Below are 72,089 nucleotides of genomic sequence, written 5' to 3'. Positions count from 1 at the left end.
CTGATGAATCTACTTCTTCTAACATATCTTCAACGCCATAGATCCCCACTTCCATCTCTTGCATTCTGTTGGTTATACTTGCATCTGAAGTTCCTGTTTGTCTACTCAGATTTTCTATTTCCAGCATTCCTTCTGCTTGTGTCTTCTTCATTTTTTTCCATCTCCCTCTTCAGGTCCTGCATTGTTTCCCTTGCTTTTTCATGATTTTCTTTCAGGGACTTACTGTTTTTTTCTGCTTTAATTGTCCTTTCCTCTAGTTTTTTATAGCATTCTTCCCATTTTTTTGTTTATCTGTTCCTCCACTTTACTTTTGATTTCTTCTATATAAGGCTCTAGCCTCTTCATGATGTTACTTATAAGGTTGTTTTCTCTTTCTTCTTCCATTCTGTGATGTTCAGGTCTAGCTGTTGGAGAAAGGCTAGGTTCTGGTGATGCTGTATTGCTCTTTATTTTGTTGTATGTACTTCTGCCTTGGTGTGTGCCCATCTCCTCTTGGGTTCGATCTTGGTCTTATCAGTGTAATTGGTCCAGAGAGAGCCGACAGATTTAGGGAGCCTCTCTCTGGTCCAGATGGAAGGTCTGGTCCAGATGAGAGTGCTGGCCAGATAGGAGCTGGGGGGCTGGACTCTGAGTCTCTGAAAGTCCCTGGGATCTCCTTATCTTGTCCAGATGGGAGTTCTGGGACAGGATGTAAGGTCTCGTCCAGATGGGAGTTCTGGGGCAGATGGGAGCTGGGGGCTTTCTGGCCCAGATGGCAGATCCGGGACAGGATGGAATACTGGACACTGGTCTCTAAGTCCCTGGAAATGGCTGGGGTCTCCAGCAGATGGGTGTGGGGGCAAGGCGTTGAGGTTGTAGTGTCCACCATTGGGTCTCTTATCTCTAGTCCAGATGGGAGTTCCAGGGCAGATGGGAGCTGGGGGCTGGTCTCTGAGTCTCAGGAAGTGGCTGTGGTCTTGGACAAATGGGTGTGAGGGCAGGGTATGGAAACTGCAGGGTCTGCCTGACACCCTGCTTTTTAAAATTGATTATTGCCTGTGCTAAACTAATTTGCAAATGGCATGGAGGAGTCTAAAAGGACTTTTTCTACTAATCTTACATGTCTGCATAGCAGTATTTCTTCCATGTCTCCCCATACTCCAACATGTTTTCTGTCTCAGTTGTGGCAAACTGTTAGGCTGATTCATGAATTCCAAATCAATGGCTGAATCAGTGATGACATTAGGTATTCTGTTTATGTTTTGAACTCTCACCTACTCTTCTATTGTGTGTCTTTGCAATGTTGAATCATTCATTTAATACAATCCAGATCCCTACCTACATCCAAAGTAAAGATTCAGCATCATTTTTTCTTTTCTTTGAATATGAAGTATTGAAAGAACCCCTTCCATTTCCATAAGTATGGAAATAAGAGCTCATATATTCCACACATCATGTAAAAAATGTTAATTCAGATTACTTTAAATGCTATTTATCTGAAAAGCAGAAAGTGTCTAGATTGTAAAAGTAAAGTCTGAACAATTTCACAAGAACACATATAACTAACACCACAGCCATAGCTTCACATTTTTTATATTGTTCTAGTTTACCAAAGCTGGCAAAAGTTGAACATAGCAGCTAGCTTCTGACCTGAGCACTGCCATGCACCTCTAATAGTTATCTGCTGTGTATTAAGAGCAATGTCTGAAAGAAATAGTGACATTTACTGACTGTCACAGGGACCTGCATTTTTTAAAAATACATTTATTTTATTTTTTATAGAGATATTTGTGTTTAATTTTACATATCACCCATGGGTTCCCCTGTCCTCCTGCATCCTGCACCTGCCACAAACTTCTCACCAGCCCCTCCTTCCCTTCCCTGATTCTAGTCTCCTCCTGGACAAAGACTCCACTGGGGATTCAGCTCCACCTGGTAGATTCAGTCCAGACAGGTCCAGTCCCCACCTTCCAGGCTGAGTAAAGTGTCCCCAAATAAGCCCCAGATTCCAAATAGCCAGCTCATTCACTAAGGACAGGTCCAGGCACCACTGCCTGGGTTCCTCCCAAACAGTTCAAGCTAATCAACCATCTCACTTATCCAAAAGGCCTGATCCAGTTGGAGGCTCCTCAGCTATTGGTTCATAGTTTATGTGTTTCCATTAGTTTGGCTTTTTGTCCCTGTGTTTTTTTCCAATCTTGGTCTCAACAATTCTCGCTCATACCATCCCTCCTCTTTCTCACCAATTGGACTCCTGGAGCTCCATCTGGGGCCTGACAGAGGATCTCTGCACCTACTGCCATCAGTTATTGGACGAGATTTCTAGCACGACATTTAGGGTATTTGGCCATCTGATCACCAGACTAGGTCAGTTAGAGCTTTCTCTTGACAATTACCAGTGGTCTACAGTGGAGGTATCTTTGTGGATTTCTGGGGACCTCTCTAGCACTTTGCTTCTTTCTATTCTCATGTGGTCTTATTTATCATGGTCTCTTTTTTCATGTTCTCCCTATCAGTTCTTGATACAGCTGGGATCTCCCTCTCACCTAAGCTCTCTTCCCTTTAACCTTGAACTTCACTACCCCCACTCATGTCCAGGTTGTTCATGTAGATCTCATCCATTTCTCTGTCACTGGGTGATCCCTGTGTCTTTCTTAGGGTCCTGTTTTCTAGGTAGCCTCCCTGGAGTTGTGAGTAGCAGTCTAGTCATTTTTGTTTTATAACTAATATCCTCCTGTGAGTGAGTACATACCATGTTTGTCTTTCTGAGTCTGGGTTACCTCATGCAGGATGATTTTTGTCTAGATCCATCCATTTGCCGGCAAACCTCATGATGTCATTGTTTTTCTCTGCTGAAAAAACTCCATTGTATATATGTACCACATTTTATTAACCCATTCTTCAGTTGAAGGGCATCTAGGTTGTTTCCAGGTTCTGGCTATTACAAAAAATGCTGATATGAACATCGCTGAGCAAATGCCCTTGTAGTATGATTGAGCATTCTTTGGGTATATGCCCAAGAGGGGTATAGCTGGGTCTTGGGGGAGATTGATGCCCAATTTTCTAAGGAAGCGCCATATTGATTTCACAGTGGCTGTACAAGCTTGCATTCTCACCAGCAATGGAAGAGTTCCCCTTGCTCCACATCCTCTCCAGCATAAGCTGTCTTCTGTATTTTTTATCTTAGCCATTCTGACAGGTGTAAGGTCATATCTCTTGTTTTGATTTGCATTTCCCAGATAATTAGGGATGTTGAGCAATTCCTTAAATGTCTTTCAGCCATTTGAGCTTCCTCTGTGGAGAATTCTCTATTTAGTTCTATTGCACGTTTCTTAAATGGACTGTTGGGCATTTTGATATCTAATTTCTGAAGTTCTATATATATTCAGGATATCTGTCCTGTGTCAGATGTTGGTTGGTGAAGATCTTTTCCCATTCTGTAGGCTGTTGCTTTGTCTTACAAGACCATGTCCTTTGCTCTATAAACAATTTTCCATTTGAGGAAGTCCCATTGATTGATTGGTTCTCTCAGTGTCTGTGCTACTGGTGTTATATTTAGGAAGTGATCTCCTATGCCAATGCATTTAAGACTACTTCCTACTTTCTTTTCTATCAGGTGCAGAGTAACTGGGTTTATGTTGAGGTCTTTGATACACTTTGACTTAGTTTTGTGCATGGTGACAGATATGGATCTATTTAGAACCTTCTACACATTGACATCCAGTTATGCCAGCACCATTTGCTGAAGATGCTTTCTTTTTTCCATTGTACATTTTTGGCTTCTTTGTCAAAAATTATATGTTCATAGGTGTGTGGGTTAATGTCAGGGTCTTAAATTTGATTCCATTGGTCCACATGTTGGTTTTATGCAAATACAAAGCTGTTATTATTACTGTAGCTCTATAGTAGAGCTTGAGGTCAGGGATCATGATGCCTCTAGAGGTTGTTTTACTGTACAGGATTCTTTTGGTTATCCTGGGTTTTTTGTTTTTCCATATGAAGTTGAGTATTGTTTTCTCCAGGTCTGTGAAGAATTGTGTTGGTATTTTGATGGGTATTGCACTGAATCTGTAGATTGCTTTTGGTAAGATCGCCATTTTCACTATGTTAATTCTGCCTATCCATGAACATGGGAGATGTTTCCATTTTCTAACAACTATTTCAATTTCTTTTTTCAGGGACTTAAAGTTCTTATCATATAGGTCCTTCACATGATTAGTTAGAGTAATCCCAAGGTATTTTATATCATTTGTGGCTATTGTACAGGGTGATGAATCTCTGATTTCCTTCTCAGCCCATTTGTCTATTGTATGGAGGGGGGCTACTAACTTTTTCAGTTGATCTTGTATCCTGCTATGTGGCTGGAGGTGTTTATAAGCTGTATCAGTTCCTTGGTTGAATTTTTGGGGTCACTCATGTATACTACCATCTGCAAATAGGGAAAGCTTGACTTCTTCCTTTGATGTCTTATAGATCTGGCTAGAACTTCAAGTACTATATTGAATAATATATTGGATAGGGGACATCCTTGACTCATTCCTGATTTTAGTGGTATTTCTTTTAGTTTCTCTCCATTTAATTTGATGTTGGCTGTTGGCTTGCTGTAGATTGCCTTTATTATGTTTAGGTATGTTCCCTGTATTCCTGTTTGCTCCAAGACCTTCATCATGAAGGGTTGTTGGATTTTGTCAAATGCCTTTTCTGCATCTAGTGAGATGATCGTGTGGTTTTTTTCTTTGAGTTTGTTTATATGGTGTATTACATTGACAGACTTAATATGTTGAACCACCCTTGCATCCCTGGTATGAAGCCTACTTGATCGTGGTGCATTATTGTTTTGATGTATTCTTGGAGTCTGTTTGCCAGTATTTTATTGAGTATTTTTGCATCAATGTTCATGAGGAAGATCGTTCTGTACTTCTCTTTCTTTGTTACATCTTTGTTTAGTTTAGGAATCAGGGTAATTGTAGCCTCATAGAAGGAGTTTGGTAATGTTCCCTCTGCTTCTATTGTGTGGAACAATTTAAAGAGTATTGGTATTAAATCTTCTTTGAACATCTGGTAGAATCCTTGCTGAAACCATCTGGTCCTTGGCTTTTTTGTTTGGGAGACTTTTAATGACTGATTCTATTTCCGTAGGGGTTATTGGACTATTTAAATGGTTTATCTGGTCTTGATTTAACTTAGGTAAGTGTTATCTATTCATTTCATAAAAGAAAATTAACCATTTCTTTTAGATTTTCCAGTTTTATAGAGTAGAGGTTTATGATGTATCACCTTATGATTCTCTGAATTTCCCCATTGTCTATTGTTATGTCCCCCTTTTCATTTCTGATTTTGTGAATTTGTATGCTCTCCCTGAGTCTTTTAGTTAGTTTGGATAAGGGCTTGTCTATCTTGTTGGTTTTCTCAAATAACCAACTCTTTGTCTCATTATTTTTTGTATTGTTCACTTTATTTCTATTTTTTTGATTTCAGCTCTCAATTTGATAATTTCATAGCATCTATTTTTCCTGGGAGACTTTGCTTCTTCTTGTTCTACAGCTTTCAGGTGCCCTGTAAGTCAGTAGTGTGAGATTCCTCCAACTTCTGTATGTGGGCATACAGTTCTATGAATTTCCCTTTTAGCACTGCTTTCATAGTGTCCCATAAATGGTATATTCATTTTCATGGATCTCTAGGAAGTCTTTAATTTCTTTCTTTTTTTCTTCCTTAACCCATTGGTGATTCAGTTGAGCATTATCCATTTTCCATGAGAATATAGATTTTCTGTAGTTTTTGTTGCTGTTGAAATCTAACTTTAAACCATGTTGGTCTGGTAGAACACAGGAGGTTATTCCAATTGTTTTGTGTCTGTTGAGATTTGGTTTGTGGTCAAGTATGTGTTCAATTGTAGAGAAGGTTCCATGGGGTGCTGAGAAGGTATATTCTTTTTTGTTTGGATGGAATGTTCTGTAGATATTGATTAAGTCCATTTGAGTCATAACATCAGTTAAGTCCATTATTTCTCTATTAAGTTTCAATTTAGCAGATCTTTCCAGTGGTAAAAGTGCGGTGTTGAAGTCTCCCATTATTAATGTGTGGTGTTTTATATGTGATTTCAGCTTTAATAATGTTTCTGTTACATACGGTACCATATTTTCTTAATCCATGCTTCCGTTGATGGGCATCTAGGTTATTTCTAGGTTCTGGCTACTGTGTATAGTGCTGTTATGAACATAGTTGAACATGTATCTTTGAGGTATGATTGAGCATTCCTTGGATATATACCCAAGAATGCTACGGCTGAGTCTTGAGGTAGATCGATACCCAATTTTCTGAGAAACAGCCACAATGATTTCCACAGTGCAAACCCCGCTTCTAAATGGCTATAAAGTAACTGTAAAACAATGATGTGACCAAAATCAGTAATATGATACAGCCTGATGGGATGAAAAAGTGTGTTTATGACTGCCTCTAGAATATGATATTCTAGATATTGTCAGAAAATTGGGATCTAAAAAATATATATCAGCTAATTTTATGTAAAAATTTTTACCATAAAAGATTAATAATGCCAGGTCATTGTATTTTTGGTGATGCCACTAAATAGATTCTATTTTTATTGCTTGGCTAAGGAGCACAGTTCCAGTTCTGATGACCTTGTGAAAGAGACTGTAAATGAATTTCTAAATGGTTTTATTAAATAAAAAAAAACCCACAGAGCCAAATATAGGGGTGAAAACCTTAGAGATCAGGGAAATAGGAATAGCTATCAGCCAACCTTATCTCACCGGCTCTGCAGATCCCAAATGCCACAACTTCCTGTCTACCCAGGCTTTCATTGCCTTGCAGTTCTGCCTTCTCATTGGCTAAATTAGCCCAGTTATCTCATTTCCTCTTCCTATGAAGCTCTGTCATTTTCTGTCTGTCTGCACAAACCTCCATGTCTCTATAGTTGGTACTGGGATTAAAGGCATGTGTCACCACACTTGGCTCTGTTCCCTAGTATGGCCTTGAACACACAGAGACCCTGTCTGCTATGTGATCAGATTAAGAGCATGTGCTACAACTGCAGGACTTCTATGGTTAGTTAAAATGGCTTACAATTTCCGCTGAGCTACAGGAAAAATTTATAAAAGCACAAATAACATATCACCACATTTCCCCTTTTTTGTCTATTAAAAATAAAAATAATGGAAGTTATAACTAATATAACAAAACCTATGTACAATAAGTACAATAACTAAATACAATATATACAATCAATAAATACATTAACAATGTTTAGTCCATTTGCATTGACAAATTTAGAGAAAATATTTTATTATCTATCCTATTTTGGGTAGACCAAAATGTACTTAATCGTTTATCAAATTATTATTCAAAACGTCTTTTATATTAAACACATAATTGTGAACTGGTACTGTGATTACTAACTAAAACAGCAGTAGTATTACTAGACTGAAAAAGATCACAACATGTCTGGACACTGAAGAGGGGAATTCTGATTTCCAGGCTATGCTGTGCAAAATATAGAAACATATTGAAATTGATTCAGAAAACATAAAATAGGCAAAAGTTATAATTATCATCAGAGTGGCTTCATCAGCAAATGATGGATACAAATTTGGATTTATACAGACAAATATTAGGCATAACTCAGGGAATCTTGGAAGCCTGGGAGGAAGGAGCCAGAGAGGTCAAAGACATTGAAGAGATCCAGAGAGGTTTCCTCTTGAGAACTTATTGAGGGTCCAAAAATCTGAGCGTGATTTTTCCAATATGGCTGCATAAGGGGATGATTTGATCATGGATATGGCTACCAGATATTTGGAAATGTCTACAATTGGCTGTGCAGTATGTTTTGATCTATCAAGGGGGAGCTCTTTTTACCCACCCCTTGGCATTGTTATTAAAAGCCCCTTTGAAGAGACAGAAGGGACCATTAGTTATTGATCCAGGTTTTTCCAAACCTATTCTCTGTTTCTGTTTTTCTCTTCTTCAATATCTTTCTATCTAATATTTTCTTATCCCTCACTCTTCCTCATAGGAACCCTTTAAAAGGTGGGGGCTGTCTTACCACAGGACTCTACCAAAACCCCACAGAATCAAATATCCTGGGATCACAGGGTCTCACACAGACAGACCTGACAGTCAAGAAGCCTGCATGGGTCTAGCCAAGGCCCTTTGCATATATGTCGTGATTGAGTAGCTTTTCCTTCAAATAGTGGGAGCAGGGTCTGTCCCTGACTATTTTGCCTGTTTCTGGGACACTCTTCCTCATACTTGTTTGCCTAGTCAATTGTTAATAAAATGGGTGGTGCCATAGCTTACTGAAACTTGATATAACATGTCTGTTTGATACCCCAGAGAGACCTGCCATTCTCCGAAGGGAAAGGAGGAGGAGGAGTGGATGGGGAAGAGGTAGGGGAGGAAGTTAGAGTGGAAGATGGAGGGGGAACAGTGTTTGGGATGTAATATATAAGAGAAGAATAAAAGGAAAAAATCTAATTTGGGCTGAGTTCCAAAGTGATTTACTGAGATGTTTTGACTATTTATTATAGAGCAGTCTAAATTATGGGCAACTAAAAACAAAGTAATTGATAATATTGTGAATTAAATTTTCATTCACTGTTAATATTTATTGAAACCCCATCTTGGCAAACATATCTGTGCATATAATTTCCATATCTGACTGGAAATTTCAATATCAGCTTAAAATTTATGAAACAACACAATGTTAAAATGTAGTTTACTAATAAATATAAATACAGTAATTTTGGTAATACAATAGTGGATAATGGTAATGGATCACTTACCCCAGTCTTGGTTCAGCTACAAACCATTCATCTGGCTTTCCCCAGCAAAAGACATCTGAGACACAATTTTATTTCAGCACCTTCTTTCAGGACTCTGGAAATGCCTCACACCACTGGTCAGTGAATTATGAAACCCTGATGGAAGGTACCTGGAACCCCTCATAATGACAACTATTTTTTTACCTCTTGTAACAAAGAACCATGGTTAAAATTTTGACATATCCTGCCATCACCATCATCTTAAACTGTACACTGGTGCATGGGTCAAAAAAAAATAGTAATCTCTTTGTAATAAACCATGGGAATATGTCTATATTAGATCACTCTCTAGAATGGCTCTATATGATCAGCATTCTCCGTCAAATATATTTCAAAGGACTTGTAATTTTCTCATTTTGAGTCTTCTATGGGTGCTGTTTCACTCCATGGTGACCCTAAATATTTCCACTGTGCAGAACACAAGTTTTCTGCTTAATGATATTAAACTCTTTAGCAGTTACAGGAGCTTTGTCAGAAACTGTGCCTACAGCTTTAACTCACCAGGTTTCATTCAAGATCAAGGAATTCCTCATTATTTTCATTAGTCTTTGTGAATTTTGTTCAGTTTGGATATATCTTCAGATATTCACCCAGCGTTTTGTACATCATGGTTTGATAAACTGAAAAATAATTATTTGCAAAAACAGATGATAAAATGTTAACTTCATATTTCCCTGTTGCTGTGACATCTTTATCTGCCCTGTTGATCATGAGCTACATGCAATGGTATTGTTAGTATATTATGATATTTAATTGAGGGGTTGGTATATCTGATTTCAATCATATTATTCTATTTTATAGTTTTTGTTGTTAATGTTTGTTTTTACATCCTATGGTAATGTGAGGACATGTTTCTGACCTGTTGAAATTAATTTTGAAATAGACTTTGGGTCTTTTTTTTTCTCCCCTTTCTTTTATTATATTTGTGTTTTAAATTTACATGTCAGCCGTGGGTACCTCTGTCCTCCCGCCCCCTCCCGCCCCCACCCTCACCTTCCCCACACGCACGCCCCTCCATTCCCATCTCCTCCAGAGGCAAGACTCCCCTGGGGATTCATTTAAACTTGGTGGATTCAGTACAGGCAGGTCCAGTCCCTGAGCAAAGTGCTCCTGTGTAAGCCCCAGGTTCCAAACAGCCAGCTCATGCACTAAGGACAGGTCCAGATCCCACAGCCTGCATGCCTCCCAAACAGTCCAAGCCACTCAATTGTCTCACTTATCCAGAGGGCCTGATCCTGCTGGGGGCTCCACAGCCTTTGGTTCACAATTCATGTGCTTCCATTTGTCTGGCCTTTTGTCCCTGTGCTTTTTCCAATCCTGGGCTCAACAATTAACGCTCCCACAGTCCCTCCTCCTTCTCAACAAATGGACACATGGAGCTTCACCTGGGGCCTGGCTGAGGATCTCTGTATCCACTACCATCAGTCACTGGATGAGAGTCAGAGTGTTTGGCCAGAGATCACCAGACTAGGTCAGATCAGGCTTTCGCTCGATCACTGCCAGCAGTCTACAAAGGATGCATCACTGTGGACCTCAGAGGACCTCTCTAGCACTCTGCCCACTCCTGTTCTCATGTGGTCCTCATCCATCATAGTCTACCATTCCTTGTTCTCCCTTTCTGTTCCTGATACAGCTGGGATCTTCTGCTCCCCCAAGCCTCCCTTCCCTCAAACCTTGCCCTACATTTCTCCCACTATTGTCCAGGTTGTTCATGTAGATCTCTTCCATTTCTCTGTCTTTGGGTGAGCCCTGGGTCTTTCCTAGGCTCCCTGGAGTTGTGTAGCAGTCTAGTCATCTTTGTTTTATATCTAGTATCCTTCTATGAGTGAGTATATACCATGTTTGTCCTTCTGAGTCTGGGTTGCCTCACTCAGGATGATTTTTTCAAGATCCATCCATTTGCCTGCAAACCTCATGATGTCATTGTTTTTCTCTGCTGAGTAGTAATCCATTGTGTGTATGTACCATATTTTCTTTATCCATTCTTCAGTTGAAGGGCATCTAGGTTGCTTCCAGGTGCTGGCTATTACAAACAATGCTGATATGAACATAGCTGAAAATGCCCTTGTGGTATGATTGAGCATTCCTTGGGTACATGCCCAAGAGTGCTACAGCTGGGTAGAGATGGATTCCCAATTTTCTAAGGAAGTGCCATATTGATTTTCAAAGTGGCTGTACAAGCTTGCATTCACACAGGCAGAAGAGGGGAGTTCCCCTTGCTCCACATCCTCTCCAGCATAAGCTGTCTTCTGTGTTTTTGATCTTAGCCATTCTGACAGGTGTAAGGTGGTATCTCTTGTTTTGATTTGCATTTCCCAGACAATTAGGGATGTTGAGCAACTCCTTAAATGTCTTTCAGCCATTTGAACTTTCTCTGTTTAGTTCTATAGCCCATTTCTTAATTGGGCTGTTGGACATTTTGATGTCTAATTTCTTGATTTCTTTATATATTCTGGGTATCAGCCCTCTGTCAGATGTGGGGTTGGAGAAGACCTTTTCCCATTCTGTAGGCTGTTGCTTTGTTTTGTTGACTGTGTCCTTTGCTCTAAAAAAGCTTCTCAGTTTCAACAGGTCCCATTGATTGATGGTTTCTCTCAGTGTCTGTGCTAATGGTATTATATTGAGAAAGTGATCTCCAGTGCCAATGCATTCAAGAGTACTTCCTACTTTCTCTTTTATCAGGTTCAGAGTAACTGGATTTACTTTGAGGTCTTTGATCCACTTGGACTTAAGTTTTGTGCATGGTGACAGATATGGATCTGTTTGCAGCCTTCTACACATTGACATCCAGTTATGCCATCACCATTTGTTGAAGATGCTTTCTTTTTTTCCATTTTACATTTTTGGCCTCTTTGTCAAAAATTATATGTTCATAGGTGTGCGGGTTAATGTCAGGGTTTTCAATTCCATTCCATTGGTCCATATGTCGGTTTTTATGATACTACCAAGCTGTTTTTATTATGGTTGTTCTACATTAGAGCTTATGGTCAGGGATTGTGATGCCTCCAGAGGTTGTTTTATTGTACAGGATTCTTTTTGGCTATCCTGGGTTTTTGTTTTTCCATATGAAGGTGAGTATTATTCTTTCCAGGTCAGTGAAGAATTGTGTTGGTAATTTGATGGGGATTGCATTGAATCTCTAGATTACTATTGGTAAGATCGCCATTTTTCCTATGTTAATCCTGCTTATCCATGAGCATGGGAGATCTTTCCATTTTCTGGCATCTTCTTCAATTTCTTTTCAGATTAATAGCATTTGAAGTATTCTGAATGAACATATTATACATGATGGGTGGAGTATATGAGCTCTTATTTACTTACTTATGGAATCTGGAAGTGGTTCTTTCAACACTTCATATTCAAAGAAAAGAAAAAATTAGTGGCTGAATATTTTCTTTGGATGTAGGTAGGAATCAGTATTATATTAAATGAATGATTCAACATTGAAAAAACACACAATAGAAAAGTAGGTAAGAGGTCAAAAAGTAAACAGAATACCTAATCTCATCACTAATTGAGCCAATGATTTGGAATTCATGAATTCAGCCTATCAGTTTGCCATGACTGAGACAGAAAACATGTTGGAGTATGGGGAGACATGGAGGATATATTGGTATACAGACACACAAGATTTGTAGAAAAAGGCCTTTTAGACTCCTCCATGCCATTTGCAAGTTAGTTTGGCACAGGCAATAATCAGTTTTAAAAAGCAGGGTGTCTTATTGATTTTCACAGGGCTATGTCTAGTTGGGACATTTCTAGGATGTTCTCTGTCTCATCTCCCTTGCAAGGTCTTTGCATCATCCTGAGTCACTGTCTCCTGTAACTTTTGTGATAGAGAGTTCTTGACAAGTCTATTCAAGAGAAGTCTTCCCTGGGGTCTTAATGTTCTGTCATCTTAGATGAAGTCACCCATTTATTTACACACTCTGCAATCTCATAAAACCACTAAGTAAAAAAATAATATATACAAAGGAAAAATACTTAATATATACCTGTATGGTAAAAGGGGAATTATATGCATATATATATATATATATATATATATATATGTGTGTGTGTGTGTGTGTGTGTATATATGTATATGTATATATATATATATATGTATGTATTTATATATAAATATAAGATAAAATATAAAAAGAGAAAAAGGAGAAGTCCTGACAGTATACTATGATACAGGGAACTTCTCAACATGCTGTTGAGTTTGTTTTCCATTGGACATCTAGTGCTGGAATTGCAGCCTACCATAAAAAGTAGTTTATTCTCACAGTGAGACTCCACTGGAGACAACTAGATTTTCCTTTGCAAGTGGTTATAAATTGGAGATAGCTACTGAGTTAGGAATGGGGGGCTGGGACCACAAGTGTCCATTTCTCCTTTCAATTCTAAAACTCCATCTGATGCAGTCCTGTGCAGGCCCTGGTCATGCTTTCCCAGTCTCTGTCACTTCACATGTCCATCTATACTATTGGTTTAGAGGGCCTTGTCTTCTTGGTGTCCTATAGCCCATCTGGTTGTGAAATTCTTTCTGCCTCATCTGCCACAGGGTTCTCTTAGGCCTAAGGGGAAGGAATTGATGGAGACAAAACTTTTTGGCTGTGTTATCCATATTCTCTCATTCCCTGTATAATGTCTGCCTGCGGATGTCATCTATATTTGTTACCATCATCTGCAGGAGGGAATTTCTCAGATGATGACGGAGCAAGACACTGACATATATCAGACATCATTAGTAATCATTTTATTGATATAGTCCCTTATTAGAGCAGCAGTCATTTGTTTTACAATAGGTAGTTGACCTATTTGTTTTAGGGTGATAATTCCCAAAAGCAGTATGGGGTATGTTTTCCACCTCTTGATGGGGGCCTAGAGTCAAATCAAGGTTGGTGATTACTCCTCCAAGCTTAGTGCCACCACTGCACTAGCATATCTGGGAAGTTTCACACCTCAGTATGCTTGTTTGTGTGTGTATCTGCTTGTGTATGTGTTTTGCATCCTTTAATTTGATTTCTTTATTTTGTATTATTTTCCTCTTTGTTCTCTAAAAATGAAAAGGAAGAATCAGGACGTTGGCTGAGTGAGGATCAGGGAACCAATGAGGGAGGAAAAACCATGATTGCGACATGTTTTTTGAAATAAATGTGTTTCAAAATGGAATAATGTGGTGTCCTTGACCCTTCTGTGCAGTTTGTCTGTCTGTATGTGGTACTGGAAACAATGGGAATGGTGGCTGTCTCTAACTCTTTTGCCTGCTTTTGGGACCCTGTTCCTCCTACTGGTTGCCTCATCCAGCCTTAATATGATAGGAGTTGGCTGGTCTTATTGCAAATTGATATGCCATGTTTGGTGGGTTTCCCTGGGTTAGGCCTATTCTTTTCTGAAGAAAAATGTAGGTAGAATGGATCTAGGGCATAGGGGAAGTTGGGGAAGAGACTTGGGAGGAGAGAAGGGAGGGCAAACTATAGTCAGGATCTAATACATTAAAAAAGTATAAATACATACATACATACACACACATACATACATACATACACGTATATACATACAAAAAACAAATGAATCAATTCTCTAGGATAGTATCTAGCTTCTTATTAATATGACTTTACAGTTTAAAATTATGTATCCCCTACATTATTCTGCAAGTTTACAGCTTGAAGACAATTAAAAGAGGGTTAGAGATGACAATATACAAAGCATACATCACATACTTGCATATTTATGCAAAATGCAGTACCCTAGAAAAGAGAAGATCAAAAAGTGTTGTTCTCAGAGAATAGGACAGCTTTTATGAAATGTTCATGAATTCTTAGAAAGGTGTATTTATAAATATGCAGGATTCACACAAAGCACAATTTCACTTGAAAGAAAACAGAAAAAAAACATCAAAAGTGAAGAATTGTGAAAAGGAGAGTACAAAAACCACTATTTGGATGTTGAAGGTCAGAGAGAGAACTGAGCACAGGTTCTGATGACCTGGATACAGCTGGACACTGACATTCTTCACAGATTTAACAGAGCGTCCTGTAATTATCTGTTAATGGGAGTATCGAGTTTTCTCATTTCCAAATTTGGGTTAGGATACAAAGATGTAAACTGATCTGCATTCTCCTGTAGCATGCGCCTCATTAAACAAACAGTTGACAAAATATTTCCATCATTTCAAGATCTTATTCATTATTTAAAATGTGCTTTTATTCAGAATGAAAGCACACATGGAATGAAAGCAGGATGCACTTGTGGAACATATCAAGGACATCAGAATCATTCAGATACATGTGGAAGTATATGTTGTTTCACAGGCAAAGTTATGGAATTTTGAAGAGGCAAAGAATAATATACAACTCATATCCTTTCTCTTTAATACTAATAGACAAATAGAATTAATATTATGGAAATCAAGTTTCTAATGCATAGAAAAATGTAAGTCATATTGGAAGATGAGAGAATAAATAGTGATTTCATCAACACAGGAAACCAATAAACAAAAATTCTGAAATTGCTACATTATATCTGACAATTGGTATGGTGCTAAACTGTCTTAAAGACTTATATGTAATTAAGAAACATGTGGATTAAGCTATAGGTTGGAATCTTCTCTTAGAATGTGCATTGTTCTTGATGCAATGCAATGAGTTCCTATCTGGTCTTAACAAAATAATGTAGCATTTGGGAGCAAAGATGCAGCCCAGGAGGCCTGCACTGGAAGCCAAGATAGCAAAGATTTCCATGGCCACCATGACCTTCCTTTTGGTGCTATGATACACAGGAAGGAATGTGATCCACACACTAAAGAACATCAGCATGCTAAATGTCAAGAACTTGGCTTCATTGAATGTGTCAGGTAGGTTCATGGAGAGGTAGGCCATAGTGTAGCTCCCAAGTGCCAAGAGGCAGAGGTATCCCAGGACACAGTGGAAGGCCACAGTTGAGCCCTTGTTGCAAACAATGATGATGTACCCATGTTCAGAGTGAGCATCTGAATCAATAAAGGGAGGAGAGGTGCTCAGCCAAACTCCACAGAGTACAAGCTGAAGGAGGGTGCAGATAGGAATGATGAAATTAGGGGCCCTTGATATCATCAGCCACCTCACCATTCTCCCTGGAACAGTGACTTTGAAGGCCAGAACCACAGTAAGAGTTTTTGTGAAGATAGTAGAGAGAGCCACTGTGAACAGAACTGCAAATGTACTCTGCTGCAGGACACAGGTGACTGTGTTGGGATGGCCAAAGAAGAGCAATGGACAGAGGAAGCTGAAGATCAGAGAGATGAGCAGGACATAAGTGAGAGCCTGATTGTTGGCCTTGACAATGGGAGTGTGGTGATGCTTCACAAAGATGAGAAGAACCCCCACTGTCAGTAGAGAGCAGCCCAGGGCCATGCAGGAGAGTGCTATTCCCAAGGGGTCTTCATAGGACAGAAATGTCACAGCTTTCTTGATGCAGTGGTTCTGTTGTGTGTTTGCATAGTGTCTATCAGGACACTTCACACAATTATCTACATCTGGTCATAAATAAAAGTTATGTTGTGGCTGTGCTCAAGCTCCCCTTTTATCCCAAGCCTCTTCCCAGCACCAGCTGTCTGGCATGATACCTACATCTCCTCTCTTCACTGTTTAAGACTCAAGTAAATTAATCCTCAGTAGTGAAAATTCCTAAATGATCTCAAATTGACTGTGCCCATTGTCTTTATTGGGATTGGAAGTGAACAATTCTATTCATTTCATCGTTGTACATAAAAATGTTTGTTTTCATGTGGCAATCTTCACCTTTCTATATAGTCATAAATTATTAACTTAAATTATGTAAATCTAACTTAGTCATAAGACTCCCTCCTTGTGAAATCCATCAAGTAGGAATTGGTAATATGAGTTCACTATCAAGAGTTTTTTCAAATTTCTTTGTATTATATTTTTCTCAGTCACTGACCCAAAATTTGTCTATTTTCATGGAGTTTATTGGATTCCCCACTTTGCTCATTTCCTGACAGTTCATGCAGAAATGAGAATTATTAGATTCCTCATAGCATGAAAACTTCCGTTTCTGAAACTGTTTAGTGTTTAGTTGTTTGCATGGAGAAAAGATATATTTAACAGATAGGCATAAAAGTGATTTGTTGTTGTTGTTGTTGTTGTTGTTGTTGTTGTTTATACAGGGTATCTCTGTGTAGTGCTGGCAGTTCAAAAACTCACTCTGTAGAAAAGGCTGGCCTCAAATTCATTCATAGATATGTCTGCCAGAGCTTCTACAATGCTTGGATTATGCCCCCACTGCCTAATAATTTAAAACACTTTTACTAGACTTAGTGTATGATGGAGTAATTTTTGATAATTTCCCAATGATAACTTGTAAGTTTCATATAAAATAAACAATACATAAGTATCAATGTATTTGTATCATGCTTTCATTTGGTTGAAAAATTCAAAATTTTCCAAACTGGCTTATTCAATTTGATATTTATTGAAATTATTTAAACAAGTTATTGAATTCATGATTTTGCAGGTACCAAGATTATCTTTTTTATTTCAAGTATTTACTACAGGCATCATAATCTGATTACACACACATATTCATATTCATGATCTCCCAAAATGAGAATAAGTCCCTTCTTGCTCAGTGAACTTACACTCTCATAGAGTAGATTTGTCAGTTATTTTGCAGGAAGAGAGACAGATTGCAATGGTTAATTTTGATGGAACTTAGAATTTCTGGGGAGACAAATATTAAGTTGAGTCTGTGATTTCAGTTGATGGGGTATCACTCTGGTGGAAAGGGTTAAACCCATTGAGAGAGTATGGGCACCATTCCATGACCTAGAGTCCCAGACTAAAAAAAGAAACAAACTAAGTGGAGCTCAGGGTATTCCTCTCTCTCCTTGCCTCCTGACTACAGTACCAATGGGCCCAGCAGCTTCCACTCTTGCTGACATGAGAACAGTACTCTCAAACTGAGAGCCAATTTGTCAAGTAATTGATCAGAGCATCAAGACAAGTAACTAATTGATGAACATGTCTGCATATATATTATTCTGTCACAAAGCAGAGGAGTTGTGTACCTTCTACACAGCTACACATACTGCTGCTGTTGAAACAGACATGTGCATGAACTTACCATGCCACCAATGGACACAAAGCATCTATATGCATGATGAGTCATTGATAGTCTGTACAGTACAGACTTAATATACACATTTTAAAAACAGGCACTTCAAAAACACTCCAAAATTAAAAAATTTACATGTTTGTGAAATAATATTTAAATCCCTGATTGTTTGGGGAAATGATTATACATTCAAAATATTTAAATTAATAAGTAATGAATCTAATTAAACTGAAATTATAATGATTGGAAATCTTATCTGGTTTTCTCTCGATATTCAACATTGTGTCTGTGTGTGCTTCTCACATTCACTATTTTCAGTCACCTCGTGCCTATTTTCTGTCCCTTAGATGTATTTCAACATAGGATTCTGCTATTGTGTCCAGATCCACTGTGAAAAACAGATCTTTGCACTTCAGTCCTGAGTTACTGTGAGAACAGGAGTGTGCACCTCTGCCTGGCTTAATCTCAACATCACAATTAGCGGGAGTGATGATGCCATTTCAACTAGTTGTCACAAGTCAGTATTCTATAATTTACTTATTTTATGTTCATTAATGCTTCTGTTAACACATTATAAAGATAGAGTCATTTGTATGCAATAATAAATGAGTATTACCAGTTCTTAGGTTAATCAAATGAAAAGAAGTGATACAAATCTAGATTTAATTTCATACTACATAGACAATTATTAATTTAAAAAATATTTTCTTCAGTGGAACATTCTCATGATAATTTTGTGATATACTACACTAATGTATATTTTCTGCTCCACAATTATTTTAGGAATTTAAAACCTATGTTATACTGAACAAACTCTCCTTATATATTATGTACCATGACGCTTCCTGTATGCATATGAAGATGTAGGTAAACAAGGAAGAAAAGATAATAATTAAGGGAATGTTGAAAGTTATTTATGCAAGACATGAAGGATAGAGTATTGAAAAAAAGGTTGTTTGGTACAGGGCACCTGTTGCTCTCCAGAGGGGCCCATACTCTCTCACAAGCACCTACATGGTAAGACAATGACATCTGTTACTCTATGTCTAGGTGATCTGATGTCCTATGCTGCCTTCCATGTATTCCAAGCAATCCTGTGGTTCACATACATGCATGGAGGCAAGATATTCAGAGACAAAAGAACATTAAATTCCTTACTTAAAATATTTATAACTATAACAAGGGGTAGTTCAAATACATTTCTGATCATCTTTGACAGATCCAGAGCCATGATTGAAATTATGAAAGTAAGGATGCTAAGGACACAACCATGTGTAAATTATGAATAAATGCACTTTCAAAAACAAGGGAAGTAGACAATTTGTACCATGTGTGTCAAATGCTCTGACAAAATGAGAAGACTACCATGGGATAGATAAAGTGGTCTTTCCACAGAGACCAATACCTAGAGAGAACAAACATTGATCAATTATGAATTTCAATGGCCAGACAGAAATTTTAAAATGACGATACAAGGAACTGAAACATTATGACTTTTAAAAGAAATCATAGTGCTTATCTCTGCTGTCCATTCACAGAAAGATTCCATCTGCTTAGACATTGCAGAACACTGTGGAAAGGTGGGAAATACCCCAGTCAGACTGACACTTACCTGTCTCATTGGAAATCTCATTGTCTGGACAAGGTATACAATCATAGCAACAGGCAGCTTTGCCCTCCTGGGGGGATTTTCTGAATCCAGGAACACAGCTCTCACTGCACACAGAGCGAGGAATCTGAGAATTAAATACATCAGAAAAAAATTTAGGAGGACACAGGATTAAGGAAATAAAGATATTACTTTTCAATATTAAATAATAAGATGACAAGTTTTTATATTTTTAATGGCAGATTATGGTTTTGATGTTTCAACATTGAAATTATATATATATATATATATATATATCCAATGAAGTTCAATGTGCTAAAACCCAATGACAACAAATCTCTGAACAGTTTTGGGAGTAGTAAGTGACAGGGCAAAATAATAGAGAGCTGCATCAGAACACATGTCTAGAAGGGCAACTAGAATGTCATAAAGTGTCCCTAGTGTGTGCTTTTTAATGGCTGGATAGAGAAAATTTTTATAATGATGAAATGTAACAACTCCTTGCATATAAACCTAAAAGGATTCAGAATTACAATGACAACAAGTCTTTGGACCTTTGTGTGAGAGATGATGTACATTAGGGTACTTGAAGAGGGTGAAGACATACTGTAAAAGTAGGTAGCACCATGTCATTGACTATTGTCCTGGATAGAATGAAAAACAAGAAGAAATATGAAGAGAAGTATTAACCTATATGTACTTCCTGACTGAAGAAGCATTGTGAATAACTTTTGCAAGCTCTTGCAGCCATAATTGACTGACTCTTGATGCACCTGCACCTGTCACATGAGACCTTATTAAGTCTATGATTTTTTGTTGCTTTTGTTTGGTGCATGTTTTTGATTTTTTGATGAACTGATTCCTTTTTCAGCAGCAAGACATTTAATTCATTTAATTAATCAATGGAAATATGCCCTCTGTTCATGGAGTCCCCAAGATTATGTAGTAGATTACAGCTATATTTGGGAGGTCAACTCACCAGAAATATGCATATCTGATGGAAGACAAACTCATAGGTAAGGCAATGAGGATTACGGTCTTTTGAATAGATGTCTGCTTATTACTGTAAATCTTTTGTGTGATGCCATGCCTTTCACTCTCTGTAGCAGCTTTAAGACATGTCCCACAACCTTACCAGTGTTTTCCACTTTTGTCAGAAACAATGATTCCTTTTTACTAATAGAAGGATGACTTCTACCTACACTGTGTAATACTGGTGAGAAAAATAAGTCACACACCCAAATCTTTGTTAAACAGTCTGATAAATACCTAGAAGTCTGTTCTCTATAATTAACTTTATGGCAGGACAGTTTGGCCAGAGGAGGTGTTTATGCAAAAAGGTCACAAATGGGACTTTCACAGATAGACTCAAAGACAGAATTTCAGCATTTGTTGAATCAAAGCCCCTTTAAGATAAAAACAACAGAGTGCCCTGAAAGCACCCTGTCTGCAACTAATGGGAAGTGCAATTCAGCTATCCCCACTTTGACCTCAGAAGGGTATTAACACATTCAACTCGGTTTACTGGTGCAAGATTTTAGCTTAGGAGGGTAACTGCTGATGTTTTAGACCTGAGATCTGTGTGATTAACAGACAGAGGTTGTTAATTGATTGACCAACTCTGGAGAGAAGTAATTTTCTCAAATTCTCACCTTGGAAACAAGCGCCACTGATGGTCAGAGAGGCTTGGAGGTGCCAGGCCCCAGATTTTGTACTAAATAGTTAAAGGTCCCTTCTTTGTTCTAACCATCTATGGTAAAAGATCTGTTTTTTGGAATTGAAAATTTATTTACTAACAGTTAACATGTGGCTAATATGCTGATATAAATCAAATGGTGTATGCTTCCCCCATGGTTTACATGTGTTGCCATGGATACACTGACATGGCTGCATTCTAGGTCCACTGGAAAAGAAAGGCTTCACTGATTTTTGCCTTCTTTTTATATTTTATTGATCACAAACTTTTAGCATATATATTTAGTCACAATTAGGAAATGTAGAACAGAAGAATCCTGCATGCAGGCTCCCTAAATACTTCCCATTAGACCCTGCAATGTAAAAAACCCACCGGCTACCCCAAACCCACCAGCCTGCCTGAGCTCTCAGTGGCTTCTTGAAACACAGAATCCATCAGTTCTGATTAGACCAAGAGATGAATGACTCTTTGCCAGGAACCAGCCTCAGCATTTTCAGGGGCCTGAAGGATGGGATATCTGGAAGGCACAGTAATGACTCAAAGACAGTGTTTGTGCAAGCTGACAGGTCACTTCTGGCTTCTGCAGTTGCTAAGTAGCTTCTCTGCTACAGTTTCTTCAACTTCCCTACCTTCTCTTAGCTTCTGCTTTTGCCCTGGTAACCTCAGTCTTTTATTATCATAAGTAAGGGGGACAGAAAAAAAGAGAGAAAATCACCCAATACAAAGTGTTGTCATAATTCCAGAGGTTAGTCTTAAAAAAACACCAATATATTCTTCATCTACTTTTACTAAACACAGGAACTATCCCAGACTTAACACCAAAGCAAGCATAATCTATTTTTATTATTAATGATTATACAGTCTTCTGAGCACTTGACCCAGAGGTTAGCATTATGCAATTTCACAAAAAAATGTAAAAATAAGAACAGTGGTCAATGTACCAGACAGTCACTTCCTTTTACACAGCCTGCTCCGACCTCAAGACCCCTGTAGCCACCTAAGTTCCTCCTCAGCCCTCTGAAACCACCAAGCCCCATAACTGGTGGGCCACAATGATCTCAGACAAGAAATCTGCCCCTGTGAGTCACCAAGTTCTGTCCTTCTATATCCCAATAATTCCAAGGAAAACCTGATCCAACTTTTAGAGTTTCCATGAAAGGAAGCTCGCATTTCTGGCTGCTCTTTTTAATCTAGGAACCCAATAAAACTTGTAGCAATCATTCCATTAATTGCCACATTATCTCCAAATGCCTTCAGGAGGAATCAAAATATCTGGATAAAAGTTGCCATCTTGCTTTCTTGGTGGAAGCCAGTATTTTCCTCCTATTCTAGGTTCCCACACCCACACTTTTGGTTTGTCATCCCATCTATATGTTACACCATCCACAGTTTTCAGCCAATAGGGTCTCAAGTTTTATACAATGTCCATGGAATATTCTCAGAAACTGAATTATTCATCATGGCCAATTTGAGCCCAGTGTGTTGATACACATCATACCTCCATTCCCATGTCCTCCAGGATGAAGGCACACCTGGGGATTCATTTAAACCTGATGGATTCAGTACAGCCAGTTCCAGTCCCCTCCTTCCAGGCTGAGCAAAGCGTCACTGTGTAAGCCCAAGGTTCCAAACAGCCAGCTCATGCACTAAGGACAAGTCTCAGCCCACAGCCTGGATGCCTCCCGAACAGTTCAAGCTATTACATAGTCTCACTTATCCAGAGGGCCTGATCCAGCTAGGGGCTCCACTGCCTTTGGTTCATAATCAATGTGCTTCCATTCATTTGGCTATATGTCCCTGTGCTTTTCCAATCTTGGTCTCAACAATTCCATGCTCTTACAGTCCCTCCTCTTTCTCCACAATTGGACACCTAGAGATCCACCTGGGGCCTGGCCGAGGATCTCTACATCCACTTCCATCTGTTATTGGATGAGAGTCCAGCATGACTGTTAGGGCGTTTGGCCATCTGATCACCAGACTAGGTCAGATCAGGCTTTCTCTTGACCACTGCCAGCAGTCTACAGAGGATGTGTCTTTGTGGAATTCTGGGGACCTCTCCAGCACTCTGCCTATTCCTGTTCTCATGTGGTCATCATTTATCATGTTCTCTTATTCCTTGTTCTCCCTTTATGTTCTTGATCCAGCTGAGATCTCCTGCTCCCCTAAGCTTTCTTTCCCTCAAACCTTGCCCTTCATTACTCCCACTGTCGATCATGTTGTTCATGTAGATCTCATTCATTTCTCTGCCATTGGGCGATCCCTGTGTCTTTCCTAGACACCAAGACAGTTTAAAGTATAATTTCAACCACAACAAAAATTACAGAAAGGCTACAATGGAAACTGAATAATGCTCAAGTGAATCATCAATGTGTCAAGAGAGAAATAAAAAAGAATTTAAAGACTTCCTAGACATCAATGAAAATGAATATACTACATAACCAAACTTATGGGACACTATGAAAGCAGTGCTAAGAGGAAAATTCACACCACTAAATGCCCACATGAAGAAGTTGGAGAAATATCACACTAGTGAATTAACAACACACCTTAAATCTCTAGAACAAGAAGAAGCAAATTCATCCAGGAGGAATAGACTCCAGGAAATAATCAAATTGAGAGCTGAAATCAATAAAATAGAAAAAAGAGAATACAAAAAATCATTGAAACAAAGAGTTAGTTCTTTGAGTAGATCAACAAGATAGACAAGCCCTTATCCAAACTAACCAAAAGACAGAGAGAGCATCTAAATTAAAAAAATAGAAATTAAAAGTGATAAATAACAACAGACAACAAGGAAATCCAGAGAATCATCAGATCATACTTCAAAAATCTATACTCCACAAAATTGGAAAATCTAAAAGAAATGGACAATTTTCTGGATGGATACCACATACCTAAGTTAAATCAAGACCAGAAGAATTATTTAAATAGACCAATAACCTAAGGAAATAGAAACAGTCATTAAAAGTCTCCCAACCAAAAAAGCCCAGGACCAGATGGTTTCAATGCAGGATTCTACCAGCTCTTCAAAGAAGACTTAAAACCAATACTCTTCAAATTGTTCCACATGAAAGAAACTGAAGGAACATTACCAAACTCCTTCTATGAGGCTACAATTACCATGATTCCTAAACCAAACAAAGATGTAACAAAGAAAGAGAAGTAGAGAAAGTACTTGAAGGAAAAAATCCAACCTAAGGAAGCTAGATACACCCATGAAAACACAGGCAATAGATAGTCCCATACCAACAAATACCAAAGAATGGAAACATACAACACTACCACCAACAAATAACAGGAACTAGCAGTAACTGGACATTAATATCCATCATTATCAATGGTCTCAATTCACCTATAAAAATACACAGAATGCATATGAAAACAATACCAATCCATTTGCTGTATACAAGAAACTCACCTCACCTTCAAAGACAGACACTACCTCAGAATAAAAGGCAGGGAAAAGACATTCCAATAAAATGGACTTAAGAAGCAAGCTTATGTAGCTATCCTAATATCTAATAAAATGACTTCAAATTAAAATCAATTGAAAGAGATCAGGAAGGACACTACATATCTATCACAGGGAAAATCTGACAAAATGAAGTCTCAATTCTAAATATGTATGCCCTAAATACAAGGGCACCTACATTTGTAAAAGAAAAGTTACTAAAGCTTAAATCACACATCAAATCCCATACACTAGTAGTGGGAAACTTCAACACTCCACTCTCACCAATGGACAGGTCTGCCAGACAGAAACTTAACAGAGAAATAAGGGAACTAACAGACATTATGACTCATTAATAGATTAATAGATATCTACAGAATATTCCACCCTAACACAAAAGAATATACCTTCTTTTCAGCACCCCATGGAACCTTCCCCCCAATCTAGTATCCTCTTATGAGTGAGTACATAGCAAATAACCTAGCTGTTATCATAGAGCCTTTGCCTAGCGACAGATGGAGACAAATTCAGAGATCTGCAGCCAGGCACTGGGCTGAGCTTTGGGAGTCCAGTTGATGGGAGAAAGGAGAGATACTGCAGGTGAAGGATGTCAAAACCATGATGGGAGGACATGTAGAGATAACCAGGCACACTAGTGAAATGCCATGAACTGTGGACTGGTGGCTGTGGGGCTCCCATGGGACTGGACTAGGCCCTCTGGATATGGTAGACGGTTGTTTGGCTTCAACTGTTTGGGGGGCACCTAGGCAGGGGAATCATGATCTGTCCCTGGTCTATGTGCAGGCTTCTGGACTCTGGTGCCTGTGGTGTGACACCTTGCAGAACCTTGGCGCAGTGGGAGGGGCTTGGGAATGAGGGTTGGCGGGTAGAAGGAGGGAGGAGGGGGTTTCTGTGGATAGCATGTGGAGTGAGTAGAAAAATTCTTAATAAAGAAAAATGGGGAAAAGAAATTGAGGAAAAGACAAACAAAAAATGGAAGACATCAATAAAGCCCTTAAAGAAAACCAAGAAAAGGCAATTAAACTGATAAAGAAAACGGTTCAAGATTTGAAGAATGAAGAGACAATAAAAACAACACAAACTGAGAGAATGGGCGATTGCTGGAAATGAAAATCTGAGTAATGAACAAGAACTAATGATGCAAGTATAGCCAACAGAATGCAAAAGATAGAAAAGAGAATCTCTGGCATTAAAGATATGATAGAGGAAATAGATTTATCAGTCAAACAAAACTCTAGAGCCAACAAATTAATAACACAAAACATCCAGGAAATTTGGGTCACCGTGAAAACACCAAACCTAAGAATAATAGGGATAGAAGAAGGAAAAGAATACCAACTCAAAGGCACAGAAAATATATTCAACAAAATCATAGAAGAAAACTTTCCTAACCTAAAGAAGGAAATGCCTATGAAGATACAAGAAGCCTATAGAACACAGAATAGACTGGATCCAAATAAAGTACTCTCACCACAGAATAATCAAACCACTAAACATACAGAATTAAAAAAAAATATTAAAAGCTGCAAAGGAAAAATGCAAAGTAACATATAAAGGCATACCTATAAGAAAAACACTGACTTCTCAATGGAGACTATGAAAGCCAGAAAGTCCTAGACAGACGTTATGGAGACACTAAGAGACCCTTGATGCCAACTGAGAATATTATACCCAGCAAAACTCTCAATTACCATAGATGGAGTAAACCAAATATTCCATGATAAACAAGATTTAAACAATATCTTTCCACAATCCCAGCCCTACAAAAAGCACTAGAAGGAAAAAATTCAATGTAAGGAAGTAAGATACACCTATGCAAACACAGGCAATAAATAATCTCACACCAACAAATACCAAAGAAGGAAAACACACAAAACTACCACACAAAAAAAAAACACAGGAATTAATAATCAATGGTCATTCAAGTCCCCTAATATCAATGGTCTCAAATGACACAGGTTAATAGAATGGATATGAAAACAGGATCCATCCTTCTATTGCACACAAGAAACACACGTTTTTTCAAAGACAGACACTACCTTGGAGTAAAAAGTTGGGATGGCTGGGGAAAGACTTTCCAATCAAATGGACTTAAGAAGTAAATTAGTGCCGGAATCCTAATATCTAATAAAATAGACTTCAAACTAAAATCAATTGAAAGAGATTGGGAAGGACATTAAATGCTTATCACAGGGAAAATCCACCAACATGAAGTCTCAATTCTGAAAATGTATGCCCCAAATGCAAGGGCATTCACTTTTGTAAAAGAAACACTACTGAAGCTTAAATCACACATTAAACCCCACACACTAGCAGTGGGAGACTTCAACACCCCACTCTCACCAATGGACAGGTCTGCCGGACAGAAACTTAACAGAGAAATAAGGGAACTAAAAGACATTATGGTTCAAATGGACTTAGAATATATCTACAGAACACTTCACCCTAACACAAAAGAATATACCTTCTTCTCAGCACCCCATGGAACCTTTCTAAAATCAATGACACACTCAGTCACAAAGCAAATCTCAAGATACAAGAAAATTGGAATAACCTCCTGTATTTTATTGGACCACCAGTGATAGAGCAAGGTCTTGAGGAAGATTGATTGCTAAATTTCTGAGAAACCACCATATTGATTTCCAAAGTGGCTATACCAGTTTGAGCATCCACCAAAAGTGGAAGAGTGTTCCCCTTGGTCCACATCCTCTCCAACATAAGCTGCAATCATTGTTTTTGATCTTAGACATTCTGACAGGTGTAAGAGTTGTTTTGATTTACATTTCTCTGATGACAGAAGATGTTGAGCATGTCCTTCAATGTCTTTTGGCCATTTGAGATTTTTCTGTTAAGAGTACTCTGTTTAGCTCTGTAGCCCATTTTAAAATTGGATTATTTTGTATTTTGATATTTAGTTTATTGAATTCATTATGTATTTTTGAGATCATCCCTATGTCAGATGAGGGTTTGCTGAGGATCACATACTTGATCACAAAGCAAATCTCAACACATACAAAAAAATTGGAATAACCTCTTACATTCTATTGGACCACTATGGCCAATATGTTGAGATCTCAACAACAAAAATTACAGAAAGCCTAGAATCTCATGCAAACTGAATAATGCTCAACTGAATCACCAATGGGTCAAGAAACAAATAAAAAATGAAATTAAATACTTCTTAGAATTCAATGAAAACGAATGTAGTATATACACAAACTTATGGGACATTATGAAAGCAGTGTTAACAAGAAAATTCATAGCACTAAATGCCCACATAAAGAAGCTGGAAAACTCCCACATTAGACCTTAACAGCACATCTAAAAGCTCTAGAATGAAAAGAAGCAAACTCACCCAGGAGTAACAGATGCCAGGAAATAATGAAATTGAGAGCTGAAATCAATAAAATAGAAACAAAGAGAACAATACAAAGAATCAATGAAAAAAAGAAATGCTTCTTTGAGAAAATCAAAAATATAGACAAGCCCTTATCTAAACTAACCAAAAGGCAGAGAGAGAGAGAGAGAGCTTCCAAATTAGCAAAATCAGAAATGAAAAAGGGGATATAACAACAGGCAATGAGGAAATCCAGAGAATCATCATGTCATACTTCAAAAAGCTGTACTCCACAAAATTGGAAAATCTAAAAGAAATGAACAATTTTTTAGATAGGTATCACATACCAAAGCTAAATCAAGACCAGATAAATAATTTAAATAGACCAATAGCCCCTAAGGAAATAGAAACAGTCATTAAAAGTCTCCCAATGAAAAAAAGTCCATGACCAGATGGTTTCAAAGAAGAGTTTTAATACCAATATTCATCAAATGGTTCCACACAATAGAAACAGAAGGAACGAAAAAAGAAAAGAATCAGAAGGAACATTACCAAATTCCTTTTATGAGGCTACAGTTACTCTGATTCCCAAGCCACACAAAGATGCAACAAAGAGAATTACAGACCAATCTCCCTCATGAACATAGATGGAAAAATACTTAATAAAATATTGGCAAACCAACTCCAAGAACAAATCAAAAAATGATCCACCATAATCAGTTAGGCTTCATCCTAGAGATGCAAGGATGGTTTAACATATAAAAATCTGTCAATGTAATATACCATATAAACCACCTGAAAGAAAAAAAAAATGATCATTTCATTAGATGCTGAAAAGGCCTTTGACAACATCCAACACCCTTCATGAAAAATGTCTTGGAGAGATCAAGAATACAATGAACATACCTAAACATAATAAAAGCAATGTATAGCAAGGCAACAGCCAACATCAAATTAAATGGAAAGAAACTCAAAGTGATTCCACTAAAATCAGGAACAAGACAAGGCTCTCTGCTCTCCCCATTTTTATTCAATATATACCTTGAAGTTCTAGCTAGAGCAATAAGACAACAAAAGGAGATCAAAGATATACAAATTGGAAAGGAAGAATTCAAACTTTTACTATTTTCAGATGATATGATAGTGTTCATAAGAGAACTCAAAAATTCTACGGAGGAACTCCTACAGCTGATGAATATCTTCAGTATTGTGGCAGGATACAAGATTAATTTAAAAAAAATTCAGCAGCCCTCATAAACAAAAATGATAAATGGGTTGAGAAACAAAACAGAGAAACATCACTCTTTACAATAGCCACAAATAATATAAAATACTTTAGGGTGACTCTAACTAAGACCTGTATAACAAATTGCTGTAGAAAAAATTTGGAGAAATACTAGAAAATGGAAAGATCTCCCATGTTTATGGATAGGTAGGATTAACATAGTAAAAATGGCAGTCTTAGTGCTGTGGATGATTGATTGATGAATAAAACACTGATTGGCGAGTAGCAGGTCAGGAAGTATAGACAGGACTAGCAGAGAGGAGAATTGGGAGAACAGAAAGGCAGAGAAAAGGAGTCACCAGGCTGCCATCAAGAGAGCATCATGTAAAGAAGACAACAGTAGGCGTGAGCTAATGGCCGAGCAGTTTAAATAATATAAGTGTATGCATGTTTATTTTATAAGTGGGCTACAGGACTGCCGGGGCTTGGCGGGACCTGGAGAGAAAAACTCCAGCTACATCTTACCAAAACCAATCTACAGATTCAATGCAATCCCCATCAAAATTCCGACACAATTTTTCACAGACCTGGAAAGAATAATGCTCAACTTCATTTGGAAAAACAGAAAACCAAGAATAGCTAAAAGACTCCTGCACAACAAAGCCACCTCTGAAGGCATCACCATCTCTGACATCAAGCTCTACTATAGAGCCATAGTAATAAAAACAGCTTGGTATTGGCATAAAAACCAACATGTGGACCAATGGAATTAAAATGAAGACTCTGACATCAACCCACACACCTATGAACACCTGATTTTTGATATAGAAGTCAAAACTGTAAAATGGAAAAAAGAAATCCTCTTCCACAAATAGTACTAGCATAACTGAATGTCAACATGTAGAAGATTGCAAATAGATCCATATCTATCACCATGCACAAAACTCAAGTCCAAGTAGATCAAAGACCTCAATATAAAAGCAGTTATACTGCATCTGATAGAAGAAAATTAGGAGGTAGTCTTGAACACATTGGCACAGGAGGCCACTTCCTAAATATAACACAAGTAGCACAGATGTTGAGAGTGACCATTAATAAGTGGGACCTCCTGAAACTGAGAAGGTTCTGTAAAGTTAATGACACTGTAAATAAGACAAAAAGACAGCCTACAAAATGGGAAAAGATTTTCACCACACATCTGACAGAGGACTGATCTCTAAAATACCTAAAGAACTCAAGAAACTAGACATCAAAATAATGTACAATCCAATTTAAAAATGGGCTATAGAGCTAAACAGAGAATTCTCAACAGAAGAATCTCAAACAGCTGAAAGACATTTAAGGAATTGCTTAACATCCTTAGTCATTAGGGAGATGGAAATCAAAATGCCTATGAGATATTATCTTACACCTGTCAGAATGGCTAAGATCAAAGCACGGCAGACAGCTAATGTTAGAGAGGATGTAGAACTAGGGGAACACTCCTCCACTGTTGGTGAGAGTGCAAACTTGTACAGCCACTTTGGAAATCAGTGTGGTGGTTTCTCAGAAGATTGGTAATCAATCTTCCTTGAGACCCAGCTTTACCACTCTTGGGCATATACCCAAGAAATACTCAATTACCCAACAGGAACACATGCTCAGCTATGTTCATAGCAGCATTATTCATAATAGCGAGAACCTGGAAACAAGCCAGATGCTCTTAAACCAATGAATGGATAAAGAAAATGTGGCACATATACACAATAGAGTACTACGCAGCAGAAAAAAAGGACATCATGAAATTTGCAGGCAATAGATAGAACTAGAAAATATCATCCTGAATGAGGAAACCCAGACTCTGAAAGACACATAAGGTATGTACTCACTCATAAGTGGTTACAAAATATAAAGCAAAGGATGACCAGACTACAACCCACAGCTCGAGATAAGCTAGCTAACAAGGAGAATCCTAAGAGGAATTCATTGATTGCCCTTGGAAGGGGAAATAGATGAGATCTCCGTGAGTAAACTGAGGGTGAGGGGGACAGTAGACAGTAGGAGACATGGGATAAGAACATAAGGGAACAGGAGGTTTGAGCTGGAACAGGGACGTAGTGGGAGAGCAATGAAGGAGACACCATGATAAAGGGAGACATCATGAGGATAGAAAGAAACTAGGTGCTAGGGAAATTCCCAGGAATCCACAAGGATGACCCAGCTTAGACTATTAGCAAAAGTAGGCAGGGAGTCTGAACTGGACTACCCTGTTAATTATATTGGTGAATACCCTAACTGTCACCATAGAGGCTTTCTGCAGTGACTGATGGCAGCAGATGCAGAGATCCATAGCCAAGAATCAGACCAAGCTCTAGGAGTCCGGTCAGATAGAGGACAGAGGAATTCTATGAGCAAGGGGCATCAAGATCATGATAAGGGAAACCTACAGAGACAACTAAACCAAACTAGTGGGAACTCATGAACTTTAGACCAACAGCTGTGGAGCCTCCATGGGACTGCACTAGGTCCTCTGCTTAAACAATACAGTTGTGTAGCTTCATTTGCTTAAGGGATACCCTGGCAGTAGGATCAGGATCCATCCCAGTTGCATGAGCTGGCCTTTTGGAGCCTGATACCTGTGGTGAGACACCTTACATAACATGCAGGGGGATGGGCTTAGTCCTGCCTCAACTGAATGTACCAGCCTCTAATGACTCCCATAGAAGGTCTCACCTTATTGGAGGAAGGGATGGGAGGTGGGTTGGGAGGGAAGTCTGGGAGGGTTTGGAAGAGAGAAGTAAGGGGGATCTGTGCTTGGTATGTAAAATGAACAAGAATTTTCTTAATTAAAAAAATATACTCTGTATCTCTTGCTCATATAACCCCTCCTCTCTCTCTCACTGGTTGGACTCCTGGAGCTCCACCTGGGGTTTGGCCATGGATCTCTGCATCTGTTTCCATCATGTCAGGGTGTTCAGCCATCTGTTCACCTAGTCAGTCAGTTCAGGCACTCTCTCAACCATTGCTAGTAGTCTATAGTGGAGTTATCCTTGTGGATTTCTGGGGGCCTCTCTGGCACTCTGCTTCTTCCTATTTCCACAGGGTCTTCATTTATCAAGGTGTCTCTTTCTTTGTTCTCCTACTCTTTACCTGATTCAACTGGGACTTCCCACTCCCCTACGCTCTCTTTCCCCCAACCCTTGCCCTCCATTACCCCCTCACTCCCAGTTTTCTCACATAGAGCTCATCCATTTCTCTGTTGCTGGATGATTCCTGTGTCTTTCTTACGGTCCTCTTTACTAGGTAGCTCCCTGGAGTTGTGAGTTGCAGTCTGGTTATCCTTTGGTTTACATCTAGTATCCACTTATGAGAGAGTACATACCATGTTTGTCTTTCTGATTCTGGGTTACCTCACTCAGGATGATATTTTTTAGATCCATCCATTTGTCTGCAAACCTCATGATGTCATTATTTTTCTCTGCTGAGTAGTGCTCCATTGTGTATATGTACCAGATTTTCTTAATCCATTCTTCAGTTGAAGGGCATCTAGGTCCTTTTCACATTCTGGATATTACAAGTAATGCTGCTATGAACATAGTTGAACAAGTGTCCTTGTGGTATGATTGAGCATTCCTTGGGTATATGCCCAAGAGTGGTATAGCTGGGTCTTGAGGGAGGTTGGTTTTCAATTTTCTAAGAAAGCACCATATTGATTTCCAAAGTGGATGTACCATTTTGCATTCCACTTGCTCCACTTCCACTTCAACATAAGCTGTCTTTAGTATTTTTTTATCTTAGCCATTCTGACAGGTGTAAAATGGCATCTCAGAATCCTTTTGATTTGCATTGCCCTGATGATTAAAGATGATGAGAAATTCCTTAAATGTCTTTCAGACATTTGAGCTTCTTCTGTTGAGAATCCTGTTTATCTCTATAGCCCATTTTTTAATTGGACTGTTGGATATTTGATGTCTAATATCTTGAGTTCTTTATATATTCTGGATATCAACCTTCTGTCAGATATGGGGTTGGTGAAGATCTTTTCCCATTTTGTAGGCTGTTGTTTTGTCTTACTGAGACCATGACTGAAAAAAGCAGAGGGGCAAATAGCCAAACCAGCAGAAACACATGAACTGTGAACCAATACATGAGGAGCCCTCATGGAACTGGACCAGGCCCTCTGGATAAATGAGACAGTTGATGAGTTTGAACTGTTTAGGAGGCCCCTAGGCAGTGGGACTGGGTCCTGACCTTGGTTCATGAGCTGTCCTTTTGGAATCTAGGGCCTACCTATGCTGAGATATTTTGCTCAGTCTTGGTGCAGAGAGTAGGTGACTGGACCAGCCTCAACTTAATCTATCAAGATGGGCTGAATCCTCAGGGTAGACCTTGCCTTGGAGGAGGTGGGAATGGGGAGTGAATTGGGGGAAAGGCTATGGGGTGAGAAGAGGGAGGACAAGAGAATCCAAGGCTGATATGTAAAATTAATTATAATATAAAAATATTTATTAAAAAAGAAATATAGAATAGTGCATGAATTCTTTTTTCCCTTCTTTGATTTCTTTTGGTTTAGTTTTTCTCTTTATGACCCTTTCCCCTTTAAGAGGTAGACAGAACATTTTTATGGCCATATCCACCAACAGCCATAAAAAAGCTGACAGGTAATGCTTTGTATGACTCTTCTCTGCTTTATGACCCTGAGGGGAAAAAAAACGCCTTGTAAACTTGCTATTGCCAAAAATTGCTGTTGTATATGCTTATAAACTGGAACCATTTGAAACTCCAGGCAGAACAAAAAACAGACATGACCAGACATCATTTGTGTAAATATTTTCCACACTGCTGAGATTAGAAAATCCTAAATTCCTTTTACCTCACTGTGGCTTCTCACCTGTGCCCTGGAAGTGGCCTTGCAGAGCTGGACTCCAAGGCCAGCAATACTCCATACTACAGTGCCTTTCCTATGTCTGGACAGAAAAAGGGCAAATGATCATGCACTGATTTTTGTTACTTTCAGAGTTAAATTAATCCTCTCCTCAGTGTCGATTCAGCACAGGGATGAAACTTAATAAAAAGGTAATTAATTTATCACTTGAAATGTTGGCCATTAGAGAAATGTATGGAAAAATGAACACTCCCATTGCCAAGATTAAGGCAACAAAAATTCCTCTTATTGACAGTTGTGTGTATATTGATGAGTCCCATGTAAAGAACCAGAAATCATTACATTGGGAAACAAATGTTCATTTACATAGTGATCAATGCAATGACATAAGATTCAACCCACCTCTGTAAATCCTGTGGCCCACTGTATCATATGATCAGACAGAAGCAGTTGTTGACTCTGTGGAGCTTTTGGAGAAAATGTTCCAACTTTCATATTTTGTCTGAGACCACTTGGAAAATTCCAGACATTGAGAATATCATACTTTTCCTCAGATTTCATTTGTGAATCCAAAACCACATGGTGTCCAGCACTATTTATGAAACTGATTTGCTTGAGAAAAGGGAGAAGCTAAAGGAAATGTAAAAACTTATGAAGAATTCAGTCCCCTAAAACTTCTACTAAACCAAATAAAACAGAGTCTCTAATTGACTTTAATCCCTGAAGTGAAATGCAAGTTACAACTAGTTATTAATTATTTTAATGATGAAATCTCCCCAAATGACACAAGCATAATATTTCTAGACTGTCAGTGAGTGTTAAAAGAAAGCACTGGCACATACAGTAACACACACAGGCAGGCGTGCACGCACGCGCACACACACACACACACACACACAAAATAAATAAATAAATAAATAAATAAATAAATAAATAAATAAATAAATAAATAAACAAATAGAAACAAAACACCAGGATTACTCAAGAATGCAGACTAGGTCAAATATCCAAAACTTACAAATGCAAACCACTAAAGAAAATGTTCAATTCTCAGTTTGCAAAATTTGATGTTGATCTCCAAAGTGTAATAAAAAGGTCAATTAGGTAACATAGCTATTGCTTCAGTATTTGACCCTTAAGGGACTGGTAGCATTTGACTATTTAGGATCTACTTCTATTTCTGTTCAGAAATGTACTTAGGGATAATAGGATATCAAATTAACATGATCCTGTAACCAAGAGCAGATTCTAAGGCTATTTTTATCACAAAGTGGATATTGACATACATACATTTTAACTGTGTTATTGTCATCCATTCAGTGTGGAAAATGACATCTGTCTGCAATGATATTTAGACAAGAACCCACATTGACTCTTTCATGTCCTTTTTGGTAAAATCTGCCACAAAGTATAATATCGTACTGAGTGTTTTTACTAAGTCTCAGTAAGTCATAGTGCTATTGTTAAAATACACAGGAAGGGAAATTACCTCCCAGGGGTGGGCATTCCACTCTCCATTCCTATGAGGCTGAATTTGTACTTGTTTGACAGTCATCTCATGGAGACTGTGAGCCACGGCATACACAGAATTATATATGTTGTAAGCCTCTTCAGTCATTTCCATTTTCCACAGATTTGAAGGAAATAGTTCCAAAGAAGCATTGGCTAGACAATGACCTGATATTTTACAGTCAGGTAAAGATAAAGAGCAATTAAAGAAAGTATTCCACAAAATATTAAGACAATGGTCTTCTGGGTATTTAGAAGGAGTGTATGTATGGATAAATTTTCTAAAAAGAGAAATCTCATGATGACGGTTTCCAAAAAAAAGAGTCCCATGAAATGAATTATAAATCAGAAATTCTATAATGGTACCAACATACAATTGTGAATTCATGACCAAGACTTTCCACGTATTTAAGAAATACATTGCATATAGCATCATACCAGATACAAATTCCGTATCATCATAAATGATAACCACATTTGCAGATGATATCAAGAGCAACTCAGAAGTTTCTTTCTGTGCATGTTCAAAGTAAATCAAGCTTTTTGACATCATTTTCACAAAAGCTACACAGATATTATTCCTTTGAAACTCTTTCATAAAATATGATAGAATCTGAATTCCTTTATGGTTATCCATGAGGAACAACCCCACCCAGGTCCAGCTGAAATGAAGCATCAAAGAGACAATGCCAAGTGACAGAGATGTGTCCTTTGAAGCTGTCTGGTAGAGAGAAGAAAACTGGCCTCTGTCACTCAAGATGGTGTCAAATGGCCCAAAACTAAGCTGAAGGGATTATCAAATCAGAACAAGAACAAAATTATTGATATAGAACACAAATTTACACCTGAAGAAGCACTTGGGTTCGTTAGGGACTAACTTGTCTTCATGGTATTTTAAAATTCTACCTCATTCCTCAAGACATATTGAGAGTTCCTGACAAAACACAGTTATCTAAATAGACTCTGTTGGCTCCAACCTCTTCACCTTCTCCATCTAAAGGCAAAGTATATGAGACTACATAACCAAATGCCTGACTTCTCTTAGACAAGTAATGAGCCTCTCTCCTTTACCTGAGAAAACACCCAATATGTCTGCGTTTCAGTACTGTTTACTTGCTTCCTCATGGCCACATCCCTCACCTGTGGATATTTGTAGAGACTTAGAAGTCTCCCAATATGGGTAGATGTTTCTTGTGATGCTCCTGTAAGTAGAGCAGCAGCTTTGTTCTCCCTTCTACATGTGTAATTGGGAATGTTGATTCCCATTCCTGTGAGCCAAAGAAAAGCTTCCCTGTGAAAATCCCATTCATATTGATTAACATAATAGAGATCAAATCCTAGAGATGTGTTGGGTAAAAGATGAGGGTTCCTGTTGATCTCCTCAATGGCAAATATGAAGGCCAAAGAACACTGGTAGTTCTTCAACTTGAACCTGCATAGAAGTTTTGTAAATATTGTTAAAGTGTACCCATTCCATACTGCGTTACCAGTTTGCCCCAACTGTTTTCATAATTTTAACGTCATATTATACTAACATAAATTTTATGTAAGCCCAGGAATGGTTATGACTTGAAAGTGAAGCACATATTAAGCAATGGTTTCCTTACCTAAAAGTCTTGAGTAGATCTACATGTCATTGGGGGGAAAGCTGAGTTGAGCAGATAGCACTGGTGATACCTTCAAATAAGGAGATCCACATGGCAGACCCACTAATGATTTGACACTTTAGGGAAATTATCAGTCAAGGAAATCTTTCATTTGGAGAACCTATTCTGGTTCTCCAACATTGTCCCCATCACTTATGGTTATGAATTAGCTATAAGAGAACCTTATTGCTAAACCAAAAGATTTTTCTCATACTTATATTGAACTTTCTTTCCTCTAGCAGTTGATAGGAAGAGATAAAGAGACACACAGACAAACTTTAGGCTAACCACAAGGAAAACATCAGAAGAGGAGGAGGAAGGATTGTAGGAGCCAGAGGTGTTGAGGACAGCAGAACAACCAAGGAATCAAAGGGCCGGACCCAAGGGGACAATCAAAAAGCACGACTCATAGGGACTTAGAGAGACTGAAGTGGCAAAGCAGGTAGCCTGCATAGTTCTGTGCTAGGCCCTCCACATATATCTTGGAGTTTTGTTGGAATCTTACCACTGGGAGGGAAGTGTCTCTGACTCTGTTTCTACCTCCTGAGATAATTTTCTTTCTGCTAGTGATTGAGAAGAGTGGAGCTAAAGGAAGCTGTAATTGTGATGTATTGTATATTATAAAATTATTTTTTAAGACATGGGAATGGAGGGGAGGGGCTAGGGGAAAGGTGGGGATGAGGTGGGAGGGGGGAGGACAGGAGAAACCATGGCAGATGTGTAAGATTAAAACACATAATAAGAAAATAAAACCATCCTCAAACTACTAAGCTCAAGGTCATAATGACAAGAAAAGAAATTAATTTATGTCTGTGCTTTTAAATCTGATGCATGCATGTAATAATGTATATGTAGACATAAATCATGTTACTGCTTTTTAAGGATTTTTTCCATTTTTTATCAAGAAAAAATTTTAATTCATTTTATATACCATTCAAAGATCACCCTCTTCTCTCCTCCTGCCCCTCAACCTCCCCCTCCCAAGACACCCCCATTCCCTTCACCACATAATAATTAAACAATTAAATGTACAGAATAAAGAAAGAATATTAAGGGCAGCAAAGGAAAAAGGCCAAGTGACTTATAAAGGCAAACACATCAGAATAACACCCGATTTCTCAATGGAGACTTTGAAAGACAGAAGGACCTGGACAGATATAATGCAGACACTAAGAGACCATGGATGCCAGCCTAGACTAACATACCCAGCAAAATTTTCAATCATCATAGATGGAGTGAACAAGAACTTCCAAGACAAAACCAGATTTAAACAATACTTATCCACAAACCCAGCCCTCCAGAAAGCACTAGAAGGAAAATTCCAACCTAAGGAAGGCAGATACAACCATGAAAACACAGGCAATAGATAACACCACAGCAGTAAACCACTAAGAAGAGAAGGACACACACACTACCACCAAAAAATAAAAATAATAACAGGAATGAACAATCACTGGTCATTAATATCCCTTAATATCAATGGACTTAATTCACCTATAAAATGACAGACTAGCAGAATGGATATGAAAACAGGACCCATCTTTCTATTGCATACAAGAAACACACCTCAAATTCAAAGACAGACACTTCCTAAGAATACAAGGCTGGGAAAAGACTTTCCAATCAAATGGTCTTAAGAAGCAAGCTGGTGTAGCCATCCTAATATCCAGCAAAATAAACTTTAAACTAAAATCAATCAAAAGAGATGATGAAGGACATAACATACTCATCACAGGAAAGATCCACCAAGATGAAGTCTCATTTCTGAACATTTATGCCCCAAACACAAGGGCACACACATATGTAAAAGAAACATTACTAAATCTTAAATCACATATAAAAGCACAAACATTAATAGTGGGAGACTTCAACACCCCACTTTCACCTCTGGACAGATCAGCCAAATTGAAACTTAACAGAGACATAATGGACTTAACTGATGTTATGGCACAAATGGACTTAACCAATATCTACAGAACATTCCACCCAAACAAAAAAGAATATACCTTCTTCTCAGCACCCCTTGGAATCTTCTCTAAAATTGACCACATACTTGGCCACAAAGCAAACCTCAACAGATACAAAACAATTGGAATAACCCACTGTGTTCTATCTGACCACAATGGTTTAAAGTTAGATTTCAACAAGAAAGAAACTACAGAAATCCTACAATCTCATGGAAACAGAACAATCCTCAACTGAATCACCAATGGGTTAAGGAAGAAATGAAGAAAGAAATTAAAGACTTCCTAGAGATCAATGAAAATGAATACACCACATACCCTAACTTATGGGATACTATGAAAGCAGCGCTAAGAGGGAAATTCATAGGACTGAATGCCCACATAAAGAAGCTGGAGAAATCTCACACTAGTGACTTGACAGCACACCTGAAAGCCCTTGAACAGGAAGAAGCAAAGTCTCCCAGGAGGAACAGATGCCAGGAAATTATCAAATTGAGAGCTGAAATCAATAAAATAGAAATAAAGAGAACAATACAAAGAATTAATGAAACAAAGAGTTGGTTATTTGAGAAGATCAACAAGATAGACAAGACCTTACCCAAACTAACCAAAAGACATAGGGAGAGCATCCAAATAACAAAATCAGAAATGTAAAGGGGGACATAACAACAGACAATGAGGAATTCCAGAGAATAATCCGGTCATACTTCAAAAACCTCTACTCCGCAAAACTGGAAAATCTAAAAGAAATGGATAATTTTCTGGATAGGTACCACATACCTAAGTTAAATCAAGACAAGATAAACCATTTAAATAGTCCAATAACCTATAAGGAAATAGAATCAATCAATAAATTCTCCCAACCAAAAAAAGCCCTGGACCTGATGGTTTCAGTGCAGAATTCTACCAGATCTTCAAAGAAGACTTAATACCAATACTCTTTAAATTGTTCCACACAATAGAAGAAGAAGGCATATTACGAAACTGCTTCTATGAGGCTACAATTACCCTGATTCCCAAATCAAAAAAAGATGCAACAAAGAAAGAGAACTACAGACCTCTCTCCCTCATGAACATTGATGCAAAAATACTCAATAAAATTCTGACAAACAGACTCCAAGAACACATCAAAACAATTTTCCACCACGATCAAGTAGGCTTCATCCCAGGGATGCAAGGGTGCTTCAACATAAGAAATTCCATCAATGTAATACACCATATAAACAAACTCAAAGAAAAAAAAACCACATGATCATCTCACTAGATGATAGAGAAATGGATGAGATCTACATGAACAACATGGATGATAGTGGGAGTAATGAAGAGCAAGATTTGAGGGAAAGAAATCTTAGGGGAACAGGAGATCCCAGCTGGATCAAGAACAGAAAGGGAGAATGAGGAATAACAGACCATGATAAATGAAGACCACATGAGACCAGGAATAGGCAGAGTGCTCGAGAGGTCCCCAGAAATCCACAATGATATATCCTCTGTAGTCTGATTACAATGGTCGAGAGAAAGCCTGATCTGACCTAGTCTGGTGATCAGATGGCCAAACACCCTAACAGTCATCTTGGAACTCTCATCCAATAACTGATGGAAGTGGATGCAGAGATCCTCAGCCAGGCACCAGGTGGAGCTCCAGGTGTCCAGTTGTCGAGAAAGAGGAGGGTCTGCAAAAGTGTGAATTGTTGAATCCAAGATTGCAAAAAGCACAGGGACAAATAGCCAAATGAATGGAAGCACATGACTTATGAACCAAAGGCTGTGGAGCTCCCAGCTGGATCAGGCCCTCTGGATAAGTGAGACTATTTAATAGCTTGATCTGTTTGGGAGGCATCCAGGCTGTGGGACTGAGACTTGTCCTTAGTGCATGAGCTGGCAGTTTGAAACCTTGGGCTTACACAGGGACACTTTGCTCAGTCTGGTAGGAGGGGACTGGAACTGGCTGTACTGAATCCATCAGGTTTAAATGAATCCCCAGGTGTGCCTTCATCCTGGAGGACATGGGAATGGAGGGGATTGGCGGGGAGGAAGGTGGGGGTGGGGGCAGGAGGGGGGAGGACAGGGGAACCCATGCTGATGTATAAAATTTAAAACACATAATAATAAAGAAAAAATTATTAAAAAAAGAAAAAGAAAAAAACACAGAGACAATTCCTTCAGTGCTTCCAAAAGAAATCACAGCATGGGCAAGCAAATCTCTTGACTTATGATGCTCACTGAGGGACAATAGCGCAAGAAAGGCCCTGGAACTTGATCCAGAATGGCAGAGATTCACATATCACCTTACCAAGCAAAACTCATGTTAATAATGATGCTAAAGATCCTGCCCAGGAACTCCCATCTGGACCAGAGGTGAATGCCTGGGGTTATAGTCATAAAAGCAATAGCCTCTATGTCCCACCCCTGGGGACCAACCATCCCAGAGAGGACCTGCCCAACTTGTGCCCATTTTCCAGCCATTTTGCTGGCACTGTAGGAAGGCTCCCTTTTTCCAAAACTGCAGGCAGAACCTGCAATGTCTACACCTTGCCTACACGCCCATCTGCCCCAGACCCCAGTCACTTCCTGAAATTCAGAGAACAGCCCCCAGCTCCCATCCACCCCGGAACTCAAATCTGGACCAGAGGTGAGTACCTAGGGACACACCCAGAGAGGCCCTGGGCACCCGCCATTCCGGGGAAGACCTGCCCAACTGGGCCCCAGGTTCTGGCCATGGGGCAGGACCTCACATCCCAACCAGGAAGGTTCCCCCTCTCCAAGACCCTACTGTGGACCCTACAACCTCCACACCCTGCCACCACACCCATCTGCCAGAGACCCCAGCCACTTCCTGAGACTCAGAGACCAGGCCCCAGCTCCCATCCACCCCAAAAGTCACTTGTGGACCAGCAGAAGGAATGCTGGAAATAGAAAATCTGAGCAAACAAACAGGATCTTCAGAGGCAAGTGTAACCAACAGAATGCAATAGATGGAAGAGAGGCTATCTAGTGTTGAAGATACAGTAGAAAAAATAGATTCATCAGTCAAAGAAAACACTAAAACCAACAAAGTCATGACCCAAAATGTCCAAGAAATTTGGGACACCACGAAAAGACCAAACCTATGAATAATAGGGATAGAGGAAGGAGAAGAATACCAACTCTAAGGCACAGAAAATATATATAACAAGATCATAGAAGAAAACTTCCCCAACTTAAAGAAGGAAATGCCAATGAAGATACAAGAAGCCTATAGAACACCAAACAGGCTAGACCCCCAACAACAGTCCCTCCACCACATAATAATTAAACAATTAAACGTACACAATAAAGAAAGAATATTAAGGGCAGCAAAGGAAAAAGGCCAAGTGACTTATAAAGGCAAACCCATCAGAACAACACCAGATTTCTCGATGGAGACTTTGAAAGACAGAAGGACCTGGACAGATATAATGCAGACACTAAGAGACCATGGATGCCAGCCTAGACTAATATACCCAGCAAAACATTCAATCATCATAGATGGAGTGAACAAGTACTTCCAAGACAAAACCAGATTTAAACAATACTTATGCACAAACCCAGAAAGCACTAGAAGGAAAATTCCAACCTAAGGAAGGCAGATACAACCATGAAAACACAGGCAATAGATAACACCACAGCAGTAAACCCCAAAGAAGAGAAGTACATAAACAATACCACCAAAAAAATAAAAATAATAACAGGAACGATATTCACTGGTCATTAATATCCCTTAATATCAATGGACTAAATTCACCTATAAAAAGACACAGACTAACAGAATGGATAAGAAAACAGGACCCATCTTTGTGCTGCATACAAAAACACATCTCAAATTCAAAGATAGACAACTCCTAAGAATAAAAGGCTGGGAAAAGACTTTCCAATCAAATGGTCTTAAGAAGCAAGCTGGTGTAGCCATCCTAATATCCAGCAAAATAAACTTTAAACTAAAATCAATCAAAAGAGATGATGAAGGACATTACATACTCATTGCAGGAAAGATCCACCAAGATGAAGTCTCAATTCTGAACATTTATGCCCCAAACACAAGGGCACACACATATGTAAAAGAAACATTACTAAAGCTTAAATCACATATAAAACCACACACTTTAATAGTGGGAGACTTCAACACCCCACTTTCACCTCTGGACAAATCGGCCAAATTGAAACTTAACAGAGACATAATGGACTTAACTTATGTTATGGCTCACATGGACTTAATCGATATCTACAGAACATTCCACCCAAACAGAAAAGAATATACCTTCTTCTCAAGCACCTTCTTCTCTAAAATGGACCACATACTTGGCCACAAAGCAAATCTCAACAGATACAAAACAATTGGAATAACCTCCTGTGTTCTATCGGACCACCATGGCTTAAAGTTAGATTTCAACAACAACAAAAAAAACTACAGAAATCCTACACTCTCATGGAAACTGAATAATGCTCAACTGAATCACCAATGGGTTAAGGAAGAAATAAAGAAAGAAATTAAAGACTTCCTAGAGATCAATGAAAATGAATACACCACATACCCAAACTTATGGGATACTATGGAAGCAGTGCTAAGAGGGAAAATCATAGCACTGAATGCACACATAAAGAAGCTGGAGTAATCTCACACTAGTGACTTGACAGCACACCTGAAAGCCCTTGAACAGGAAGAAGCAAAGTCTCCCAGGAGGAACAGATGCCAGGAAATTATCAAATTGAGAGCTGAAATCAATAAAATAGAAATAAAGAGAACAATACAAAGAATTAATGAAACAAAGTGTTGGTTCTTTGAGAGATCAACAAGATAGAAAAGCCCTTATCCAAACTAACCAAAAGACAGAGAGAGAGCTTCCAAATTAGCAAAAACAGAAATGAAAAGGGAGACATAACAACAGACAATGAGGAAATCTAGAGAAGCAACAGGTCATACTTCAAAAACCTCTACTCCGCAAAACTGGAAAAGCTAAAAAAAAAAAAAAAATGGATAATTTTCTGGATAGGTACCACATACCCAAGTTAAATCAAGACAAGATAAACCATTTAAATAGTCCAATAACCCCTAAGGAAATAGAATCAGTCAATAAATTCTCCCAACCAAAAAAAGCCCTGGACCTGATGGTTTCAGTGCAGAATTCTACCAGACCTTCAAAGAAGACTTAATACTAATACTCTTTAAATTGTTCCACACAATAGAAGCAGACAGAATATTACCAAACTCCTTCTATGAGGCTACAATTACCCTGATTCCTAAAACAAACAAAGATGTAACAAAGAAAGAGAAGTACAGACCGCTCTCCCTCATGAACACTGATGCAATAATACACAATAAAATACTGGCAAACAGACTCCAAGAACACATCAAAACAATTTTCCACCATGATCAAGTCAGCTTCATCCCAGGGATGCAAGGGTGTTTCAACATACGCAAGTCCGTCAATGTAATACACCATATAAACAAACTCAAAGGAAAAAAACATATGATCATCTCACTAGATGCAGAAAAGGCATTTGCAAAATCCAACAACCCTTCATGACAATGGGCTTGGAGCAAACAGGAACACAGGGAACATAACTAAACATAATGAAGGCAATCTACAGCAAGCCAACAGCCAACATCAAATTAAATGGAGAGAAACTCAAAGCAATACCACTAAAATCAGGAACAAGTCAAGGCTGTCCACTCTCCCCATACGTATTCAATATAGTACTTGAAGTTCTAGCCAGAGCAGTAAAATAACATAAGGAGATTAAGGGGATACAAATTGGAAAGGAAGAAGTCAGGCTCTCCCTATTTACAGATGACATAATAGTATACATGAATGACCCCAAAAATTCAACCAAGGAACTGATACAGCTTTTAAATACCTTCAGCAACACAGCAGGATACAAGATCAACTCAAAAGACATCAGTATTCCTCCTATATACAATAGACAAACAGGCTGAGAAGGAAATCAAAGATACATCACTCTTTACAATAGCCACAAATTATATAAAATACCTTGGGGTTACTCTAACTAAGCATGTTAAGGACCTATATGACAAGAATTTTAAATTCCTGAAAAAAAGAAATTGAAGAAGATGTCAGAAAATGGAAAGACCTTCCATGCTCATGGATAGGCAGGATTAACATAGTAAAAATGGACAGGGGAACCCGTGGCTAAAGTGTAAAAACAAAACACAAATATAATAAATAAAAAAGGAGAAAAATAATGATGCTAAACATATTTGCTCAAAATTTACCTCTTAGTGTTTCCCACAACTTTGTATCATAGGAGAGACAGTAGCTGATTCTGAACTTACACAGGTCAACTCAAAATATCTCAAGTGTTTCCACCAAACTACTGTCCTTACAACAGTGACCAAAATCCTAGATTTCTACCATGCATGACAAACACTGCCATGTATTTTAGATGGTTTTCTTGCCTATTCTCATTCTATAATAAGGGGAAACTTCCCCCAAATATATTTCTAACTAAATTCTCACTAGGAATTATAGTAGTCCCAGCAGTCTGAGTTCATGTGTTCCACATGTGACCACATTCATAAAACACACTCCTAGCATGAATGGTGTCAGTAAATGTCTATCTTATGTTCACAATCTTTGTCATCTGGTTACTTTTATTTGATCCCCTTAGAAGGACTCTACTCTGAAGCAGCCTAACTGTTGCCCTTTCTACATCACTCCTTTGGTCAGCTCAAAAAGTTAAGAGAGAGCTGCAGAAACATATAAGATGTTCTGATAACCTCTGAAAGAAGCTAAATTATTTATGCTAGCCCATATGATAAATAATTTCAACACAAAATAAGCTAACCATGCACTTGAAGAGCTAGATGAGAGCATATAATGATCTCATCATAATGAAATAATTCAAATTTTGCATAAAAATGTGTCTAGTTATGTGAATAGAGATAAACGTATATTTTTTTAAATATCACTTAATTTTTAAAAATATTTTAAAATCACATCTATATGATGAGATTCTATTCACAACATGAAGAAATGTCCATGGTGGGATGTGAAGTTAGGGATGGAGTCAGAAGTGGAATAACTTGGTCATGTAGTATTTTATTACTACTTTATAGTTTGGGAAGCCTCAAAAACAATTTTCATAACACTTGGTAAATTTTCATGTGCACTTAAAGAAAATAAGGACTGTTTGCTTATCATCTTTTTAATTATTACAAGAAAGATGAAATAATAAGAGATTAAGTCAAAAAATTGTTGTAATGGAAAGTATCTATCACTGGACCCACATTTAATGACCTTTTGTTATGCTGGTAAGAATGAACATACCCATGCATAGCCTATCAACATGAGAAGAAAATAAACTGAAGAGGGAAAAAGACAAAATAAACCCACTTCCTGAATGCAATCACACACGCAAGCAACTATAATTGGATTTCTGTGGACACATTGAATGTGCCCATTTTATCCTAAGTTGTGAAGGCATACATAGAATCTACCCAGTTTTCTACTTGATCACTTGATCATTTTCCCTTTTCTACTTTCTTCAGCTGATGACTTAGCATTTCACTCAGGTTTTAGCAGAAACCCACTCCATCACAAAGACCCAAAGTTATCTTCACTCACTTAATCTTCTATCACCTGACTCCCCGCTTTGAACTTGCTTCTGCCTTTCCATTTTACAGAGTTCTGTTCTAAATTGAACACAAGCCATCTTTCTTCATTTCAGATCTTAATACTTAGATCCTACAGCTGCAGAAATATGTGCATGGATTAGAATAAATCTTAAATTTTTCACAATGAATCCAACAAAGACATTTTTCTCCAGCAGAGCCCACACAGTACTATCAAATATCTGCAAATGCCCTCTAATCATACAGGCATCAAACTAACTAGGAAACAACCCTCAGTGACCTCCATCAACATCAATGTGTTTTCCTGAATCAGTATGCAAATACTTAGAAACAAGTGTCAAATGAGGAAAATGAAGATAAATTGACAGAATCTTAAAGATTAATAATCAAAACTAAAGAAAAATATTATGAGTCATCTGAAAGTGCTGTAATAGATATCTCAACTCCAAAATTTCACATTCCTCCTCTTCAATCTGAAACATCCAGCACATGCAGTTACTGTCATTGTAATATCACATAAGGAACTCTGGAGTCACTACAATCATTGACATTATTTCTCACAGTAGAACAACTACACTTTGGAAATTAACCAAAGCAATGTGTCAACTTTGAATTTAACATTCCTTCTGCAGAGAAATCGATGACAGTATTCCATCCCTGACAGCTAACGGCAAAGCAGAGCAAGTTAGAGAGAATCAGAGAATCAAATGTTAAAGAACATTAATAAATACAAAGCCCACTTCTGTCCTAGAGAGAAGAAAATGGGTGAACAGAAAACCAACCTGTAAAAGAATTATGTGACAGCAAGAGTAGTCAGCATGGAAGGGAAATAAAAGGCACATTGATGAGCACCCAAGCTTCTTTGAGGACAATGGAAACTGAATTCTAAAAACAAAGGAATTTCTTACAAGCACTTACTGCATGGTGTCACTTTTCTTAATGTTAAAATCAATCATTTTTTTCTTGAAAAAGCAATTAAAAAGAGGAACAAATGCAGCAATCACCACATTTCCATCACTGAATCGATTCCATTTGTTTTTCAAAGAGCACTGAGAAGCTTCTAAAGTGCACACCAGCACAAGAGTCTGCAAGAGCCAGAAGATAGAAATCCAAGAGAACATTATCATACAGAAGTGTCTACCACATTGTAAGCATGGAGAAATGGATTTTAAAGTAGCCATCAGCTGGATACACAGTTACCGTGTTTGTGAGCATAAGCTTTTGTAATATCCTTGCTGAGTGAAGTCCTCACTCTAACCACATATCTTTTCGTCAGGCCTCTTCTACTCTACGGAGAATTCGGGAACTATCTTCACTGACTATGCCTATATGTCACTCTGTATTCAAGATCAAAACAAGGTTCAAAATATCTTTGGAGATTTTCTTTATCCTCAGGCCTCATGATTATACATATGACAACAGTCAGCAAAACCTCAGGGATGACTCCTCTAGAGTACACTTCCACAAAATCATCTTCCATAATAGTTTATATGCAAAAGTGGCTTGGGATGATGCAAAAGTTTTCCAAAAGAAGAAACCATAGGAGGTAAAAGGAAAACATCTAGAAAATGTTAAGCCAGAAATGGTCCATTGAAATCAGTAGGACACCAGGCTCTCTAAAACTGATGATTTCCTATGCCAATCAAAATTATCAACAGTTTCTCAGGCACATATAAAGGGGACAGGTAGCTCTCTATCAGAATGTTTTCCTTCCTACAGTCTGACTTAAGACAACATGTGACCAGCTTATAAATAAGTCTTTCATGATCCCCAGGTTGTGTTGATATTTGAAAGTCTGTGGAACTTTTAAGAATTTGATCCTGACTGGTGACAGTAGCTCATTGCTTCAGAACATTGAAGGTTGTACCAACTATTGTCTTTGGCCTTCAGTCTATACTTCCTTGTCTTCAGTCATGTGAGGAGTGGCTGATGTCTGTCTATCTATCTATCTATCTATCTATCTATCTATCTATCTATCTATCTATATCTCTAACTCATCCCAAGCTTCAAACATGTCTTCATGGCAACATTGTACTTATTCTTCTGAGATACACAAGGTAAAATACTCCTTTCTTCCTTTATCTTGTTTTGTATGTGTCTGGTAATTTTTCTCAGTGAACAGACAAGTAATTAATACAAATCAATAACAATTGTTATATTGTCAAATCAAACCTGTATATGTCTACTGCTAATGTATATTGGATTCTATTAGAATAAAGATATACCTAACTTGTGAAGTTATATACAAAAACATATGTTTACTTTGTACTTTGGATTCTGAAATAACTGTAGTTACTATGGAGATGTAATCCTGTAAAAAGTATTTCAAACAAAAATAACACCTATGATTAGACATGGGTATCTACACACACATAGAGAAAAAGATAGAAATAGAAATAGAAATGAGAGAGACTGAGAGACCATTTGGTAAGGGTGAAACTTGCATGATTACTGATAGAAAGTACCAGTACAGAACTCAAACTAGTTGCTAGCTAATGATAACCCATACATCAACACCATTATTCTGAAAACAAGTTTCAATCACAAAAATCTCTAAGAGACTAAATGTGCCAAAATTATATCCACTGATGTCTTATCACAATTATTGAATTTATTTTTACTATCAAAATAAATTTAAACATTGCTTTTTTTCTTAGTTTTCATTTTAATTGAGAATAATTTTTTAATTTTTTTCTTTATTATTGTGTGTTTTAAATTTTATACATCAGCCATGGGTTCCCCTGTCCTCCCCCCTCCTGCCCCCACTCCCACCTTTCCCCCAGCCCCTACCCTCCATTCCCATCTCCTCCAGGACCAAGAAACCCCTGGGGATTCATTTAAACCTGGTGGATTCAGTACAGGCCGGTCCTGTCCCCTCCTTCTAGACTGAGCAAAGTGTCCCTATGTAAGCCCAAGGTTCCAAACAGCCAGCTCATGCACTAAGGACAGGTCCTAGTCCCATAGCCTGGGTGCCTCCCAAACAGATCAAGCTAGTCAATGGTCTTACTTATCCAGAGGGCCTGATCCAGCTGGGGGCTCCACAGCCGTTGGTTCATAAGTCATGTGCTTCCATTCATTTGGCTATTTGTCCCTGTGCTTTTTGCAATCTTGGATTCAACAATTCACACTCTTGCAGACCCTCCTCTTTCTCAACAGTTGGACACCTGGAGCTCCATCTGGTGCCTGGCTGAGGATCTCTGCATCCACTTCCATCAGTTATTGGATGAGAGTTTCAAGACGACTGTTAGGGTTAAACATTGCTTTTTTTATAAATTGTATGCAGAGACTGGAATTTCTTTCCAAGGAGATTATATATCCAAACATGTTTTCCATGATGGGATTTAATAACTTCTAACAAGGAATATAAGCTTACTTTTTAATCCAATTCTTTTGGGTTTATGGGTTTTTTTGTTTTGTATTGTTTTACATAATTCTTTATTGACTTTTTGGTAATTTCACATCATGTACCCCAATCTTGATCCTCCCAATTCCCCCATATCAGCACCTCACCAGTACAGCATGTTGCCCCCAAAAGAAGCCCCCAAAATATATAAAAACAAACAAAAATTTTTTTAAAACTCATTCCTCTGTCTTTCCAACACTCATTCATTCTAGTAGCATTGGAACCTGCAGTATTTTCAATCAGTCCAGCACCACAAATATTCATTACAATGAGTCATTGGTTTTTTTCAAGGCCTATGGAACAACATCATCATTGGACCATCATAAAAACTCCTCTAGGATATCATGCCGTTGCCCCAAGTCATGAAGATCCTTCAGTAATTGTTCCCCAGGACCAGTCCTTTTACACACTACAGCAGATATTAGGGTAGATATTAGGGAGTGCCAACCCAAGGCCAAGCATGTGGGGTCTGTTTGCTAACTGAACCAGTATGTCTGAGCCACTGGAACTACTCCACTCACGCAAAGGACAGAGCCAGCTCTCCTATGAATCATGGCAGAGCTCAGCCCAACCATGACTTTCCTGTTGGTGCTGTGGTAGAAAAGGAGGAATGTGACACCAACACTAAAGAACAACAGGGAGTAGAATGTCAGGAACTTGGCTGCATTGAATGTGTTTGACAGTTTCCTAGACTTGAAGGTTGTATTTTACCTCCAGGTGGAAAGTAACAACTGAGCCCTTGTTGCATACACTGATGGTGTGGTCATAGTCAGAACATGAACATCTGTGTCAATAATGAGAGCAGAGGTGCTCAGCCAAATTCCACAGAGCACAAGTTGGATGATCATGCAGATGCCAAAAATGAAATTAAGGGCCCCTATTGTTATGAGTTACCTCCTCACAAGCCCAGGACAAGTGGTCTTGAAAGCCAGCACTACAGTAAGAGTTTTGGCCAAGACAGTAGGCGGCCACATGGGAACAGAACCCCAAACATGCTTTTATATATGTAGTTTTCCAAGCCACTTCCCACCTCTTTAGATTGTAATCCAATGACCCTTCATTGGTTCAGACTGTAATAATACAGTACCTACAGTGAAAAATTGCAAATGATCTACTGTTATTTATTGCTGATGGACACAGCCATTCTTCTTATTGGAACATAAATGGGACAAGCTTATTCTGTTTCTCTGTCTTTACTCACATTGCCTTTGCATTTAGTGATATCTTTTCTCTTTATGTAGTTATGAGTTACTGAACTATGTTGAATAAACATTATTTGACCCTAGTATCATTGCCTAATGCAAGAGCTCAATTTTGAATAGGTAATGTAAACTCAGAAAAAAGTAAAAATATTATAAATGTTGTAAATATGGTTTCTGCTGCTTGCTCCTTACAAGACATTAAAAACATAGACACTGGCCATAAAACTCAACCTTTATGACATCTTGGGAGAATCAAAAACAAACTGACAATCAGGAAACTACAGAAACAAAGGTTCAAATCTTAAAAGATAGAAATGTTTCCAGTGGGAATTACACTATACTGTCACATAGGCAATCCCATTGTCTAGACAAAGAGTGTAGTCAAAGCAACAAGCAAGCTTCCCATTTTCAGGCGATTTTTGAATCCTGGACTACAGCCCTGCATATCAAGCAAGGAACCTGAGAATTACATATATATCGATAAATGCTCATATTATTATGGATTCAACAATATTGAACAATAAATGGATAAATGCTTATATCTAAAATACATATTATGTTTCCATGCTATTTATCAACAAGTTATGCCACATAGTTGTACTTGAGTTGAAAGACTGTCCCTAGGACAATAACTATACTGAAAAGTTGTGGAAATATTAAGAGATACAACTAAGTTGGAGCAAATTAGCTCACGGGATCATGTGTAGAAGGTCATGTTGTGAGTCAAAATAGCTCTTGCCTGTGTACTTTCTTTCTACTGAAGTGATTAGCATATGATGATGCTTAAACTTACAGTAAACTTGACAAGTTTTTGATCAGCACAAAATCAAATCTTTAGGCATTTCTGTGAGATAGCTTCTATATTAGGCAACTTAATGTGAGAAGACACATGGTAATAACAGGTGAAACCATCTTACTGGCTAAGGTCCCAAATCAAATGAAAAAGAAACTGTCAGGGAAGAAGTATTGGAGAAGGATACAGTAGTTAAGAGCATCTAATGCTCACACAGAGGACCTGTATTTTTTTTCTCTTTACCCACATCTAATGACTCACAAAATACAACCTATATGAGTTCCAGAATTCTCTTCTGAACTCTATGAGTGCTTGAACTCAAGAGAACACATCTCCTTATAGACATCCTCTTACCATTAAAAGATACAAAAATAGTTGTTAGCAACAGCATACTTGCCCTAAACTTCATGGTTGTGGAAGCCTCTCTCTCTCTCTCTCTCTCTCTCTCTCTCTCTCTCTCTCTCTCTCTCTCTCTCTCTCTCTCTCTCCTGAATATTCATCCACCATGATAACTGCATCTCAGACCATGAGAAAAATAATTTCCACATTCTCTAAGTTGAAGTTGTTAAGATTTTTAAAGAACTAAAATCAAAAGGTAAAGTGATCATGCATTGGTATTTCCTAAGCTGTTGTTGAACTAATCCCCTTGTCAAGCATTTTGTCAGCAACAGAAATTTTTCTAAACATACACTGTATTTTTAACATGAAATAAGTCACCATGAAGAAACATATTGGAAAATAACTAGTTACATTGACCTGCAATAAACAATTTCAGATCCTTTAAAGGCTGTTCCTTTTTTTTATTTGGAAGGTTCTGAATGAGACACCAAAGGGCGTTCCATTCAGAAACATTTTTATTTATGTATAGTTCAGTGCTCTTAGATAAGAATGAAACAACTTCTATAAGTCTTGTGGGTCATATTATCTTATGCTCAGACAAAACTACATGTTTACCCCAAGAAGCACTTGGAGAAAATTTTCCATTTAGGTCTTTAGTCTAAGACTTTATTCAAAATCTGGAAGTGACACTACACAGATAAATTGTTTCTTGAAAGATGAAAATAAAAGAGAATGGGAGATAAAGATAGAATATCATAATTTGGATCATCAAATTCCAAGCAAATCCCATACTGCCAACAACATGATTTTTCAACTTAATATGTGTAGTGGGTAGCCATCCCAGCATTGGCCTGGAAGTTCCAACCCCCATTGAGGCTTCGGTAATGGTAACGCCCACAAGTCGGGGCAGAGGAGGAAGCAGAAGACCCAGGATCGAGAGGAGGGCTCTCTCTTGGTTCTGGGACACTGGACGCAAGAGGTAGACTGAACAGAGTTCTCCAGAGAACACCACCAGACTGCGACATACCTTTGCCAGACCCTACAACCTATCCCTTCATTTGTAAGTTACCCCACAAAATAAACCTCCCTTTTAACTATGTGAAGTGGCCTTAATAATTTCACCAATAAATATGTTTAAAGAGGGTAATAATAAATAATAATGCAAGTTCCAATGATATTCAGGACAGAGTGACATCTACCAGATGCACAATTAAGAAACGTTCCTACAGAGGATGTATCATGGTGGATTTCTGAGGACCTCTCCAGCACTCTGCCTATTCCTGTTCTCATGTGATCATCATTTGTCATGGTCTCTTATTCCTTGTTCTCCCTTTCTGTTCTTGACCCAGCTGGGATCTCCTGCTCCCTAAGGCTTTCTTTCCCTCAAATCTTGCCCTTCATTACTCCCACTCTTGTCCAGGTTGTTCATGTAGATCTCATCCATTTCTCTGTCATTGAGTGATCCCTGTGTATTTCCTAGGGTACTGTTTTCTAGGTAGCCTCCCTGGAGTTGTGTAGCAGTCTAGTCATCTTTGTTTTACATCTAGTATCCTCCTATGAGTGAGTACATACCATGTTTGTCTTTCTGAGTCTAGGTTACCTCACTCAGGATCATTTTTTCTAGATCCATCCATTTGCCTGTAAACCTCATGATGTCATTGTTTTTCTCTGCTGAGTAGTACTACATTGTGTATATATACCATATTTTCTTTATCCATTCTTCAGTTGAAGGGCATCTAGGTAGTTTCCAGGTTCTGGCTATTACAAACAATCCTGATATGAACATAGCTGAGCAAATGCCCTTGTGGTATGATTAAGCATTCCTTGGGTATATGCCCAAGAGTGCAATAGCTGGGTCTTGGGGGAGATGGATTCCCAATTTTCTAAGGAAGCGTTATATTGATTTCCAAAGTGGCTGTACAAGCTTGCATTCCAACCAGCAATTTAGGAACTTTTCTTTTCTCCTTTTTTGTTATTTATTATATTTGTGTTTTAGTTTTACACATCAGCCATGGGTTCCCCTGTCCTCCCCCCTCCATTTGGAGGAGAGTTCCCCTTGCTCCACATCCACTCCAGCATAAGCTGTCTTCTGTGTTTTTTATCTTAGCCATTCTGACAGGTGTAAGGTGGTATCTCAGAGTCATTTTGATTTGCATTCCCCTGATAATTAGGGATGTTGAACAATTCCTTAAATGTCTTTCAGCCATTTGAACTGCATCTATTGAGAATTCTCTGTTTAATTCTATAGCCCATTTCTTAATTGGAGTATTTGGCATTTTGATGTCTACTTTCTTGAGTTCTGTATATATTCTAGATATTAGCCCTTTGTCAGATGTGGGGTTGGTGAAGACCTTTTCTATTCTGTTGGCTGTTGCTTTGTCTTGTTGACCGTGTCCTTTGCTCTACAAATGCATCTCAGTTTCAACAGGTCCCATTGATTGATTGTTTCTCTCACTGTCTATGCTACTGGTACTATATTTAGAAAGTGCTCTCTGGTGCCAATGCATTCAAGAATTCTTCCTACTTTCTCTTCTATCAGGTTTAGAGTAACTGGATTTATGTTGCGGTCTTTGATCCACTTGGACTTAAGTTTTGTTCATGGTGACAGATATGGAATGGTCGAGAGAAAGCCTGATCTGACCTAGTCTGGTGATCAGATGGCCAAACATCCTAATGGTCATGCTGGAACTCTCATCCAATAACTGATGGAAGTGGATGCAGAGATCCTCTGCCAGACCCCAGGAGAAGCTCCAGGAGTCCAACTGGGGGGAAAGAGAAGGGACTGTATGAGCAAGAATTGTTGAGACCAAGACTGAAAAAAGCCCAGGGACAGATAGCAAAACTAGTGAAAACACATGAATTATGAAGCAAAGGCTGAGGAGTCCCAAACTGGGTCAGGCCCTCTGGATAAGTAAGACAGTTGAATAGCTTGAACTGTTTAGGAAGCACCCAGACAGTGGGACCCGACCCTATCCTTAGTGCATGAGCTGGCTGTTTGGAACCTTGGGCTTACACAGGGACACTTTGCTCAGCCTAGAAGGAGCGGACTGGACCTGCCTGTAATGAATCCACCAGGTTGAAGGGAATCCCCAGGGGAGTCTTGGCCCTAGAGAAGATCGGAATGGAGGGGAGGGGCTGGGGGTAAGTTGGGGGTGGTGGCAGGAGTGGGGAGGACAGGGGAACCCATGGCTGATGTGTAAAATTAAAACACAAATATAATAAATAACAAAAAAGGAGAAAAGAAAAGTTCTTAAATGTCCTTAAAATGAAACTAAAACCCAAATATGCATGATAGTAAACAAATGATTACATCATAGAATAGCACTATCCTTATATTTCTAGAACCTCAGTCAGTGTGGAAATATGGCATTGATAAAACACCCTCAAATATCCCTGTTTTCTAGAATGTCAGTCAGTGTGGACATATAGCATTGATAAAAACACCCTAAGTTAATCCATGAATGTTGACTAAGGCATATTTTATGCTTCTTGAAGAGCTAGCTTCTCATATTTATTTAAGATTTAGAGTCAGAGTTTAGTGTACAAAACTTTGTGTTGGTATCCAAAAGGTAACTAAATTGTTCAGTTCCAGGAAAAGCTCTAATCATATTCACTAGCGTGCTGATATGTGAGGGTTCAGTTCTCCTATATCTGCTATGAGAAATATTTGGGGAATCAGGGACTTTCAAATTTCACTGAAGATATCACTATGAGGAATTTTTGAAAATATTTGTAATCAGACTAGATATTTACTAAAACACATCTACACTCTGTGCTAATGACTCCCAACTCAGAAGAAACAATGAACATGGTTCTGCATTGAATTTTGTGCAGAGAATTACAAAATTTATCTCCAATGCAGTTTGGTCAAACATACTAATTTGTAAAATAACGTTTTGAATGCTTTCCTAGTACAGCAGAATGTCACACAGCTAGAGTTAAAAGAGAGACAGAGAATTTAGCTGCCATGGGTATACATTTATTCCCTACATGTGAGAAGCTATATATGTACTTGATTGAGAGTCATTTCATGGAGACTATGAGCCATAAAATGAACATACTGCGTGACAGTGTGAAATAAAAGGAAATTCTCATGGAATGAACAAACATGAGCCAATCAGGATGTACAGGAGCATGTCATTGTGACTTTAAGACCCAGACTTTCCATGTCCAAAAAGCATGTGATAAAGTAACTATTAAACCCTTTAGATATTTGGGGTCACCATAAATTATAATCACATTTGACAGTGATGCTTGCAACAGTAGGTGAACTTTCAAGATGGTGTTGACAGAGAAAAGCAGGGTGATTGTAGTCATATTTGTGAGAGCTATACACACTATTTTCCTGTCCATCTCTCCTCTCAATTTGAATAGAATTTGAAATGACCTCTTTGGTTAAGTGTGAAGACCATCATCACCATGAGGTGCTGATGAATGTAAGCATCAAGGAGACAATATCCAATGACAGATGCACCCATGGGGACTGTCAGATAGAAATGACAGAACTGGACATGATCATTCAGGATAGTTCAAGTGACCCAAATATAAGCTGAAAGAAAAATTAATTGGAAATATGATGAATAACATTGGCATCAGAACAATCTTATTCCTGCATGAAAAGTTGGAAATACTACAGTCAGTAACCTGCTTATCTTGGTTTAAGGTCCTCTCTCACTTCCAAATAATATTACAATGAATTCCTGATGAAACTCAGAGTTAACTCCAGGCTTTTTCTCTTCTCTGTCCCAAGCAGAGTATATGAGGTTACATCATGACATGCCTGACTACTTCCCTTTGAGAGAGGAATGACTCAACGTCTCTCCCTTTCATATGTACAAAATGGAAATATCACCAGAGGAAATCTGGTTTCCTGTTCCCTCATGACCTCCTCCTTCACCTGTAGGAATATGTTGAGATTCAGCATATGTTCAGTCTCCCAATATGTGCATATGTTGCTTCCTGAAAAAAGCATACCTTTGGCTGTTTTTGCCACAGAAGAAATATAATCCAAGAGATTTGTTGATTAAAATATTAAAATTCTATTGATAGCCTTAGCAGATAATATAAAAGACAAAGAAAACTAGTAGTTTCTTGTCCTCAACCACCAGAGAGGAACTGTAATTATTGATGAAGAAGATTCATGGGCAACATGTCAATGAATTTAATGCACTTGATTTTCTACCTTGAATATCCTGTATATATATGTATGTGTGTGTGTGTGTGTGTGTGTTTGTTTGTTTATTTATTTATTTATATAATATCCCAGGTCTCACCAAACTAAAATTATCATGATATGTAATCCAAATTAGGTAAAATCTTGAAGATAGACCATGGATTCATAATAGTTCCTAGAGAACAGGCTTTAGTTGTCTATCCCATGTGTGGGTATACCACAACTCTCTGCCTATGAATCAAGAAACAGGCCCTAAAAATCACAATCTCCTGGTACTTGGTCTTTTCATCTCTATAATTACATATATATGTTTAATCCATGCTGGGGGATAACAAGGACTATTGGGATCCAGCCCCTCCACAGTCCTTTCCCAGGGTCTGGGAAGAATCTATAACCATCTGATAGTCTAATCTTTGGCGATATTAAATGAATCTATGTACATGAAACTCTTTATTTCATTCACTTTATTTTTCTGAGTCAGTTCTCTCTATATACAGCTTCTATTCTGCTCTCATGCCTTGCTCCTTTTGGGCTTGATTTCTCTTTATATTTATCTACTGTGCCCTCTAGATTCTATCTTAATTCTCTCTTCTCAGTTCTGTCCCATATAGGTTCTCATCCATAGAGTTCTTTCCCATCTTAGTTCCTCTCCCATCTCCTTTTTCATCTTGTTCTTCCTCATCTTGTTCCCCATATGGCTCTTCCTCTTCTTCGATCTCATCCTTCTAGATCTCTCATCTAGTCCTCCAATTTAGTTCTCTTTCAATCTAGTTCTTTCCCATCTCAGTTTATTGCCCTCCAGTTCTTACCCATCTAGTTCTTCCATGCACTTTTTTCTTCTCTGTCTTTCCTCTGAAAATAAAATGGCCTTTAATCCCTTTAGCCCTTAACTCTCAAAGCTATCTTTCTGCTCATGGCATTTCTGGCAAGTGCTGCTCTGTCGCCAGGCAATTTGGCTAGACAACTTCCATCACAGCCTGTAAGCAAGAACCCTTTAGTTCTGAGTTAACTGCTAAGGGTGGATCTAAAACTAGAGATAAGACTTCAGAGAGGAGAAACTTAAGCTTAATTAGCACATACACCAGGCCTTTTCAAATAGATAGTCTAGATGTTTAAGTCTGATCTTAAAGAATATAGAGGTATCTCTGATAAGATACTTCATCCATCCATTGATGGTCCTGGCCAGATGCTGCTAATGATGACAATGACAGAAAGACCTGAAATTAAGGATCCTGGTTGTGTTACTGCACAAAAGGTTATGTACATATTAGTTTAGTAGAGGAGAAATAGTGTCCAATAAATGATGGAAAAGCTACAATAGCACATGAGAAATTCATAGCAGGAAATGACTAATAAGCAAAAGCCAATGTCACCAAAACTCCTTGAGCCTCAGCTTGACCTCTGGAAGGCCTTTGGCATCTTCCAGGTATTAGCTTGTCATAGTCAGCTGAAATCCCACTTCATATTATTGTGGCTTACAGCAGGGGGTAATGTAACGGGACCAATAGGTAACATTGGAACTCACGGAACTCAGCTGGGCAGTCAGCAAAGCCATGCCTAAGTGAGCATTTGAATGGCAAAGGCCAGGGAACTAAGTGTCTTGAGGAACTCATGCTGTTCTTGAACAGATTGTCGCCTTTACAGTCACCACACGGCTCATAATCTATGGGTTGTATGAAAACTCTCAAGGGGACTCTAGTCCCTCACTGGGCTATGTTTTTGGTGTTTAAGGTAATATTGATTGACTTTTGCCAAGCATTGCTGCTAAAGCAGATTAATGATTCAACTGCCACCCTTAGAAAGAACTGAGAAAAACAGATGTAAATAAAGTTAGGTTAAGATGCTTTTGTTAATGTTTTTAGAGAGAAAATCTTGGGTATAGAAATAAAGTACAGAAGGGCACACTTTAGTGGTTGAGTGAGGAACTCATTGAGGTTACAGTTCAAGTGGTTACAGTTCAAAATCAATGGCAGAGGTTACAGTACAAAAACAATGGCAGCCTGGCTATTGCTGGCTGATACACTTTTCTTGCTAGGCCAGCTTGATGTCCAAAGGCAATGATTAATTCCATATATGCATTTCTGCCCTAAGCTTCCTGATACGACTTAATAAAAAAATTAAAAAAATAAAAAACTGTTGATGAGCGTGTATGCACCCTGAGGACTTAACATAGAAAAGACTGATTGTTTTCATATATAAAACCACAGATTTGTGATTCTCTTATGATTTTTTACAGGATTTACTTCTCAGATAAGTAATAAAATGGTCTGTCATTCTTTGTAACTGCAAAAATGCTGTCTGCCAGTCAAAGAACTGGCTGAGAAAAATACCTTCCTTGCTTACATTTTGATAATCTATCTCCAATTGCTTGGGCAAGAATGTTTGTCAGTTCTTGAAATAATTTTTTCACCTGTAATACAAAAAATGTTTAATCATGTAAGGTGTATGGAAAACATGTTGCTTTTTACTTGTATTCATTGTAAGCATTCACTTACAAAATAGAATGTAACCACATTGTAATTTTTATATTAATTAAAAGATTCTGCTGTAACAAGGTAGAAGGAAGACACCAGGAAGTAGTGTAGATGGAAGTAGAAAAGAGAAAGAAGGGAAACATCAGGGTATAAGAACACAGATCAGATAAAGAACAGAGTAGAACAAGCAACAGAAAGAATAATAAAATGAAGAAGAAGTTTTTATCCCTCAGAAAAGAAGTCCATATTTTTTTCTCAATTACTGCATCTCCTCTCCCATTATCTATGTCCTGTAGAAGGCTGGACCCTCTGCAAATCCTACTCCATTTGCTAATGAAACTTTTTTTATTAGAAAGTTTTTATTCATTTTACATACCAATCACAGATGTCCCTCTTCTTTCCTCCCACTCCTCAAGCCTTCCCCCAACCCTGATTCTACCTCCATTCCCTCCTAACAAGGTAAGGCTATACATAGGAAGTCAGCAGAGACTGGTGCTAATGAAACTTTTAATTTAAAAAAAGCTTCCAGTGAAGTAAACCTAAATGATAATAGTTGAATATTTAAAATTATAATTTATATATCTGAGTTGGATATACATGTGTGTGCATGCCTTTATGTGCTATTGTGAATATGAACTCACAATAAGTGTGACAGTATGTTCAAGCCTACTAACACAAACAAAATGAGGACCAAAATCAGCATGGAGGCATTAGTTAACTAGGAAGTCCTACACCTAGCTGAGGTATAAATGCATGTTCCGATGGGAGTACACATTTTCAGGAAAATCTGGACAGGACCCATTTTACTATAGATGTTTGAAAAAACAGAGGAAGGTTCAGTAGGGCTGATGGGTGTTAGACCCAGAGGAACTTGAGGAATGGGTGAAAGTCTATAAAACCCACTGTACAGAATTCATAGAGAACAAATGAAAGCATACCAAGAATTTCTTAATTGTGGGACAACCCTGGTGTGTTTGAAGTGTCAGGGCAATTTTGTGACAAAGCACCTGTAATTGTTAAAGGGATTATTACTACTGTTACACAGAAAAAGTATGTGCTATGGAATAATCCTTCTGTACAAGGTGAAGATTGGTCGACCTCATTGTTAACAAAAAGCTGATTGGCAGATAGATAGCCATGATCTTGGAGGCAGAGAGAATGCAGGGAAGAAGAAGGAGTGGAATCAGGGAGAGAGTCCTGAGCCAGATGTGGAAGATGCAACATGGGAAGTTCATGGATGAGGTAAGTGCATGTCAGGGCAGCACACAGCTTAATAGAAATTGGTTACTTTAAGTCGTAAGAGCTGGCTGGAGATAAGACTAAGGTATCAGCCTCGTATTTATATTAATATGAAGTCTCTGTGTGGTTATTTCCGGATTGGTTGGCAGGATAGAGCTGATCTGCAGTCTAGACAGAAAAGTCCACCTATATTTATGCTATGTGGGAGATAAATTATAGACATCTCCTTGGAGTAACACAGCACATGTAGAGGAATCAAACTGAGAAAATGACAAGACTTTTGAAATGTGTCTGATTGATAATACTGATCAAATGGATCCCAACTAGAAATTCTCAAATATAGAAATATTCTCATTGGCCATCACCAATAGGCCTTTGTAACTGTACATACATGTCCAGGCTGCAGGTTAAGATGGTGGCAGAATAAGGCAATATTTTAAAATGTTTTCTCAACTAGCAAGACAAACAAGATGCAAACACAAACGTAATGTTCACCAAGGTTACAGAATTCTGAACATTAAGTTATGTAAGGCAGGCTCATAATGCCTGTGATCTGGCCTTGAGAGAATGCTGCATCTAGGCTATCTTTTGCTGAGGAAAGTCATGTACATGATGTGGAGCTGAACAAGAGCAGAGGTACTGTGTTTACTAGAGCAGATCAGAAAGTATGGGGTGTGGTAGTGGGGATCAGATCATCCCAATACTACTCTTAGATGTTGGATGTGGATCCAAAATTCAGGGTGTTTGTAACATGAAACTGCTGTCCTGTCTCTAATTTAGTCTTTTGTAATACCCAGATTTTAGTGATATGTGGAGGTTGTAGGACTTTTAGGAGTCTGAGCCTATATGGTGGAAGTAGGTTATTATAGACATTAATACATTCAGTCTTATTCCAGGCTCTGATAACTGCAGAGACATATCTGCTTAGGAAATTAAAGAAGAAATTAGCTTTCTCCAATTGTGTCTCAATGGTTGTAAAAACACACCAGGGCAAGACCCATGCCAAAGAATAGATGGTAACACAAAATTATGTAAAAGGTGATTTACCTTTATTTTCTGGTCCTTTATTTGTTTGTCTGTACTATTCTGGATTTATTGCATATTTATTTATTTATTTATTTATTTATTTTTCATATATCTGTTATCTAATGAGAGGAGGGGTGGATTAAGGTGAGATGAAGGTGGGAAGAAACAGGAAGGAGCTGAGGGAGGGAAAACCATGATCAGAAAGTACAGGATGAAAACAAAATCTATTTTCAATAAAAAATGAAGTCAAAATCAGTAATATCTTAAAATATTTTGTCTCATAATTCTATTTTTTGCATTATTTGACAATCAGAACTTACTGTTTTTCAATTACGTGTTTTTATGACATTTTAAAACTCCTGTTTTTTTCTTTTGTTGAAAACAATTTTTCTTATAGTGTATATCATGATTTCAGTTTTCCATCCCATTTCACCTCCCAGCTCCACCCAGCTCCCCTCTGTTCTGGAGCAAGCCCATTTCTTTCTATCATTAGAAAAGCAACAAGCATCTAAAGGTTAGTAATAAAATATAGTATAGTATAATTTATAAGACATAATAATATAGTCAATATAAAACAAAAATTAACACATCAGAATGAAAAAAAAATAACAAACAGAGGGAAATTTGCCCCCCAAAAAAGCACAAGAAACACAGACATAAAAATCCATTTGTTCACACACGCTAGAATCTCATAAAACCACTAACTGGAAGCCATAAGATATACACAAAGGCTAAATTGATAATATGTAACTGTATGATAAAAAAAAGAAGTCAAAATATATATCAGAAATATAAAATATATAAAATAAAGGGAAAAAGGAAAGGTTGTGAAACTACAAGGAACATTTAAACATTCTGTTGAGTTTGTTTTCCGTTGCCCATCTAGTGCTGGAATTGCATCATACTCTAAAAAGTAGTTTATTTCCCCTGTGAGACTCCCTAAGAGAAGCTCAAGTTTTCCTTTGCAAAGAGATAGCTACTGTGTTAGGGCATGCGACCACATGTGTACACATCTCCTTTCCATTCTAAAACTCCATGTGATGCAGTCTATGCTGTGTAGGACGTAGGCATGCTGTCTGGGTCTCTGTTACTTCATACCTACATCTATACTGTTGATTTTGAGGGCCTTGTTTTCATGATGTCCTCTATCCCCTCAGTCTATGACACTGTTTCTACCTCATCTGCCACAGGGTTCTCTTAGGTCTAAGGAGAAGGAATTGATGGGGACATAACTTTTGGTCTGTGTTATCCATATTCTCTCATTCTCTGTATAATGTCTGCCTGTGGATGCCATCTGTATTTGTTTTACAGGAGGAAACTGCTCTGGGGATGACTGAGCAAGACACTGGCATATACGATAACATCACTAGTAATCATTTTATTGATAAGCCCTTTATTTACTTTATTTATTTATTTACTTACTTACTTACTTACTTACTTACTTACTTACTTACTTACTTACTTACTTACTTACTTACTTACTTATTTACTTATTTATTTATTTATTTATTTATTTATTTATTTATTTACATACAATACATTTTGACCATAATTGTTCCCCTTCCTCAACTCCCCCAGGGTCTTCCCCACATTTCCTACTTCCTATTTCATGTTCTCTCTTTCTCTCTCTCTCTCAAAACAAACCACCAGAAAACAAACAAAGTAAAAAACAAATAGACAAATGTCAAATCAAACCCAAAAAATACTTCTAGGTGTGGGGCCTGCCCTGGAGTGTGGTTGATAAGCCCAGTGTCTCTCTGTTGGGAAAAACTGATTTTCCATTCCCAGCAGGTATCAGTTGCAAATAGCCTCTCTGTTAGGGCTGGAAATTTGACTCCACTTCCTCTTCTCCATGATGAGATTTTTGTCTTGTTTGAACTTGTTGCAGATCTTATGAATGCTAAGGGTGAGCTTCCTTGAAGGCCAAATGTAAAAATATTTGCACAAGGGATGTTCATAGAAAGTGAATCTTTCAGCCACACACAAAATTGGAGAAAAGCACAATGCAGATTTCCAGAGTAAGGTTTCAAGCGTACAGACAGCTCGGATAAAGGTGGTAATTCTTTCTGAATATTGCTCCTGTTTTAATTTTAATTAAAGTGAGTTTCAAGGTTAGTCCTAATCTCTGGTTGCACTTTAATTATCCTCCCAATGTTGTCTGTCTGTGTTATGATCCCTTTAACAGGCAGGAGGAAATAGACATTTAATTAACCAGATGTCACTCAATAAAATCTTAAGTGTTAGTCTCTGTATCAGAAGAGCAAATGCAAGCCAGTGAAAAAAGGGCCTGGATTTAACATGATTAACGTGATGTAGTTTAGAGTTATTAAGACAACTGATGCTCTCCAAAGTAAAACCAAGACTATTCTTGAAAATCTGAGGCACAGAAAGATTTCCTTGGGGTTGATAAGCAACACTGTGAATTAAGAACTAGACAATTATGACTTCCATCTTTATGCTTCTCTACTTAAAAAAAAAAACTATATTTGTTTCAAGGGTAGCAATTACTTCAAATGAAGGAGGCAAATTTCAGAATTAGATTCAACAAGGAGATTGATTCTGAGTTGGGAATGGGGACATATTCTACTTCTCCTTTCAGCTCTACAATCCCATTTGGTGCAGAACTGTGCAGGCCCTATATGTTGCTGAGGTTTTCTGGGTCTGGGTTACCTTATATGTTGCTGAGGTCTTTCTGGGTCTGGGTTAAGCCGCTCAGGATAATTTTTTTTATTTCTATTATTATATTTGTGTTTCAATTCCACATATCAGCCATGGGTTCCCACGGCCTCTCCCCTCCCGCACCCACCCCCACCTTCCCCCCATCCCCTCCCCTTCATTCCCATCCCCTCCAGGGCCAAGACTCCCCTGGGGATTCATTTAAACATGGTGGATCCAGCACAGGCAGGGCCAGTCCCCTCCTTCCAGGCTGGGCAAAGTGTCCCTGTGTAAGCCCAAGGCTCCAAACAGCCAGCTCATGCACCAAGGACAGGTCCTGGTCCCACAGCCTGAATGCCTCCCAAACAGTCCAAGCTACTCAATTGTCTCACCTATCCAGAGGGCCTGATCCAGCTGGGGGCTCCACAGCCCCCAGTTCACAATTCATATGCTTCCATCTGCCCGGCCACCCGTCCCAGTGCTTTTTCCAATCTTGGGCTCAACAATTCACGCTCTTACAGTCCCTCCTCTTTCTCGACAATTGGACACCTGGAGCTCCACCTGGGGCCTGGCTGAGAGGATCTCTGCATCCACTTCCATCAGTTACTGGATGATAAGGCACAACCATTAAAAATGTGTTAACTATGACCCAAATATGCTTTAAAAAACATGGAAAGTTATAATTAATACTGAGTGTGTTAAATACCAGAGTAAAATGTAGCCAACAGAGTAGGACAGACAAAGTGGTTTTGTACAAAGACCAGTGCCTAGAGAGAACAAACATTAATCAGTTATGAATTTCAATGGCCCAGACTGCAATTTAAAATGATACTATGAACTGAAACATTTTTGCTTTTAAAGGACACAATTGGGATTATCACTGCTGATCTTTCACGAACTTTTCCATCTCCTTAGACATTTCCAAACACTGTACGAGGTTGAAATGCCCATTATACTGACCCTTACCTGTCTCATTGGAAATCTCATTGTCTGGACAAGGAGTACAGTCATGGCTAAAGGTCGCCTTGCCCTCCTGGGGGAATTTTCTGAATCCAGGAACACAGCTCTCACTGCACACTGAGCAAGTGCTGTGGATATCACTTTGTATAAATAAAATGTTGATTGGCCAGTAACCAGCCAGGAAGTATAGGTGGGACAAGCAAGAAGAGAATTGTGGGAGGTAGAAGGTTGGGGAGGACAGACACCGCCAGCCGCCGCCATGGCAAGAAGGATGTAAGGTAATGATAAGCCACGAGTCACATGGCAAAGTATAGATTTACAGAAATGGGTTAATTTAAGATAGAAGTAGATAACAAGAAGCCTGACATGGCCATACAGTTTGTAAACAATATAAGTCTTTGTGTGCTTTCTTGGTTGGGTCTGAGCGACTGTGGGCCTGGCGGGTAAGAGAGATTTCTCCTGACTGGGCCAGGCAGGAAAACTCTAACTACAAATGGCGCCCAACATGTTGGCAAGAGTTTCTACCTAAAACCTGACAAAAAAGATTCTAAAACGGAGCTAAAAACAGCTCCCTAGTTGTCTCTCTCAAGTTAGCGGCAGCCTGCCAGTTCAAGGTACTATGGCAGGTTCCTGGCTTGTGCTTCTGACCTGCACTGTGGCGGGAATGAGGAGTCTACAAGTGACACTTTACTCTGCTACATGGTGGATTTAGCCTTTGCTAGTTAAAAGAAAGAAAGAAAGAAAGAAAGAAAGAAAGAAAGAAAGAAAGAAAGAAAGAAAGAAAGAAAGAAAAAAGAAAAGAAAAGAAAAGAAAAGAAAAGAAAAGAAAAGAAAAGAAAAGAAAAGAAAAGAAAAGAAAGAAAGAAAAGAAAAGAAAAGAAAAAAAGGTTTCTGGGCAATTCGCTGCTTTGATAGAACTGCTTCTGATAGTTGATGGTACACATGGCTCCAGACCCAGAGCTGGCAGTATACTGTACCACTGCCATGTTGAAAAGCTGAGGTGGGTGGGGCCAGCAGTCACAGCAGCGTTTCAGTCTTACAAAGATGGATATTACACAGAGAATCTGGTTTGTGTTGTCTTCGGGATTTTTAACTACAAAAAAAGATTTGATCATAAAAGCTGTTGAGTTAAACAAATATATAAATTTTAAAGGTAACTTGACTTCAAAATTTGGATATAAGGATATGTTGCTTTGGAAAAGAGCCTCTGCTTTTGTTTCTGCAGAAAGCCAGAGGCTGTGGATTTGTTCCAGATTAAGATACATCAGGTTTTATCAGCCAAGACCACCTGAAAGGTCTCCGATGACACCATGGCCCAGATGATCCAACATCCAGAATGGTTTCAAGGCAACTGGCTCAGAGGTTTACCCTCACAGACTATTTCATAATCCTAAAATTTCCTTTGTGTTCCCATAAGATACAGCGCCCCCCTCCAGCAGGAAGTAGTAAAAGAAACTATGCCCAAATTCCCAGCTGGCTTTGGAGATGGAATTGGCTCACTCCTTCTCTAAACCCAGACATATTGTTAAAAGAAAAGTTTAAGAGATCCTTGTGTCCCAAATCAGAAGAGCCCTCTGGTGTGGGACAGAGAAAAACCAATATTTTTATTTAAAGCAGATTGATTATAAATGCGATCTCTTTCTAAAGAAGAAGAGAGGATATGATATAGATATAATAGTCTGAAAGGGTAGATTAAGGAACTTACTTCTAAAGAGCAACAACTTGTTTAAAATGTTTTACATTGGTATAGATTTTAGTCTATTGATACAAACTTAAAGTTAATTTTGTTATACTGTGTGTATATTTCTACTCTTGTTTAAGGTATTATGTTTGTACAGCTCATTTAAAATTATAATCAATAATTAAAAATAGATTAATAATTAGTCATCTATGATAATCATACTCATAGCCATATTAGTTAAGTCTTCGTAGCCATGTTAGTTAAGTCTTCTAGGTATACACAGAGATATTTCAGATACATAGGTAATCTTCAAATACTTCAAAGACCTACAGAATATGGCATTTAAAATATTTTTAAAATTTAGACTTTCTGGACAGTGAGACATGTCTGCTCCTGGCAGCACCGTTTTACTTCAGAGAGGAGGATGGGCATTAAAGATACTTCATATGGAGCTTATCTTTACCTTGGCAAAAATAGCCATTTGGGCAAGAAACTGTTCTTGCCTGGACTGCTTGATCAACTGGACATGCAGGACCCATAGAAAGATGACCACTGAACTTTGCTTGACAAAATGGTCCTTCAGGTTCCTGCTTTGCAGAGGAAACTGCCAGACATTCTACAGGACACTGAAAAAAGTGACCAAGAGACTCTAGCCCTGTGGGATGAAGACAAATGCCCCAACTTTACAAAGGAACATTAGGTGACTGTCCATGCTGCCAGCTGTCTCTGTCTACCCTGCAAGACTCCCGAAAGTTGCTTGCATCCTTCTCCTGGTTCTCAGGTAATATTATATCCTTCTCAGGTCTTTAATGTAGTTGAAGACTAGGTAGAAATGATTTCCTCAGTTATGACAAAAGATAAGTTAGATATAAAACCTTAAACTCACAAATATAAGACAGATAGGATATCTTCTTTAATATTATAACTGCAATTCTTGCTTGATAATTTGTTATCTGTAATTTTACTATGTGAAAGTTAACCTTCCTTTTTAACAAAAAAGAAAAGGGTAAGTGCTGTGGATATCACTCTGTATAAATAAAATGTTGATTGGCCAGTAGCCAGGCAGAAAGTGTAGGCAGGACAAGCAGAGAAGAGAATTGTGGGAGGTAGAAGGCTGGGGAGGACAGACACCGCCAGCCACCACCATGGCAAGAAGGATGTAAGGTAATGATAAGCCACGAGTCACGTGGCAAAGTATAGATTTATAGAAAAGGGTTAATTTAAGATAGAAGAAGTAGATAACAAGAAGCCTGCTATGGCCATACAGTTTGTAAATAATATAAATCTCTGTGTGCTTTTTTGGTTGGGTCTGAGCGACTGTGGGACTGGCAGGAAAGAGAGATTTCTCCTGACTGGGACAAGCAAGAAAACTCTAACTACAAGCAAGGAAGCTGAGAATGAAATACATAAGAGAAAATACTCAGGAGAAGAAAGGTTGAAGATAATAATAGTTTATTACTCTTTTTTTAATTTTATACTTTAATTTAATTTTACATATCAGCCATGGATTCCTCTGTCCTCCCTCCTCCCGCACCTTCCACTTTCCAGCCCATCCCCCATTCCCATCTCCCCTGGGGATTCAGCTCGACCTGGTGGATTCAGTCCAAGCAGGTCCAGTCCCCTTCTCCCAGGCTGAGCAAAGTGTCCTTGCATAAGCCCCAGGTTCCAAACAGCCAGCTCATGCATTAAGGACAGGTCCCCATCCCACTGCCCAGGTGCCTGCCAAACAGTTCAAGCTAATCAACTGTCTCACTTATCCAGAAGGCCTGATCCAGTTGGGGGCTCTACAGCTTTTGGTTCATAGTTCACGTGTTTCCACTAGTTTGGCTGTTTGTCCCTGTGCTTTTTCCAATCTTCGTCTGAACTATTCTCAATCCTACAATCCCTCCTCTTCCTCACCAATTGGACTCCTGGAGCTCCACCTGGGGCCTGGCCAAGGATCTCTTGTATCCGTTTCCATCAGTCATTGGATGAGAGTTCTAGCATGACAGTTAGGGTGTATGGCCATCCAGATCACCAGAGTAGGTCAGTTCAGGCTTTCTCTCGACCATTGCCAGTAGTCTATTGTGGATTTCTGGGGACCTCTCTAGCACTTTGCTTCTTCCTATTCTCATGGGATCTTATTTATCGTGGTCTCTTTTTCCTTGTTCTCCCTCTCTGTTCTTGATCCAGCTGGGATCTCTTGCTCCCCTAAGCTCTCTTTCCCTCGATCATTGCACTTCATTATCTCTCCTCACATCCAGTTTGCTCATGTAGATCTCATCCATTTCTCTGTCGTTGGGGGATCCCTGTGTCTTTCTTAGGGTCCTGTTTTCTAGGTAGCCTCACTGGAGTTGTGAGTAGCAGTCTAGTCATCCTTTGTTTTACATCTAGTATCCTCCTATGAGTGAGTACATACCATGTTTGTCTTTCTGAGTCTGGGTTACCTCACTCAGGATGATTTTTTCTAGATCCATCCATTTGCCTGCAAACCTCATGATGTCATTATTTTTCTCTGCTGAGAAAACTCCATTGTGTATATGTACCACATTTTATTTATCCATTCTTCAGTTGAAGGGCATCTAGGTTGTTTCCAGGTTCTGGACATTACAAACAATGCTGCTATAAACATATCTGAACATGTGCCCTTGTGTTATGATTGAGCATTCCTTATGTATTGAGAAGGCAAGTTTTTATATTTATAATGGAAGATTGTACTTTTGATGCTTCTAGTTTAATATGGTACATTCTAAAAAGTTCAATGTATCAAAACAATGATCCAGTAATAACAAATCTATGAACATTTGTGGGAGTGTAAGAGGTAAGACAAAAGAATAGGAAGTTACATCACGAAATATAGGTCTGGAAGGAAAACTAGAATGCCAGAAAATGTCCCTACTGTGTGCTTTCTAATGCCTGGAGAAAGCAAAATTTTTATAATAGTGATATTTAATGGCTCTTTTCGTTCTAACTTGAAAGGATTTCAAATTACAGTGAAAACAAGTTTGGGGGACATGGTGTGAGAGATCTATATTTAGGTATTTGAAAAAGGAACATATCCTCTAAAAGTAGGTAGCACCATATCATTGACTATATTCTAACCAGAAAAAAAAAAGTAGAAGGAATGTGAAGAGCAGTTTTCAACTTAATCTACTTTCTGACAGAAGAAGCAATGTGAATAACTTTCTCAGGCTCCTGCAGCCAAGGCTAATATTGAACTGTACCTGCCACATTACATCCTGTTATATCTATGATCTTAAATTGCTTCAGTTTGATTAAATGTTTCCTTTAGCGGGAGCAAGACATTTAATTAACCTTCAGCAATGTACCCTCCATACTACATTGCTTTTTCCATGGCTGGAAACCAAAAGGGCAAGTGACTATGCACTGATATTTCTAATTCATAGAGTCAAATTAATCCTCTTTTCACTATAGATTTAGCACAAGGATGAAACTTAATAAATAGACAATTGTTCAGTTTTCTAATGAACACATAATAAAAAAAAGCAGAGCCAGAAATACTGAAAACTCATAGAGACAAAGGAACAAGCTGCCTCCACATCTTAATTCACCAACTCTATGAATCCTCTGACTATTTGTCTCTGCCTCCTTAGCTGAAGGAGTCTAAGCCAAAAGGCTTCCTCAGCTGAAAGACAGCCTGACTGTTGGTTTCTGCATCCCCAGTTGAAAGACTTTCACGGAAAGCTTTATTTTCTGTCTCCTCATGCCTTATATACCTTCTCCACCCAGCCATGTTAGCACCCAATTGAAAGCATGTGCTTCCAATGTACTGGGATTAAAGGTGTATACCACCACTGCCTGCCTGTTTCACTCCTAGACTGAATCAATCTCATATAGTACACAGTGACTGTGAACTCACAGAGATCCAGATGGACTTCTGCCTCCCATGTACTAGGATTAAAGATGTGTGCCACCACTGCCCGGCCTCTATATTTGATATAGGGGCTGGCTTTGTCCTCTAATCCTCAGGCAAGCTTTATTTGAGATACAATATATCACTACAGACAATCAATTTATCACTTGAAATATTAGCCATGGGAGAAAGGTATGGAAAAATAAACAATCACATTGCTCAAGATAAGTCAATGAAAAATTCATCATATCAACAGTTGTTTTTCTATAATGAATAGTCTCTCATAAAGAACCAGAAATCATTACATTAGGATACAAATGTTTATTTCCAAGTAATGCAATGCAATGATATAAGATTCAACCACCACTCTAAATCCTACAGCCCACTGTATCATATGATCAGACAAAAACAGTTGTTGACCTGGTGGAGCTTTTGGAGA

At 38.4% G+C, this 72,089-nt stretch overlaps 1 protein-coding gene across 1 annotated transcript; it reads right to left on the bottom strand.

Moving 5' to 3' along the window:
• Positions 1-15,394: 15,394 nt before the first annotated feature.
• Positions 15,395-51,103, bottom strand: LOC118572616 (vomeronasal type-2 receptor 116-like). The gene is made up of 8 exons (XM_036172343.1): positions 50,967-51,103; positions 50,777-50,879; positions 47,771-47,937; positions 36,774-37,065; positions 35,614-36,417; positions 34,527-34,754; positions 19,534-19,657; positions 15,395-16,323 (listed from the first exon to the last, which is right to left on the bottom strand). Exons 1-8 carry the CDS (start codon positions 51,101-51,103, stop codon positions 15,395-15,397), a joined length of 2,784 nt encoding a protein of 927 aa, XP_036028236.1.
• Positions 51,104-72,089: the final 20,986 nt, after the last annotated feature.

Source organism: Onychomys torridus, chromosome 22 (assembly GCF_903995425.1).
Source record: "Onychomys torridus chromosome 22, mOncTor1.1, whole genome shotgun sequence".
In the NCBI taxonomy this organism is placed as follows: domain Eukaryota; kingdom Metazoa; phylum Chordata; class Mammalia; order Rodentia; family Cricetidae; genus Onychomys; species Onychomys torridus.
Note: the sequence above shows the minus strand (reverse complement) of the source record. Positions and strands in the feature narration are given on the sequence as shown.

What these genes read in the sequence shown, in the direction of transcription:
- LOC118572616 (XM_036172343.1), bottom strand. Translation starts at nt 51,103, where the DNA reads ATGATCATCCAACTTGTGCTCTGTGGAATTTGGCTGAGCACCTCTGCT. An exon ending in TTGTTACTTTCCACCTGGAG is followed by an intron (nt 50,880 to 50,966) that starts GTAAAATACAAC and finishes GTTGTTCTTTAG; the next exon opens with TGTTGGTGTCACATTCCTCC. An exon ending in GGAATGCCCACCCCTGGGAG is followed by an intron (nt 34,755 to 35,613) that starts GTAATTTCCCTT and finishes CATTTCCTTTAG; the next exon opens with CTTCTCCCTTTTCTCAAGCA.